We start from the raw sequence: 72,089 nt of genomic DNA, 5'->3' as shown, positions 1-72,089 counted from the left end.
CTATAATTAATTCCGGCTATTCTCCAATAAATTTTATTAATTCTTTATTTACGTACTATTATAACATCCCTACTACGCTACTCTCTCGGCTATGTACCCTTTACTTAATTAATAGTTAGGAGGGTAATAAAATTTTATACGTTTATATCCTATCCTATTTTATCAATTTATTTATAAATTATTTAACCCTATTTATATAATTATTTAGTAGCCTAAATATAATTTTGGGCCTACTTTAATTACGAAAATATAATTTAAAGATCAATAAATTTACTAATTCCATAGAATTCGCGGGTTTTACTAATATTAAAATTTAAATCCCTATTAAACCCGACTAATAAATATTTAAAAATATCACCCTTAATCCTAACCCCCCAGCCGGAACTAACCCCTTAACTATTATACTAACTATTAAACCCGCCCCCTAAGATAGGTTTAAACCTACTGCAAAACCTAAAACATTCCGCCGCCGTTCTATAGTTATAAGGAAACTACAATTATCAACGAATATATATTAAATAGCTATATTTAACCCTAGGATACTTCTATCCGAATATTATTTACTTTTAATTTTATTTTTATATTTAAAGAACCCGGCGTTAAAATTTATAAATATACGCCGGATTAATTCTACTACCTTACCGAACCTTCAATACCGGAACCCCCTAATACTGTAAATAATACTTAAACGCCCAATAACCTAACTAACCCTAATTAATTTTTCTATAATTTTAATAATATTATACTTCGGATAATCTTCTAAAACTAACCTACTAAATAGCCCCTCTCCTAATTAATTACTAATTATAAGAATTAAATAGTAAAAAAGCTATAATTTAAAGTTATTTTAATAAAGGATATTTAAAAATATATTAATAGTAAATTACCGCTAACCTAATAGGAAATTTTTAATGCCCTCCTAAATTATCTTCGGCCGAAGTAAAAGGCCTTTAATTTTAATACTATCAAAACAATACTACCCTACTGCCCTTTCAATTATAAAATCGATTTAATCCCCAACTAAAACCCCCCTTATTACTACCTACGGCCTATATCCTAAGAGGAATTTTATATTATTTATAAATATTTAAATAATTACTTTACCGCCGGTTTTATTTATCCAAACTCCTTACTAAAAACCGCCCTAATCCTATTTATTAAAAAGCCTAATAGGAACGTCCGTATTTATATTAATTATAGGGGCTTAAATAATACTACTATTAAAAATAAGTACCCTATCCCCTTTATTAAAGAAATTATTAATGCCCTCCGGAAAATAAAGTAATTTAATAAATTTAATATTATAACGGCTTTAAACTAACTATAAATTACTCTTAAGGATAAATAGAAGACGGCCTTTATTATTAAGTTCGGCCTCTTCGAATACTTTATAACGAACTTCGGTTTAACGGACATACTTATTTCCTTCTAGTACTATATTAGCTATATTTTATTTAATGTTCTTAATAAGTATATTATAACCTACTTTAATAATATACTTATTTATAGCAAAACTAAGGCAGAATATAGGCATTACTTTAAAAATATCGTTTTATACCTCTATAAAGCAAGCCTTATAATTAATATCCGGAAATACGAATTTTATAAATATAAAACTAAGTACTTAGGCCTAATCATCTCCCGGGATAACCTCTATATAAACCTAAATAAGGTTAATACTATATTAAATTTAAGTATCCCCGAAATATTGAAGGACTTCTAACGTTTTATTAACTTTACAAATTTCTACTACTACTTTATTAAAGGTTTTTCGAAAATTACTTAATCCCTAATTATACTAATATCTAAGAATAAATAAACTTTATTTATACCTGTAACTATTATAACCGTATTTAAATAATCAAAAATCACCTTTACTTTAACGCCGGCCCTCGTTTACTATAATCCTAATTAGAAAATTATTATCAAAATAAATATATTAAATTAAACCTTTAAGCGTATTTTATTATAGGTTAATAAAGAAGGGAAATACTACCTTATTACCTTCTTTTTATTAAAATATTCCTTAATAGAATATAATTACGAAATTTATAATAAGGAATTACTTACTATTATTAAGGCTTTTAAAGAATAGCGCTCCGTATTCTAAAATATACAAAAACCGGTTAAAGTCGTTATAAACTACAAAAATTTACAATACTTTATTTTTATAAAATTCTTCAATTAACAATAAATATAATAATCCAAATTCTTTAATAACTTTTACTTCTAAATCGTCTACCGCCCGGGTACTTATATTATAATTTTGAATATACTATCCCGCCTCCCTAATAATACCCCGGTTAATAAATAGAATATTAATAACAATTAAATTACTAACCGTATATATATACTTTTATTTAAAGAGAATTAGATTAATGAATTAAACCCTAATAAAACTAAAATAATACCGGTAAAATTATTCATCCTTAATACCGAATCCCTTATTAATAATTATATTAATGTAGTTTATTTCACTTCCCTAGAATCTTTAATAACCCTTATAACGCTCTAAAACTCTAATTATAAAACCTTCTTAAAATAATTATAAAAGATTATTAGTACGGCTATAACTAATTATATAATAATTAATAATAGGATTTTAATTAATAATAGGATTTTTATTCCCCCCTACTCTGAAATTAAATTTTAAATTTTATAATATACTTATAATTTAACCCTAAATAATTACCACGGACGGTTTAAAACTTATAATTTTATTCGGCGGATTTATATTTAGCCGAACCTCTCCTATAATATAACTATTTTTATTTAAGGTTATTACTTTTATACTAGGGTTAAAAATTCCCACTTTATATTATTTAATCTCCTCGAACTACTATTAGTCCCCTTTTATAATTAATTTAATATTTCCATTAATTTTATTAGCCCCCTCCCGGAAATAAAATTAAACGGCCGTACTTATACTAATATTATAATTGTTATTAATAAATTAATGAAAATATATTACTATATTACTATTTATAATCTATTAATTAGGGAAACCGCGGCCGCTTTCCTTTGTAAAGTTTATTACCTTTATAGTATACCGGATTCTATTATTTGCAATCGTAATACCTAATTCGTTATTACTTTTTAATAAGAATTTTACTATTTATTTAGCGTTAAATAAAAATTATCCTCCTCTACCTACCTTAAAATAAATAATTAAATAGAGATTATTAATACTTATATTAAATAGTATTTCTGTACCTTCTACTCCTATTATTAGGACGATTAGCTATAGTAACTCTCCCTTATTAAATTCGTAACTAATAACTATATTTCTAAAACTACCGGCCTTTCACCGTTCTTTACCAACTATAAATAGCACTTAAAGATAGGTACTAAGCCTCTTAATTACTAGACCGGCCCTATATTAATAATATAATACTAGGAACTCCTCGATATATATAATATTAAAGAGCGGGTTAATAGGGTCACTTTTAAAGTTCGGCTATTTATAAAGGAAGTCTAGGAATGCTACTATTATTATACTAATTCGTATCGGTCCGACGCCCCCTACTATATTATAAATAATAAAATTTAGGTAAATATACAATATTAGAACTAGGGCCGCCCAACCCCGAAACTCTCTAATAAATAAGCGGGCTCTTTTATAATTAAGAAGGTATACCGCTAAGCTATTACTATTATTATAAATCCCTTATATAAAGTTTTCCCAATTTTCTATATTTCCTTCGTCTACTCCTATTAAAAAAACCTTTTAAATTAAATTATATTTAACAAAGCCTTGAACTAACAAACCCGTACCACTATTATCTTACTAATTAACTTTAGAGAAGAAAAATAATACTTCGAATATATTCTAAATTTATAATAGAATAAGAACGGTAACTTCAAATACTAAATTAAATAGTTAAAGCCCTACCGCCCCAATTAATAACCTATTAAAGACTTTCAAATAAATACTAGTAATATTAAAGATTTCTATATTAAAAACCTAGGGAAGCCCGGCCTTTAATTATATAAAAACAATACTAAAATATTTCTTTATTATAGGAGTATTAGGTTAATAACTAATATACTACCGGAATAACCACTATTATAAACTACCCCTTCCTACTTTTAACCGAACTAAATAATTAAAATAATTATACTTAATTTCAAGTATCCAATAAAATCTCTACGGTTTTTCCTTTATAATTATTTTATAATAGTTTTATAATTTTTATAATTTTAAAAATATAGAACTACTTTATTTAACGCATTTAATAACAAATCGCTATAGTTATACTGCCTTTCTAATTATAATATCTAAATATTCTACTATAATTACCCTAACCAATTATATCCCTAGAATACTAATACAAAACCTAATCTCCAGTCTTAATAATATAGTACCTTCGATATAGGGATACTAATACATTATAAATAAAACGGTCACTTTATATTTCAATTTAATTCGGATGATTAAATATAATCTAATTAATAAACTCCTTAATACTCTTAGGAGTCGCATTCTCAACGCCAATAGCTACACAAAATACTTCAATTTTAATACTAAAATAGAATTAAAACTTTACTAAAGTCTACTATATATAATTAATATCTCCCTTTATAAAATAAGGTTTAATATTTTCGGCCTAAATATAACGTTCGATTGTAAGTGTATTAAAAGTAGAATAAGGACCGCTGGTAATTATAAATATATTACAATATAAATTAATAATAATATAAATATTAATATATTAATATAATATTAGTAATTTATTTAAATACCCCTACTAATACCCCGCTAATATACTATTACTTACAATTTTCTTAATAGCCTTTTTAGTACTAATAAAACCCTAATCGCTATGGACGTCCTTTTTAATCGTTATAAAATTTTCGAAGAATTTTTATATTTCAATAACAATATTTATATAAGTAGCCTCGTCCTAAATAAATTTATTATCCTCCTTCTCCCAAAAAAAAACAGCCTAAATAATTAAGGTAATTGTCACGAGCGACGTGGTTACGAGAGACAAGCTAAACACGTTAATTCCAAGTGTATTATAGAATTATAAAATAAAGAAGAAAAGAGGAAACTATATAAAGGTATACGCGGGGTTTGGGGTTTTAACCTAGAGTCCTAATATTTATACTCGGTTATTAGTACGCCGTTACGGTAGTGCCGTCCCTGTGCCTGCCCGGTAGGCACGTCCGCTAATACTATAATATTACCCCTTCGGTAGAAAAAAGACTCATTCCGAATTGTATAAAAAATATCGAAAAGGCTATTATATATACAAAGTAGGGCCGTAGCCTACTATTTCCTTTATAAAATATATAAAAAAAGAAAAAAAAGTCGCTATTACCTTAATTCGAATATAATCGTTTTTTAAATAGAAAGGGGGTATATTCGGAATTTTAATTAATTAATTAGTTTTAGGCCCCCGTACTATTACTAATTATATTAATTATCTTCTATAATATATTGAATAATTTATTCTAATAATCTATTTGAATTAATTAATATATTTGTCCTTCTCTTTTTTATTAAATTACTTTCTTACCCCAATATATCGCTTTATTATCATATTCCCCTTTATACAGGTATATTATTATTATTATAATCCGAATCTAATTTATCCGCCTTTATTATTTATAATTACTCTTCGAAGTACTTCGGAGGTCCTGGCCGTCCCGGATATTAATTATAAAAGTCCTAAATAAGGGATAGTAAATACTTGAAATTCTATATATTATAGTACTTTAAGTCTACATTATAGTCCTGCTAATTCGCCCTATACTATAATCGTCCCTAATATATTCTAAACGCTAAAATCTCTTTAATTTCCTACTCAATATTATTCCCTATATATTCCCCCACGGATTTTTCTATTTAGTATCTTAATAATGAATTATTTAAGTACTTCCTAAGACGGTCGGTATAGAAAATATCGGATCCCCTCTATCCTTTTAGTACTTTTAAACGGTAGGAATAACTATATTCCTCTTTAATTCTAAATTATTAGTTAGTTATTAGGAAATTTAGTTTATAATTCGGCTAGTCCGTTACTTTGCTTTTTTTAATAATAATAACCTTATCTCCGACCCTGAAATTTAGGATTTGCTAATATTAATTAATTTATTTTATTATTCGTTCCTAAATAGCTATAATAAATTCCCTTACTTTTTTAATATAATTATATATTCTTTTTATTATATTCTAAACTTTTTTATAATTAAATTACTCTTTTACTACTATTTGAATTAAATTAGAATGTACTTCCTAATTTAAAGTAATAAGTATAGGGAATCCCTTTAAAACCTTATAGGGCTATATATTATTTAGGTTTTTGTATAATATACTTATTTAAATAGTGTTTATAGCGGGTATAGTAACCGACTAATTATTTTAGAAGTAATTTATAAAGGAGTATAGCTTTTAATTGAAATATTCGTTTATAATTTTTATTTAGCCGGCTATTTGGTTATAATCTGCCGAAGCTAACTTCTATTTAATATTTGGGATCTTTGCGAATTCGTTTGTAAAGTCGGCGATAAGTTATAAATTACAATTGAAGATTATTTCTTTTAATAGTCTATATACGTAGTAAAGACCTTCGTAGTATATTCTAGCTGCGTCCCTCGCAATTGTACCTATATAATATAGTATTATTGAAATTACTTTATTTAGGCGATCGATTATTACCAATATATTATTAAATTTTTAGCGGTTTTTTAATATAAATTTAAAGTTTATTATTAAGTATTACTATATTCGATTAGCTAGTAATAGGGGGTAGAGCTTGCTAAAGCTTTTATTACGAAGAACCTTCGAAATATAATATATTAAATAATTTACTATATATTAATCTACGTCTGTTATTATTCTAAGTTATTAGAATTAGGCGGCGATTAAGTATTTTATTTTATTATAGTTAGGGTAGGCGGTCGTAATTTCCGTGTATAGTTTATAAATTATTTAGGCTTGTAATATTCTTAGTAGTACTATTAATTTACTATATTGTATTAGTATTTTATTATATATAATAAATTGGTACTTACTCTCCTCTTAACGAGCTATATAATAAATTTCAAATTCGATATTCATTTTATTTTTTAGAATTAGGTGATCTATTAAAATATAACTTTTTAATTATTCGTCTACAAACGAAGATATATCCTTAACCTCCCCTGTATCCAATTTTATAATTATAGTATTAATAATTGTAATTACCGAAGGTAGTTTAATATTGATTATAGCTACTAAAGGAAGGTTCCTGCTTGAATAGATTATTAATCCGTCTTCGAACGTCCAAAAGATATATATTATATAATAAGCTTCCTACTTTACCTTTTAAATTTTTAAATCCTTGAACTTCTTAAATAGTGCGTTAGCGGTCTTATTGTTTTTTCCGGGCTGGTATAAAATTATAAAGTAATATTAAGCTAGAAATTTAGTTTAATTAGTTTAATGGAGATTTAATAGCCTCTTAGTACTAAAATACTTTAGGGCTTTATAATCGATAATAATTAGGAATAATATTTATAAACCTATAAGTTCCGTTCTCTAATATTATAAAGTATATATAATAACTATCAACTCCTTATTATAGATTGAATAATTATATTCCGCTCTATATATTATTTCCGAAAAGAAGGTTACCGGTCTTTAGTCTCCTTCTATTTTTTATGAAAGAATGTTAGTTACTATCCTATTTAAGGCGTTAATTTCTACCCTAATTAGCCGATTATATTTAAAATACCCTGAAATAGGAGTATTTAATAGGCGTTGTTTGAGGTTATTAAATGCTTCTTAGTATTCCCTATTCTAATTTCATTCTTTACCCTTTTTTATTAATATTATTAGAAGTTTTACTATTTTACTATAATTTTTAACGAATTTCCAATAGAAATTATAAAATTTAAGGAAAGATTATACGCCCCTTACGTTCTTTAGAATTTATTAATCTTTAACGACTGTAATTTTTGGGGGTTTACGGCTATACTATTTTTCCTAATAATGAATTTAAGGAACTTCGTTTTTTCGATATAGAATTTATATTTATTTAAATTAACTTATAGTCCAACCGCCTCTAAGCGGGCTAGAATTTTCTTAATATAAACCTTATATTCCTCTAAACTATTCGAAAAGATAAGGATACTATTAATATATATACTATAGAAATTATTTAAATATTCTATTAAAGTATCGTTTATATACTATTAGAATGTTAATGGGCCGTTAATAAGATTGAATAATAGTACTTTATATTTATATATATTATATTGGGTATAGAAGGTTATTAATTCCTCGGTATTCGGGTATATATAGATATAGTAGAATGTTTATCTAATATTAATTTTCGTAAAGATTTTTATTTAATTAATATAGATAATCGTTTCTTTAATTAATAGTAAAGAATATTAATTTTTCCTAATAATAGTATTTAATTTCTGGTAATTAATATAAAATTGGAGATTATTATTAATTTTTAGTATAAAGAGAATAAATATTGCTTAAAGTATTAAATTACTCTTAATAAATCTTTTTATAAGAACCTTATTAATATACTTTTAATAGGCTTCTAATTTATTAATTATTATTTTATAGAATAGATTATAACCCAAATCTTCGGGTCGGACGTTACCCTCGAATTTAATTCTATAATTACTAGGGTAATATTCTGGGAATATATTCGATTACTTCTTATTAAAAATATTGAAATATTTATAAGTATATTTAGGTACCTCTCTTTTAATTTTCTCCCGAAGTTCCTCTTTATTTTCTATTAATAATTGGTCCTTTCGCCGTCAATTATTAATAAAGTAGTTTAATTCGTAAAAGTTGATTACTTTAATATATCCCTATTCTACGAATTTTAAGAAGATTTCCGCTTTAATAATAATAAAGTTATAATAGTATTTATATTAGCCTATTCTATTCCTCTTCAAGCGATAGCGATTTTATAAATCCTTTCCTAAGTAAAAATTCTATTCCTGTTCTTAATTAAATATAGCGATATATTTATGTTGAATAGGTAATTATTTTTCTTCTCTAATTAATACCCGTTAATTATAGAATTTATATTTTATTTTAATTAAATTTTTATTTTCTTTCTACTAGATTAACCGAATCCTTAATTCTTTAAATAGCTCTATAGGACGGTCTGAGGCTATAGGAATTTTTAATTCCGATTTTGGTTATTAGATTTTTTATCCGGCTATTTCGAATTCTATAATATGATAATTAATTTTTATTAATATTTTAAACTCTTTTAATTTAATTTCCTTTATTATTAACTCCTCCTCTTTAATTTCGGGAAAAATTAAACGTTAATTATAAATGTCTATTAGAATCCTATAATACTATATTTAATATTTATTAAGGATAAAGTTGTATCCTAAATTAATAATTATTATTATTATTTTATTAAAGAGAATCCTATTTTATAGTTATAATATACTATAGAGGTATAAATTAATAGTTTTACTATATTGTCTATTATACCTGTTTATAGTATATAATTTAAATTTATAGAGTTATTCGACCGGTAGGTCGATAAAATAATTAGCGAATTTTCGGCTTATAAAGATATTTTTATTTACTTCCGAATTAATAAGTATATAAATATAAATAACGATTTATTATTATTTATTATAGTATAGTAGGTTAGTAGTACCTCTCCGCTAAGATAATCCTTTAGGAAATTTTCTTCTATTTTCGTTTTTATTATTTTTATAATAGCTACCTCTTTTAAATCTTTTAGATAGATATTTATTAATTTATTCCCTAAGAGGGAATTTATAATTCCTAAGGTAATTATTTTTCTGCTTCCGACTTCGTAATTTCCTTGTAAATAAATTATTTAATAAATTTATTAATATAATTAGAATTATTATATTAATTCGGGTAATCCCGGAAGTAATAACCGGTCTATTTATAAATAAAATACTTATTTTCTTTTAAGAATTTATAGGCTTCGTCCTTCGATATATTAAGGGGATAATGATTATCATCCGAACCTTTAATTCCGAATGATAAAGAAGAGGAACTTCTAATTTTATTAAAAGAGGTTAAAAAAGACGAAGAAGAATATTTATCCTTACCCTCCTTATCCTTACCCTTATCCTTCTATTTAAATTTCTATAACTATTAATTATTTTTTATTATTTTGTTAATTATATAAACGAAAATAATAAAATCGATTATATCCTCTCTATAGTTAAATAGTAAAGTATTCTGAATATCGGTAGGGAGCTTTTAATTCAATTCCTATTTCTAAATATCGATTAGTTTATTATACTCGCTAATTAAATGTATAAAGGTATTATAGAATTCTTAAAAGTTATAATTTATTTAGAATTATAATTTATTAAATTTAAAAATAGCCTTTTCTTTATAATTATAATTATAATATTCGTTTTTTAAATAGTCTAGTAATTTTTAAAACGTTCTAATATAATAGGGTCTATCGCTAAGATAAGGTTCTAAATTTTAGGTAGCCTTGCCGGTAGTATAATTTTTAATATATATCTTCTTAGCTTTATTATTGGAAAAGTAGTTGATATTAAATTTCAATTTATTTTAAATATAGTAGTACTAAATATCAAAGGATATTATATCTTTGTCCTTCTTATTATAAAAGTACGGAGGGTCCTTTTCTTTAATTAATAGGCGACCGGAATTACCGGCTAATATAATTATATTAGGTATACCTTTATAATTAAAATTAGTATTGTCCTCCGAATTATTTATGTACTTATAATAGTATTAGGTTAGGTTTCGAGGGGTTATATTCTATAGGATTAGGTTAATAGTAGTTTTCTTTTTAAATTTCCGGAGGTCTATATTTTCCCTAGTAAGGCGGGCGATTACGGCGTTCTAATTAATAATTTCGCTCTCTTTTAAGGTAACCTCAGTTCCTAATTCCTTGGTTTAAACGGTAATAATAGCTAGAGAGTTTCGTACTTTATTTAATTTATATTAGGTTTAGAATTAATTATCCTAAATTTTATTTATTTCGGTTAATAATTTTGGATAATTAAGGTATCCGTTTGGTAGGGTAGAAGTTCCGTTACGTTCGGGTATATTTTTATTATTATTATTCTAGTCGTTATATGGACTTCGATAGTTAAGACGGGAATCTTCGTAGTAGCCTTTGTTTTCCTTAGAGGTATTATAATTGTCTATATTATTACTATCCAATTATTTATTCTCAATTCGGGTTCGTATATTTATAGCGGCGTTTAATTTAGTTATACCGAAGGCGACCTCCTCCTATAAATTATAATTCTTTTTACGTAGAGTTGTATTCTTATATTGTAATTGGTTTAATTCTTTAATAATAATATTTTTATAGGGGATAGTAGAATTATATTAAGAGTTAGTAGTAGTATTTTTAAAAAGGGTTATTCTATTTTTAAATTTAAGGTTTTTATCCTTAATTACTTTCTAATAATTAAAGAAGTTTAAAGTATATTTGTATATTTTACTTAGGTTGGTATTTAAATTAATAGTAATGATTTAATAGCTTTACTATTAGGTTAGGGCCGCCTTAGTTAGAATAGTGCGTAATTTAATCTTTTAGAATATAATTTCTATATTAGCCTTATCGCTTTTATAAATATTTTTAAAAATAGCGAAGTTAATTAGGAGGGGGCCTATATGTAATTTATTATATTAAAAATAATATAATTAATAGTCCTTACCGGCTTTAGTAAAGGGTTTAAAAATAAAAATAGGTCTATTTTCCTTCTTCGAATAGTATTTAATACCTGTACTAATTTTCGTATATAGGAATATATATAGGTCTTCTTTTTTAAGAGTATAACGAACGTTAGTTATTTTAGTAGTAATTTTTTAATTGAAAAATATAATAGTTTTATTAATATTATTTGGAGTATTTTTGTTATTGAGGTTGGATATGTCGAGAGTGCGAGATTGGGTATCCTATTTATTTTTTAAAGTAATAATATTAATAAATCGGCTATGAAAAGCGTTATTTTATTTTATTATAGACTTTAGGGTAATAGGTATATTATTAATTTCGAAAATAATTTACTCAATAGTAATTTTATCCTTTTAGGCCTTAATAGCCTATTTTTAAGCCTTACTAATTTAAATATTTATAATAATAATGATTTTTAATATTAGCTATAATATAGATTATCCCTACTTTTTTAGCGAAGTTTACTTTTTCGGTGAGGCCTAGTTTGCCCTCTCCTCTAGGGTATATATTATTATAATACGATTGAAAGTTGCTTGCGCTACGATGCGATTATTTTTTTTGAAGTAATAGGATGTTTGATTTCCTCTTTAGAAGTATATAAATTGATTTTGTGATTGTTACGAGCGACGTAGTTACGAGAGACAAGCTAAACACGTTGATTCTAGGTTTATTGTAGAATTATAAAATGAAGAAGAAAAGAGGAAATTGTATAAAGGTGTACGCGGGGTTTAGGGTTTTAACCCAAAGTCCTAATACCTGTACTTGGTTGCTAGTACGCCGTTACGGTAGTACCGTCCTTGTACCTGCCCGGTAGGCACGTCCGCCAGTGCTGTAATAGTAATAATATTAAAAACATTCCTAACTATTAGTAGAACGGCCTTATTTTATTAATAAAGCCCTAAATTAAAAGTTTTTGAAAATACTTATAAAATTGTAATTATCTCTAAATATATAATAATAATAATACTTTTTTTTTTTTATAAAGAAAAAGCAAAGAATCTTCAATAGGGTAGTACTGTCAATCTCAATATTTAGATTATAATAATAGAAATAGAGTATATAGCCAAATCTAAATACAAGGGTCGATATTACAACCTTATAGACAGCGGTACATCCCTCGGCTATTTTAATAATATAATATATACTTTCTTTTAGGACTTTCTTTATTTATAATAATAGTAGGAAAGTAATAGAAGAATAAAAAAAAATATAAATATTTTAGTAGTAATATACTATTATAGAGAGAAGTAATAATATATTATTATTAAGAAAAGAAAAGAAGGAGTAAAAGTAAGAGGAAAGAATGAAAAAGAAAATAGGGGAAATATATAACGTATAGTACTTATACTACCAAAACCGAATTAGGATTAGCGTAACGCTATCTCTATTACTAGGGGTAACAAACTCTTAATAAGTAGCGTACAATTAATAACGCATCTTAATAAATATAAATATATAATAATACTACTATAATAAAGGAATAAAAAACTTATAGTACTTTTATTTTATTTATAATTAAAGTTAATTATATTTTGAGGCCGGGGGTACTATTATAGTACTATATAATATAATCCCGTCCCTCTCGGCATTCTACTACCGCAATCCAACCGCCTTTTAATTAGCTCTATCGAGTCTCTACTTAGTTTATATACATAGTCTAGGAGCAGAGTTTTCGCTACTCTCTTCTAATCTTCTCCTCTTCGTGCAATATTACGTCTTCTCCAAGTCCTTTCTGGTCGGCATCGTAACAGTCTAGTTGCGTTTGAATGTGGAAATTGGTTAAATTGAATTTAAATTTAATTAGGCTATTAATATTAGTAATAATATTTATAATAAGGGATGGATTATTAATTTAGATGCGGCAGATTGTAAAGTTTAATAGATTTTGTATAAATATTGCTAGTTGGTTGTAAATTATTTAGTCCTAATATATTAAATCTAGCCGTTCCTTATTAAAAAAGGAGTATTATTATAATTGTAGAAGAAAAATTGGAAATAATTTATAGTTCGTATTAAAATAAGTAATATTATTATTAATATTGTTATTTAAGTGTTAATTCCCCTTAGTACGGGTAATATTAGTATTTATTTTTTATTAATAACGTTTTCAAAAATTATTAGAATAATTAATATATTATTATTATTATTAGTCTTATATACGCTAACTATTTACATAGTTCGCCTTATAGGTATACAGTGCTGCTTTCTTCGTAGTCGGTGGGAAAAACCGTACTATAATAGCCGGATAAAAACCCTCTACTTCGCTATCGCTATAGCGCCGTATCGGCTCCGTACCGTCCTATTTTCCTTCTTCTCGGTATAACTTTACCGTTATAACCGAGGCTATAAACTTTTATTATATATATAACCGACCCTACTCTAATTAATTACCGCCCTCCTTCCGTTTTTCCGCTATTACTTCCTTATAATCGGTAGCCTTTCATCCTATTTTTCCTTAATTATATTATCCTAAGTTATTTAATTTATTTATAAAAGAAATTTTAATTTAATTTTCTCTTTCCTTCCCTCTTTCCTTCCTTATATTATATTATTACCTTCGCTATATTATATCCGTATTCTAATTAAATCTACCGCCATCCCGTATTTATATTTAATCCGACCTAATATTACTACTATTATATTATACCGTATAAAAAACCTCCCGGCGCTATAAAGAAAACGCCTATTTTAAAAGCGTCGGAAATTACAGCCCTCCCTAACGAATTAGAGGGCAAAATTGTAATAGAGATTATAATAATTAGTACCGGCCCTATTAATTCGCTTTATAATAACGCCTTAATTAAATTTATTACTTTCGAAAAGGTTAGAAAATATTTATCGAAGGAGACGTAAGAGAAGAAGGGCGTTATTATAGGATACTTCTAACCTCCTAAATTTTATAAATAATATAATTTCTATACTTATAATTTATAATATATTCTTCTTATAATTTATAATAACCTAGCTAACTTCCGGCTCGCCTTCGATTAGGCCCGGTACTTCTAAAATCCTTATAAGTTTCTATTTTATTTCTATAACGTCCCTATATCTAATTTTCGAAGTAGTTCGCCCTAATACCCCTTATCGTAAGTGTTAGTTGTAGAAGAGGATTGAGGAGTACCCGAGCGTCGAGTTTACTCCCCTAGTACGTGCCTTTATCGGGTCCGCTACGGCGAATAATTAATATATTAACCTTTATTAATCTAATATAAGTCCTTATACTACCTTCCTTCCTACTTACGTTCGTAGGATAATATATTTAATTAGATTTAATTTAGTAATCTTTCTTATTAATTAAATTAATAATCTTATAAGTAAATCGAAATTATTAATAGCTTTATTTAATAATTAATTACTAATCCTATTATTAAATACTTTAGAAATTCTATATAAATTAAAACTCGTTCATATTTATTACGGAAGTAGTAGTAAGAGTAAGTAAATTAATATTTAAGAATTATTCTTGTTAATAATTTTTTGTTATTGTAAGCTCAGATTCGTAGAGACTAGCCTGGAAGAGGGCATCGAGAATCTAGGATTCCTTTTCTTGAGGAAAAACGAAGAGGAAAAAATGATCTAATCTTTCCGGGTGGAAAAGGATGGTAGCTTTGTACGAAATTGAATACGTGGTTGATATAGGTGTATAGAGCGTTCAAAGACAAACAGGATGGTATTGGGTTTATATGCGTAGGTAGAAGAATAGTAGTAGTATTGCTTAGTAATAAGATAGCTATAAAAATTCTATTCCTCGAAGGAAACCTTCCTTCTTATAGACTTTCTAGTCCTTCTGGTTATTCAGTGAACGGTCCGTCTGTTCAGCTGGATTCTTTGTCTTCTGAGGAATCTAAAGATAGTCTGTTCAGTACCGTACGGTTCAGAACGACTAAGAAATCTATTTTAGAAGTTGGGGGTTTTTCAAGGTTAAAAGAACAAAGGGTTCCTTTGTTGACAAAGGTCCTTATCTACCCTAGTCAAGCCACTACGGCAACTACGGCGCTAGTCTAAACTACCCCGGGCCGTGCCGGTCACCCCCACACCCTCTACAAGGGTTAGGGTTATATATAGTAGAATCTCAACTACGTTTATTTATTTAAATAAAATTAAATAAATTTAACCAAAAATATAGGGTATATATATTGAAGAAGAGGAATCCGGGTCTTCGAAGAGGGTAATAGATTTAATAGTAGATTCGATATGGAAATCGGAAGGATGAATAATAAGGTAAAAATGGTCTTTCTTTCTTTGGTGAAGAAATAGGGTTGTAGAGTAGGAAATTGAGATTTCTTGAGGTATAGGCGTATAGAGGAGTTAAAGACGAGTAGAACGGTATGTAGTTTGTGTGCGTAACTCTTATATTAGTAAATAATGCGGGATGCATCATATGTATAATTAGATTCAATTGACTAGAGTAGACTAGGTATAACTAGCAATTATACCTATTACTATTAGAAGCTCTAGTAGGCCCGGGCACGTAGGTACTTACGTGCCTGGCTGCCTAGTCGCATGGACCCATCCTATAAGGTAGGTTAGCGATAAGATAAGGGAATTCCTATAAAGGGATTCCCGTACGGGGCGGCCTTCGGCTACGCCTTTCTTCCTCTAATATCTTCTTCTTTAATATTATAAATTACAATAAGCATTATAGTATTACCCTATTAAATAGTAATTATAATTAAAAGGTTATAGTAATTATCGCGAATAATATACTCCTTATACCTTTATTCTAGTAAATTTACTAATTATTTATTTCGTAAGCTTATTAGTCCGATCGAACGATCTTCTATTACGCGTAGTACATCGGTCCTACGATTACTCTATTCTACTAAACTCGCCGATTATATAAATTGCGAGCCTTATAATCCGATTAAATAATTTCCTATTTATATAGGACGTTAATCCTATAATTACCTCCCAATAATCTATTAATCGCGTATTGCTTAAATAGTATTGTAGAAACTGCGCTTCCTCACTTTATACTATCGTACTCGTATTGGCTTATATTGAACGAATATATAGAAACCCCCGTACTACCCTAATCCGAACTTCTTTAATCTTTAATATAAAGGGTTACCCCGCGATTTACTTATTTTCTAAATAATTATTACTTCCTCCTCTCCCTTCTAAAACTATCGGTCGTTTATATAAAATATTTTTAGAAATAGATCTTTATTTATTTCTCCTTTACTATTACCCTAATCTTTTTATTTAAATACCTTTTAATTGTAAGCAAGATAAATTTATATTAATAGTTTATTTAGTAGCACCCACTATTATAGCTAGCGAAAACCCCCCTCCCAACCCGTTAATTATACGACAATCGCCTCGCAAACCATCTATACCCTCAACATACAATATCGAATAATTAAATAGCCAATTAATATTACCTTAATACTACCCTAATAATCCGATTTATAATAATAGCGTATTTTATAATATTATTCAAATCCAAATATCCGTCTAGCGCGATACTAACTATTTTTAACCTAAGCCCAATATTATTAATAATTTTATTTTAAATATAACGAATACCCTATCCCCTTTGAAATTATATTAGTCCTCTATTATTAACCTGCCAGAGAATTTCGTACTTCTTAAAATATTATTGTAAAAACGCTTATCCCCCCGTAATAATTAGAATACCGCTACCGTTAGCCGTAGTAATAATTCGGGTTTAGATACCAACGATTTAGATCTTCCTAAATAGATTAATAATAAGAAAGTTTAGAAGTATTTGAATTATATAAATATAATAACTAAATACTTAAATGTTAATTTATATTAAATAAAGGACGAGATTTATAAATAATTCTAAAAAAATTCAGCTATAATTAATATTAAAGAAATTTATATCGATAATTTCGCTGTATAAATTAATAGTTTTAAAATTAATATATTAATTAATTATAAAGAATTATTAGCCGCCCTCGCCTTACGACTGAAATTTCTTAAGGGTAAAAAAAAGGCTTTCGATAGAGAAATACTTAAAGGATTCTCCGATAATTTATTAGACTAATCCTATATTACTACTATTTATTATAGTAAACCTAATTTAATTAACTTTAATTATAATCCCGGCGAAGGTCCTTCTACTTATCGATAGCCTATTATTAAGAATTTTAATAAAGAAGCTTATATTGATATTCCGTTTAATTTACGAAGTAATCCCTACTTTCGTAAAATTATACCTGTTTTTATTAACCTAATCCTAATTCGGTATATTATTTAACCTATTGTCCTAACTACTTATAACGGTAGTCCTTTACCCTATATATATACTTACGCTTATAAATTTACTCCCTCTAATAAGATTTATTATAATCCCCGCTTTACCAACGCCCTTAATAATAATACCGAAATTAATACAGAGAATTTTATAAATTTTATTAACGGCGTAAAAGACTGTAATTTTAGCCTCCGTAAATTATTAAAAAAACAAGCCGCTATATATAAGAGGCACCTTCAGGAAATTAAAGATTTTTATATTAAATATATCTACTTTGCTATATACCCCGACTTATTTTATAATAAATTTAATAAAGTGGTTACGAAGTACATTATTACCGAATATATTAGGGAAGTCCCTATTACTATCGCTTATTTAATCCGCGCTACCCCTATTAATACTAATATTTATAGTAAAATTAGAAATATTTTCCCTTTATCCAAATTTAATATTAATATTACTAATAAAGCTAGAAATAGTATTCCCCCTATTCCCCTTAATATTCGCCCGATTATAATTACATTTAGCGATCCTAATAATAATAACGACTTTAATAATAACGATCCTAATAAAGGCAGTAATAATCTTTATTCTATTAGTAATACTAATCGTTTTATAAATTATAAGCCTACTTTTTTTAAAGTAATAGACTTCGAAGAAGATAAGATTAAATTTAAGTGAAATAATATCAGTATTTTTAATCCTTTCGCCAATAATCCCGAGGATATAGGAATAATCGAATTAGGTAGCGACTTTGTCTATACTAATATAATTATATTTAAGGACTAACTAATTACTCTTTTAGAAAACAACCCGAATAAATCTATTTACAAATAGCTAGTCCGTATATAACCCTTATTCCTATAAGGCGCTGCTTATATATAGTAATATAATTAGATAATACCCAATAAATATTATAACTTAATTACTATTAAATCATTAATTTTAATTCTAATTAAGAAGTTTATTCTTAACGTAACTATAGTTACCTGGAAATTTAATACTAAAAGAATCTTATTATATAATATTTATAAAAATAAAAACGCTATTACTATATATATTCTTAAATAATTATATTTTATACGCGCTATAAGCATTTTAACCAAGGATAGTACTAATTAATAGGGCATTATAATCTAAATTTAGAATAACTTTAATACGGACATAAAAATTATTATTCGCCCCCCGCTTATATATAGCAACGCCGAAATATACTTCAAAAAAGTTAAAAAGATTTAAACTGTACTCCTTGCTATGATTAAGGATAGGTATTCTATACCCTCGATTAACCGCTAGCCCTATATTTATAGCCGAGATTTTAACTACAATTATAATCTAAGTTATAGTTATAACCCTAGTGCTAACCGATACTATAATAATTATGATTATAACTGTAATTATAATAGTAATTTAACCCGTACTAATAATTAAGGTAAGAATTATAATTGTACCTCCGATTATAACCGTAACCGCAATCGTACCCCCGATTATAATTATAACCGTAATTATAATTATAATTATAATCGTACTTATAACCCGAATAAGGATTGTGTATATTATATTTAAGAGGAAATTAAAGTATAGGAGGTAATTAATTTTACTAAAGAATATTCGGATAGATATAATTCGGATAACTCGGTTTATTATATATATAGTAGCTAATTAATTTATTCTAAATACCTAATAGTATTTAATTTAGTAAAGATTAAAGTAGACTATACTACGGACTATTATATTTAGGATACCTACGTAAATTCTATTTTAATTATTACTAATAATACTACCTTCTATAAGTATAGAGATTACGAAGAAATATTTATTAGCTAGAATAATTTATCTAATTACTTTAACCTCTATAAAAACAAGCTGGCGAATAAGTACGAAAGTTAAATTAAGCCTGTTTATTATATTTATAGTACCTCTATAGTACTTTTTAAAATCTAAACCGCTATTCCCTAATTAGATAAACTATTTAAAAAAGGCCTGTTATTAGGTTTTACTCACCTCTATATTATTACTAAAGTATCCCCGATTTTTAAAAAAAATCGAAATCTATATCGATCTAAATGTAATAAAGATTATTATTGGCCGACCTTTCCTATAAACCCTAAAGTATTTAATATTTATGGAATATTTAATAAGAATTAAGGGAGTTAATAGTAAACTAATTAAGTTTATAGAATAGGTAATTTTTATTATTTATCTCCCTGGATATAATCCTAACGGAAATCTTACATTATTAAAGATTATAGTAGCGGATTAGGTAATTAATAAATTAGAACCTAACTTTTTACTAACTAATTTACTCCTATACTTAAGGTACGTATATATTGATTATTAAAAAGCCGAAGTCCGTCTACTATAAAATAATTTTAGTACGGTATTCGAAATATTTAAATTATTAAACTGGTATATTAGGAAGGTTGTAATAGAAAAGAAGGTCGTTCTACAATTAGGAGAAGAATATATAATGCCGGTCTATTGTATTAGGTTCCCTAAAGGACGGAATTTCCTATTTAATTCTTCCTACTATATTGTAGTAAGTGTAATCGTTAATATACGCTCCCCTAAGGTAACTTTAATAAAGAATATTATAAATTAGACTATTATAATTTCTTATAAATAGAAAATCGGTTCTATTACTAAATATATCGCCGATAATTACTTCGCTATATTATAATCGAATATTTATAAATTAATTATAATTATGCAAATTTTAAATATTATAGAAAACGACCCTTCTATAACTATTATTTAGGCGGCGGAAGCTATATGCTGAGCCTATTCTATTTTAGCTAATATTAACCTCGAATTTAGTTTCTACAATATCCTTCCTATAAATAATAATATTTTAATAATTAATATAATAATAGAAATTAATTAAGAAGTATAGTGCGAGGATATTTCGCCCGAGGTTGGCTAATCCGTTAATTTGCCTTATATATTAAATAAATAATTAATTTTAGGTATATAAATAGACGAAAAGGCGTTTAGAATTGTAATTAACGAAGATATATATATTTTTATAAGGAGCCGGAGAGTTTTAAGGGTTCTAGCGGGTTTAATAAAGAAATTTCCTAAGTTTTAGAAAGAAGGAGGATTGGTGGATATACCCGAAGAGGATATAATAAAAGTACTTTTAATAAATGGATAGTAAAATTATAAGGTAGCCGTACGGATATATTCTGTTAGTAAAAAGGATTAGGCTATTATTAACGAAATTTTTAATATATTTTATAAATAAGGTAAAATGGATTGGGTAAAGTATGTTACCCCCTTCGCCTATCTAGTCTTTATTATTTGGCGAAAAACTAAAAATAGCCCTAAAAGATAATTTATTATCGATTTAAAAGTCCTAAATAGTTTAAAGATTCTAAATAATTACCCTTTACTATTATAAGGAGAGATTATTACCTTTATACGTAGAAAAATAATTATTATAATTATTAATACAATTTTGTTCTTCTATTAATTCGGCGTTTAATAGAAGTATAAGGATCGGTTTACCCTAATTACCTATAGAGGCCTTAAATAACTAACTATTATTTAAATAGGATTTAAAAATATTCTGGCCTATATTTAATGTTTTATAAATATATTACTTCGGGAATATAAGGATTATTTTAAAATTTATATTAATAATATCGTTATTACCTCGGACTTAGTGAAGGATTATATTAAATACCTTAATACTATCTTTATACTATTTATTTTAAAGAATATCGTCCTATCTTTAAAGAAATTTTACTTCGGTTACCCTAATGTTGAATTATTAGACTTCTATATTAATAACTTCGGCCTATTAATAATAAAAGAATATATCCAAACCTTTACGAACCTCGCCTTCCTAAATAACTTTAAAGTATTAGAATAATATATTAGTAATACTAATTTCTTAAAATATTTAATCCTATATTACACGTAGATTATCGAATTTTTTTAAGCCTATAAGGTCGTACTCCTAGCCGAAGGCCGTAAATTAAGTAAGGTAGAAATAGGAAAACTAGTTCGAAGAGTAGTATATTGTGTAAAAACCTACTACTCCGCTACCCTAGTCGAGAAAGCCGCTTTTAAAGTATTATAGAAAGCTATTTATAAAAACGGTATTATATTATATTATTTGTTTGTAAACTATATTATATTCTTATAAATTAATAGCTCCCTCGAATATAGATTCGGCGTTATAGTTTTTTATTTAAAGGACGGATATATTTAGACTGAGGGAATTTCTATTCTATCCTCCTAAGTCTTATTTATTATATTCCTAAGTAAGGTATTGACGAAGGTTGAAATACGGTATAGACTATTAGAATTGGAAGTGGTATATTTGGTTTGGGCTATAAAGAAATTATATACCTAATTCTACGTATATAACTAAATTATAATTATTTTAATAGACTACTCCGCAATTAAGGGGATTATTAAATAGATATCCTTAAGGATATCCTTAATTAATAGAGCTAATCGTCGTTTTATTAATATATTTATATATTTATCCGAATATAAGTTTAGAATCTTTTATATCCCTAGGAAGTTTAATTTCGTCCTAGATGCCCTAAGCCGTTTAAAGACTATTACTAATAATAAGAACCCTAATAACATCTCTGTTCCAAATAATATATAAATAGAAGATAGGGCTCTATTTCTAAATAATATATAGTATACCTTTTTAGAAGTATAAATAGATCTAAAGTACCGAAAGGTATATACGGCGGTTTATATTTCTAATAAAAAGTTCGCCCGGGTAATAGAATATTTAAAGGAGTATAAAAAGACCGCTAAGGACGGTAATATTATTTTTTTAAAGCCTGGCTATCCTTTCTTTATAAGGGACGGCCTTATATACAATTAATAAACCGAACCCGAAAGAGGTACGATTAATAATTTATATATTCCCTATAAATATATAAAGGAAGTTTTAGAAGCTATTTACAACGATAAATATCACTTCGGCCGCAATAGGATAATATACGATTTAAAAGGAGTATTTTTTCCTAATAAAGTACAATTACTAAAATAGTATATTAAATATTATTTAATTTATTAATTAAATTAAACCGACTGCAATTTGCTAATTAGAAATTACTAGCTAATTAAATTAGAAGAAGCCCTTCCTATACAAATTATATCTATCGACTTTATTATAGGGCTCCCGGAAGTATCTTCTACCGATATCCTATAATAAATATTTAATTATATTACCTTTAATACTTTAATGCCCGTTACTAATAAAATTTCGAAGAGATTTCTATTAATCCCTAGCTACGAGAAATATATAGTAATTAAATAGGGAATTATTATAATTTGTATATTTTTATTATACGATTGGGGATTCTTAATTAATATTATTTTTAACTAAAACTGTAAATTTATATCGGCTTTCTAAAAGGGAATATAAATAGCTATAGGAACCAAACTCCTTATAACTATTATATACTACCCTTCCGGAAATAGCGCCGTTGAGCAAAAGAATTAAATTATAGAAATAACTATCTACTTTTACGCTTTCTACTATAATTTTAATTATAATTAGCTTTTTATTATCCCTTCCCTCTAATAGAATTTTAATAGTATATTTATTGAAAGTATTAAAGTTTCTCCCTACGAATATTTATTCGGTTATAAGCTACCGGGATTAATAAAAATTATTACCGGCGTTTAAAATTATTATTCGTTTAAAGAAAATCCGATTATTAAGGACTATATTTATTAGGAAGCCTAATTGGCTATAAATTTCGCTATCGCTAATATTAAACTTTATTATAATATTAACTACCGGTAAATAGATTTTAAAGTAGGCGATAAAGTCTTTCTTAAATTCTATTATAGGTACTATCTACCTAGTTACTTATCCCGGAAAATGTTATAATAATGTTTTAGCCCCTTCGAAATTATCTAAAAGGTAGGTTGCCTTGCTTATAAATTAGACCTTCCGGCTAATATGAAAATATATTTAGTAATATCTATTGTACACCTCTCTCCCGCTCCTAATAATAACGATCTATTCGGACGATTAGCCCCTCCGCCCGGACTAATAGAAGATTTTTAAAGCAATTTAAACCCCGAGTCCGATTTATACTATAAAATTAAAAAGATTACTACCTACAAATAGGTCAATAGGAAACTCTAGTATTATATAAAGTAGAAAGGATATAACTATTAAGAGAATTATTAGAAGGATACAAAGAATCTAAGTAAAGTAAAGGATATAGTAGAAGACTACTAGAAATACCGGCCCAATAAACGGAAATATAAAATAGCCTACTTATATATAGATAAATAATAGAAGGTACGCTTTATGGATAAAAAGGACCGTATAGATTCGGGAGGATTAAGACGTTCGATGCGTTTACGGAAATAAGGCTATTCTATTAAGGATAATAGTATTCTCTTTATAGCGCTGGGATTTAATACGGAATATATTATATATATAATTAAATTTAATTGATTAGAGTAGACTGGGTATAATTAGTAGTTATACCTATTATTATTAGAGGCTCTAGCAGGCCCGGGTACGTGGGTATTCACGTACCTAGCTGCCCAGTCGTATAGACCTATCCTATAAGGTGGGCCAGCGATAAGATAAGGGAATTCCTATAAAGGGATTCCCGTGCGGGGCGGCCTTCGGCTACGCCTTTCTTCCTCTGACATCTTCTTCTTTAATATTACAGATTGCAATAAGCATCGTGGTATTACCCCATCAGTAAAGATATAGAAGAGTGATTATTAAGTAGAAAGAAAGCTTCTTCTTCGAGGGAAGGTTTCCTTCTTATAGACTTTCTGAACTAATTAGTAGTCTTATGGATTGACTGTTTGTTTCGTCGGATTCTTCGGCTTCCGGAGATTCCGGAGATAGTCTATTTGTTTATTTCCATTGGGAAATAGCCGAAGGGGGTAGTGGTGAAACCGATGAGTTAAACGAGATTAGGTTTCTACTTTTTATTTCGACCCCTATCTACCCGGGAGATTTCCTCCACCCTAGAGTTCTTTGAGGCTCCCTAAGCTTCCCTAAGCCACACTAGGTTTCTAGGCCGCCTTGGCAAGCCTAGTAGACTACCCTCTACGAGGGTTAGGGTTATATAGTAGAATTTTAACTACGAATATATATAATCGAATAAAATCGATAAAAATCGACCAAAAATACTAGGTATATATATATATTATATATTACTTATATATAGTTGCTTATATTTGTAAGGTATAATATAGACCCGTGGATCCGTTATATCTATATAATATTATATAATATATATAGTAGGCCCAACATATATATAATAAATAATACCTATATATCAACCTTTTATACTAGTATAGTATAATATAGACCCGTAAATCCGTTATATATATATAATATTATATAATATATAAATAAGTCCAATAGAACCTATATTTCAAAAATGTTTAAATATAATTAACTATATATAAAGATATATTTATAGTAATACTTATTATTTTTAAACTTACTATTAAATCCAAACCCTTCACAATAACCGGTAAATTCCAGACTTCAAGCTCCTAATTCCCAAATAGAAGGTGTACCGTTTTTACTTTATTAGGAAACTCTATAAATATCCTTTATTTACTATCCGTATTAATCTTAGTTTCTAGCTTTTCGACGGCCGAAGAAATAATAATTTTCTTAACCAATATAATTTAATTATCACCCTAGGTTAAATAGCTAATACGGATATTCAATTATATACTAATATAAATACTATATTTAATTATATAGTTAAATATATTTTAAAGGCCGAGAAGAGAATAAAGTCTTATAATAAAATTACTACCGAATTAATACCCCAAATCACAGCTAGAAACCTAGTCAAATAATTTACAATAAAGTCTATAAATAAACTTATTATTAAATAGAATTAGTCTATTTAAAAAATCCATTATTTACTATTTAACCTTCCTCTATAAGAAAGTATACGCGTAGTAATTATAGTAAATTATCGCAATTAAAATAACCGAAGTACTATTATCCCTAATTCTAAGGTAAATATGTAGCCTAATTTTAGAAGAGCCGTACTAGAAACTACTAGTAGTAATAATAATAATAATACTGCGGGTATTTATATCAATACTACTAATAAGGCTCGTTAAACCTGTTTAGTTTATTAAAAGTATATAAATTAAGAGGAATGCTACTTTTAAATTTCATACTTCGAATTTGTTACTACCTTTAATTATATAAGATTAAGACCTAGACCTTTATTTAACTGTACTAAAAAGAGAGTTATTAATTATTTCCCTATATACAAATGGGATAATAAATATAATTATTAAAATTTTAAGAGAATTAAATTTATATTATACTACCTTTATTAAAGGCCTATTAATCTTTATATGATTAATAATATCCAATATAGTAACCTTAATAATATTTATATAATATACCTTAAAACCTATATTAACAAGCTCTAGTACCCCGAAAATTACTATAGTAAATTTCCAGATTCTAAATTAGAAGAAGAGTTTAAACCCTCTAATTAAAAAGAAGAAGCGGATAAGCCTAGTTAGGAAGATATTGTAAAGGAAAACCCTAACCGTTATATTAACCCCGATAATGATAACTTTAAAAGCAAGGTTTTAGGCTATTGTAATATCGATATTAACTATAATTAGTATGAACACCATACTTGGTTCTAGGAATTGCTTCTATTAGTAGGAGAATTTTAGAAATTTCACTATAATACTTTTAACCTTCCTAATCTAAAGCCTATTATTCAACGCTCATATAATATTTTTAATATTAAGTAACGTATAGTATTTAATTGATTTATTGACTATTACTAGGCTATTTTGAATAAAAATAGTTTTGAGTAATTATTTATTTAAATCGACGGCCGTAGTAGTACTAGGAAATCCCACTTTATTCGACTACTATCTTATAAGCTTATTGAAATAGCTTCTATATATAACCTTTTAACCCCTATTATTCGTACTACTCCTACCAGCGTTGTAGCTAATAATATTAATAGTTATACTATTTATTCCCTTGTATAATTTCCTTTTAATAATAGAGGATTAGTTAATTGATAAGGTACTAGTTTTACTTATATATAGAATAAATTTAAATTGTGCAAATATTTCATTATTAATGAAAAGTCTATACTAAGTATAAGAACTATATATTATATTAATGCCCGGCTTTACCAAGCCTTTATTAAAAATTAGAACAAAAGGTTTAGTAGTACTAATATCCTTCTTCTTAGGGATTTCTTTTAATTGGCACCTATCAAGTAAAAAGCTCTATTCTATTAAAAACCCCTTGAATTCGCTAATAATCCTCATACTCCTCTTGAAACTCTTAGAAAAGACAATAATCTAAATCGGCTTTCTAATAAAATAAATAAATAAAGAAGAAAGCGGTTAGTGGGGAAGTTAGACTTTATACAGCGTAGTAGTCGAACTTATTATTTTGATTTTAATTAAAATATTGAATTAAAGTAAATATTCTATTAATAAGGTATTAAATAGAAAAACTTTCGGAAGGCTTTAGAAGGACTATAAAATAATAACCCTACTATTTAAAATTAGAAGGTTTTATCTAACTATATTAAATTTAAATTATCAATACCCAATTAAACCAAATTCAATAACACTCTCTAAATCTACCCAACTAATATTATAATTAATAAATATAGTTTTAAATATCTAGAGGAGCTTTAAAATCTAATTTTTACTATTAAAACTACTAATAAACCCAATAGTACTAAAGACGTTACGTATATTAATACTAGTAATCTATATTACAAATTTACTTATATTAAAGGTAATAGAGTTACACTTATTAAAAACTTGTAAATTAAGGCTAGCGTTATTAATAACTTAATTAGTACGGTTATAAATATTATATAGGATAGTAATTAGTTATATAATGTACATTCTAAAGCCAACGACCCCCCTTTTATTATTATAGTACATTTTAACTATTACCGAGGATCTAACTATTTTAAAAACTTAAATTACCCTGATATTTAAGACTTAGAGCGTACTTTATTAATATTCTAGTCTTTTCGAAAATTCTTGAAAGGAGCTCGCAATTATAGAAAAATTTAATTCTCTTTAATTATTATATATATTATTACTATATATAAAGCGCAGGGCTAAATATTAAATAAAGTCGTTTACAATATTTCGAAGAAGGATTTTACAATTAGGTTATTATATATAGCCGTCTCCCGTACCCGCACTATTAATAGTATTATATTTAATGAGAACTTTAATATAAACACTTTATAGTCTAAAAATACTAAGACCTATACCTACCGAGCTATAAATATTACTAAACATATACCTTAATAATTATAGCCGGGCTACCCTCTACTACTATACTATATTCGTGTCACAGGGCTAGCCTATGACTGTTATCTGGTCGCGGCATTACTACGGCTATAATTGCCAGTTAATACACGCTCTCTAATTAACTGACCTATTTAGCCTCACTACCGCCACAGCGGCTACTAGGCCTACGCAGGCCCCCTGATTAACTATACACTCCCGGAAACTCTAATTATATATACTAAGGATACAACTCATCCTCGCCTATATAGGATAAACCGCTACGTATAAATTCTATAATTTCCCTTCTTCCTTATATAATTATACAAATTATATTCTACCTTATATATTTAATATCGCTTTACCCTATAATAATTAATTATACTTTACTATTATAATACGAACGTACTTTACTATAAGGAAGAAATACGTATTTCAATACTATCCTACAATACTATTAATTATTAAAAATCCCGCAACCCGCTAAATTTAATAGAACCTATAATTCTTAATAATAATATCATTATTACCGACGAAGGTACCCTCCTAAAAGTACTAAACAAAGATATTAACATCCCAAATACTCCTCAAAATAACAAACCTAAAAACTCCAACCCACTAATAAATAAAAACGTCTATTTAATTATATTAAAAAGTATACCGTATAACCGTACTATTAAGTATTTTATTAATACTATTATAAAAAATAAATTTAAACCCCTCTAAACCTTTAAAAAAGTCCCTTATTAATATTATTATCCTAACGGACAATAATACCTTCTATTCCATTATCTCCCCAATTACTCAAATAATCCAAATATTCAACCTTTTTAATAATAATTTTATAAACTAATTTATAGAATTCAAAAGCCTACTCTATATAAAAAGAACTAAAAATAAAAAACTCAAAACGAACCTCGACAATACTTTAGCGAAATTAAATATTACTATAGCCAATTAGGGTATAAACAGAAACAAGAACAATCGTACCAATAGAGAACTAAGTATAGGAAACAGAAATTCGTTAAAAAACAACCCGGGGGTTATTTATACGGTTAATACTACTGGGGCTCTTTTTAAAATTATAATTATTTTTAGAAAAATACTATTCTCTAACTTAAACCTATTTATAATTAATCAGAAGAACCCTATTCTACGCAACAAGGCGTATATTACTTAGAAAAACAAAATCCTTATAATATAAGAGCTAAATTACTTCTACTTCCCTAACGAACGTACTAAAATCCTCTATACTAATTATTTACTAAGCCCTAAAATAACTATTACCCTTAGAAAGGATCTAATAACTATCTTACTTAAGCCTAACGTACTTAGTAAATAAAAATAGTAAATTAGTAAGGAATTTATTAAATTCCTAAATTTCTACTATAATAATATTAACCTAAAATTCAACGCTGTACAACGCCTTAACGAACTCAAACAAAATAATAAATATTTCGCCGATTTTAAAATAGAATTTATTGAAACGGCCGACCGCTACCAATTTAATAAAACTATAAAAATTTATTACCTCCGGAAGAAAATCTTTACTAAATTCTATACGGTAATTCTTAATTAGCGCTAATACTTAGGAAATAACGATTTTAAAAAATGATTATCCCTCTATAGGGATTGAATATATTATTCAAAAGATAATAAATATTATACTAAAAGTAATTAACTATAGACTAATAAATTTAGTAGGAATAGTAATAACAATAATTCCGCTAAAGGAAAAAACAGTTTTAAAGATTATACCGTTAATTAAAGCGGTAATACTATAAATTTCAATATAATCTATATATTCTAGGCTATTTATTCCGATATTATTAACTAACGAATAAGAAAAAGCCTCCATAGAAAGTACGGTTAAAATAATTATATTATATATAATTATAAGAATAGTATCAATTATAGTAGCAAACCCCTATAATTTACTAATTCTTATAATAACCGCCATTACTAAAACTATAGAAGCCATAACGGCCGTAAAAAGCATAACTCCTACTCTAAGGCCAACTAACCCTCCCCCGGCCAACGAAATTATAATAATACTAACCTCCACGCTATAAATACTAAAGGAGGTAAAAGTAATAAAGACGAATATAATATATTAAATACTAATAATTAGCGAAATAGTTAAACTCTATAAATAATTGCCTATAGAGGTAATAAAATTCTATATAAGAGAAACCCTAAAATAATACTGAAATACTAGAAATAATAATTATTAACTTATTAAATAATCTTACTTAAAATTCAATACTCCTCTCTTTTTATCTCCTATTTAAACCGTATAAAATATTATATACTATACTTGTAAATAGTAACTATTTAGCCCTTACTTTTCTAAATCGTACTTTTATAAAACGAAATAACCTTATTACTTTTAAATTTACTTAGCCTAAGAAATTTATATTAACTAATAGTATTATAAAGAGCCTTATTACTAAAAGGCTAACTACAAACCTCCTTATCAGATATCATATAGAAAATATTACCTTCCTAGTATATAATTTCTCCCTAACCTACTTAGCAATTTTAGGCCTACCCTAATTAAAACGCTATAAACTATTTATCTTATAAACGAATAAAAAAATTACGTTCTCTAGTAAATATAATACTGAATACCTTCCTACTAACTTATTAATTATTTTAAAAATCGTATTAAATATTAATTACTACTCCTTCCTTCCTTAATATTACTATACTAACAATCTACAAAATAATATAATTATTAGGCTTACTATATATATTATATAATATTATATAGATATAACGGATTTACGGGTCTATATTATACCTTACGAATATAAGCAACTATATATAGGTAATATATAATATATATATATACCTAGTATTTTTGGTTGATTTTTATCGATTTTATTCAATTATATATATTCGTAATTAAAATTCTACTATATAACCCTAACCCTCGTAGAGGGTAGTCTACTACGCTTGCCAAGGCGGCCTAAAAACCTAGTGAGGCTCAGGGAGCCTCAAAGAGCTCCAGGGTGGAAGAAATCTCCCGGGTAGACAGGGGTCAAAATGAAAAGTGGAGACCTAATCTCGTTTAACTCATCGGTTTTACTACTACCCCCTTCGGCTATTTCCCAATGGAAATGAATAAATAGAACATCTCCGGAATCTCCGGAAGCCGAAGAATCCGACGGAATAAACTGCTAGTCTATAGGACTACTAATTAGTTTAGAAAGTCTATAAGAAGGAAGCCTTCCCTCGAGGAAGAAGCTTTCTTTCTTCTCTATAGTCATTCTTCTATATCTTTACCAATATAAGAACTACGCACACAACCTACATACCGTTCTACTCGTCTTTAACTCCTCTATACGCCTATGCCTCGAGAAATCTCGATTTTCTACTCTGCAACTATTTTCCTCTATAAAAGAAAGAAAGACTATTTCTATCTTTTTATCCATCCTTCCGACTTCGCTATCGACGATACCATTTTTACCGTTACCGTCTTCGAAGATCCGGATTCTGCTTCTTTAATAATAAATAATGATAACCTTACTTCCTTAAAACCTTAAACGAGAATAGATAATTATATTATAAAAATAAAGACCTCTACCTTAATTTTCAATTTCTAAAAATAATTACTATTTAAAGATATTCTAATAATGGCTCCCATGCGGCCGCGGCCCCCCCTAGGGAAGTAACACCCTCATCCTCCGCTGCGAGATTAGAAGGAACCCTATCCTAGGGTAATTAATAGTCTAATTAAAAATACTCTATTGGAACGTAGGGAAGTTGTATAAGAGAGGGAAACTTTTATTCGAATAAAAGGAGACTTATAATGTTATAGTAATTTAGGAGCTGAATAGAAATTTGAATAGGGATATTTACCGTCTGAGAGGCGGGAGGTATTTTAAGGTTAATTATCTAGAAGGGGGAAGGGCGGTAATATATGTAAATGAAAAGTGGGATTTAAAAGATTTAAATTTCTAATCTAGGAAAGATTGGGCCGTAGTAATATTTAAGAACCGGAAGGACTTAACAACCGTTTATTCTATCTACTCTCCTATTTTAATATAAGGAATATTAAAATATTAATAGGGGTTATTACTTTTCGAATTCTTCGAGACTAGCCCCCCGGCGGGAAATTAAATTATAATTGGGGATTTTAACTTTTACTATCCTAATTGGAATTTAGAAAATAAAATTAATTTAAGGGCTATACGTTTCCTTATATAAGTATAATATTAAAGATTTAATCTATTTACCCCCTATAGCGAGCTGATGAGATTCGGAAATATAATACGAAGAGAAAGGGATAGGACGATTGATTATATATAACTATTACCTAGGGTCGAAGGTAAATACTAAGGAATATAGCGGTACAAATAAATTAATTCGGACTATTACCCTTAGGAAGTTTAAATTTAATTAAGAAGAAGGAATAGAAAAGTAAAAAAAAAAGAAAGATATAATTAGAGTCTTATAAATATAGTAAAGGTGAAAGAGGCGGCGGAGAAATAAATTTCGGTTTTAAAAAGGATTAATATAATAGAAAATATTGAATTCGCTTTTTGTAAGTTCGATAGAGAATTTATGAGTATTGTAGAGAAATTTGTCTTATATTAGAAGAAAGGTCGAGGGAAAAAAGTAAATTAGTAAATATTAGGATATAAAATAGTAATAAAGGAAGTACGGTAGATATATTAAATATAATTCGAATATTAAATAGTATTAAATTAGATGGATTTTATTAAAATTATAATAAGGAAAAAGAAGATAATAGTAAAAGTATAGCGGGCTATGTAGTACGAGGGCGTTACGGAGGTTTTAAAGAATTTAAATTAATTTTAGTTATTAAAGAGGTAGGTTTAAATTTAAAATTATTAATTAATAGATCCGTTTAAATTATTAGCTTTTTAAATTTACGAAGGGGTAATAGAAATCGGAAATTATAGTAGTAAGGCTGAAATTCTTACCGATTATTTTTTCCTAAAGGTAAATATCCTTATAGATTATTTACCGGATTAAATTAAACTATTAGAGAGTATTAATTTAATAATTATTAGCGAACTAATTATTAAGGAGGATATTTAGAATATATTTTCTTAGATAGTATTTAATAAAGCCCCTGGGGTTAATTAGTATTTAAATAAATTTTCAAAATTATATAAGTAGCTATTCCGGTAGGTTATAATATATTTCGTATCTATTAGCCTCTAATTCGAATATTTCCTATAGTAGTTTAAGGATACGAAAGTAATTATCCTTAAAAAACCTAAAAAAAATACTATTTAATAAAGGCTAACAAACGTATAGAGGTTTATATTACTATTCAGTAACGTTAGAAAAATCTTTAAAGTATTTATAGTTAGAAGATTAATATAGGTAGCCGAAGAGTTTAATTTTTTACCGGAGGGTTAATTAAATAATTAAGTAGGCTATTTAATAGAATTTATAATTTAAGTAGTTACTAATGTAGTATATATAGTTTAGGAGTTTAGGGTTGTAATATCCCTTATACTCTTCGATTTAAAAGGAGCGTTCGATGGAATTAATTATAGGTAACTATTATATATCCTATACGAAATACGGCTCCTAATATAAATTATTAAATAAATAATTAATTTTATTGTTAATAAAAAAAGTTCCCTCTTCTTTAATAATAAAATATCCTACCCCTATACTATTATTATAAGTATACCCTAAGGCTCCCTCACTCTCTTATCTTATTGATTCTCTTTATTACTCTACTATACCGAAAATTAATTATAATCCTAAATATAATTATAGTTGGCTTCGTAGACGATATTAATATTATTATAGTAGTACGTACTATAGAAGAGAATTACCGAATGTTATAAGTAGTATAGGAAATATATTCGGAATAGGTAGGAATAAAAAGTATAAAATTCGAAGCGAATAAAATGGAATTAATATATTTTATACGGATGAAGGTACTAAGGACGGAAATTCTTTAATTCGGGGACGTAGTACTTTAACCGATAGAATTTACGAAATTCTTAGGGGTTTAGCTAAATTGTAAATTCAATTATAGAATTTATATAGAAGTAGTAAAATAAAAAATAGAGATTTGATGAATATATTTTTAAAATTAATAATAAAAATATAGGGTTGCTTTTTTATTCGGACGAAGGAAATATATATTAAATATATTTATAGTGCTATTATATACGGAGCCTTAATATTCTACTAGCCGATTAAAGTTTATAGGAAATTGCGAGGGATAGTAATTAGATTGGCGAAATACTAAAGTAAATATTTAAAAGTTATTATTAGGGTGTATAAGGTTATATTAGTATAGAATTTAAAAATGGAAACCTTTCGTTTACCGTTCGACTTTTATTTTAATAAAAGGGTTTGAATTTTCAAAGAGAGGTTTGTTAGGATAGATTAAATTAAATTCGTCCGGGGGACTATAATTTAGATTAATAATTATATTTAGATTTAACGGGCTAGGGGTTGATTATTCATTAATAAATTAAAAAGCGGTATAATTAAAGTTCGGTAAGTTGAAGTATGAATATTAACGGAAAAATTATTAGCGATAATAATTAATCCCCCCTTGGAATTAGGGATTTAATTACTATTATTATAAATTTTAAAATTAATAGCCGTCGACCGAGAGGAATAGTTAGAGGATATAATGAATTAAAAATAAGTATTATATTATAATTACTATTTAGTAATAATAATAATTAAATTAAGTTAGCGGTATAAATTTACTATTACCGACCTTACTCTTAAATTTAATAGAGAGGCTATTTAACAATATATAGTCGGTATAAAGAAAAAGAAGAGGAGGTAATAAATACCAGAGGATAAAAATAACGAATTGTATTTACTAATTAAAGTAAAAAATTCCTTTTTAATTTAAATTAAAATAGAAATTATTGATTTTTAGGCTTTCCTCTATTGGGGGAAAGTATTGGATATTCTAATACCTATTTACGTGTATAGGTTTAAAAAGGAAACCTTTATTTATATAATTCTGAATTATTTTAATATAGATATTCTTTTTTAATTGGACTCCGAAAATTAATTACTAATAAAGGAAGAATTTTAAGAATATTTGGATAATAAAATTAAAACTAAGAGGATTTTTTCTTAAGCGTTAAAATTAGGAAGGTTAAAGGAATATTATTTAGTAATTAAATTAAAAGAGGAATAGTGTAAGGAATTTGTAAAATATTTTTAAGAAGGGAATAAAATATTAGTAATATTAAAATTATAAGATATAGGGATGAGGAGGGGATAATTGTATTAATTATAGGTATAATTTACATTACGATTGTAGTAAGAACCGAAGTGTTATTTGATAAAATGTTTAGTTACGTTTAAAGAATTATTTAAATAGTGTTATTATATAGGTTTAATTTGTAGTAACCTTATAGTACTATTAAGCCTAATCTTTATTTAGAGTATAGTGATTAGGGGTATTAATAATTATTGGATTATTAAGAATAGAACTATTATTATTAATATTAAAAATTATATAAGTAGGAATAATAATAATATTATTATTGGATATAATATGTATAGGAATAATAGTATTACTATTAAAGTTAGAAATGATTTTAATTAAATTTATAACGCTACTACTGGGGAGGGAGGGGGTGCGGCTATAACGGATATCCCTTATAATTAATTTATAATAATCCTTTAATAAAAGGTTGGTAATATTAGAATATAAAGGGTAGAGAGGAATATAAATATTAGTAGGAAGGTCGTTATATTTTAGGCGTATATATATATAATTAATAAAATTATTAGTAATATAAATGAAGGATTTGAATTTTTAATTAAAATTAGGTTAATTATCTAATAATATAATAATAATTACTATTTAACTAGTATTATAAGTATTATAAAGATTATTAGGGACGTTTAATATATATTTATTAATTGTATAAATATAAATTATATTTTAAACGCCGGTAACTATAAAATAGAAATTAAATAATAATAAGGAAAGGAATAGAAGGATAAAAAACCTACCAGACGCCGAAATATAGTAAATTCTATTAATAATAATTATATAGAAAGCGTTAATAGAAGTAAATTTATTACTAATCTTTAGGTAAATAACTAAATTTAAAATATAGTATAAGTAAGGAATTTTACGAATAATATTAGTCGGGTTAGTATATAAATTAGAAGGATAGGGAGGAAATTATACTGGTTCTAAGGAATTATAAGGCTAGGAAGATTACGAAGGAAGTGGGCGAGGGCCGTGGGCTCTAAATATATTAGGAATATAAAGTTAAGGGATAGTTTAAAGGAGGAGACTTTTATATTGGAGGTTAAATTAATTAGATTAGGGTAACAACGGTTAGAGGAAGTTATTTTGGGTAAGAATTGTAATAGGGAAGAAGGAAGATAAGAATTAAGAAGGGGTATTATAAGGAGGATTATATAGAAGAAGGAAAAGGTTTTTATACTATTATAAATAAAGGTAAAATTGTAGGGTAGGAAATAAAGGGCCGGGGTAGAAGTAATTATAAATAGAATAAGGAGGCGGGGAAATAAAGTAATAAGAAGATAGGATAGGGTAGTAGGGAAAAGGTAGAGGAAAGGGTGGTAAATATTAGGATAGAAGGACGGTAAAGGGAAACGGCGCTTTAAATTTGGATTTTATTTTTATTATTTTTATTATTTTTATTATTTTAATATTAGGATAATATAATGGTAGGAGAGACGAAATTAATTTATTATAGCGGTAGGTAAGAACTGTTATAATTATAAATAAAGTAGGAGCAGTGTAAAATCTATAATTGAAATATAGTTAGGGGTTTTTATTCGGCGGCGTTTAACGCCGTACGGTTTTCCCCTCTAGGGAATTGGAAAAGGACCCTATACCAAAAAGGCACTATATATATATTGTCTTATTACGCTAACTAGTTATACTAGTCTACCTAAGGGGTATGCGGTACTGCTTCGTTCGTAGTCTAAGGGAAAAACCGTGTTATTGAAATCCGGATAAAAACCCTTAACTTCTCTATATCCAACCTTAATCCTAACCCGAACCCTTCGTCCCACCTTACTATAGGGGGCCTGGGGAGCCTTAACTACTTTAGTTTTATCTTCTTTCGGTATATCTCTTTTAATCCCGGGAATTTTCGTTATTTCTAATTAATCCTTTTAAACCCTACTTCCTTACCTAATACTTTAGTAGCGTTCTTTATTCCGGAAGCGGGTATTCTTCTTTTATTCTATTTTCAGGGTAGGGGTAAGGAAATAGGGTTTTTACTTTCTTAATTAGAATCTTCAATTTTTATTAGAATTAGTAAAATAATATAATTAGTTAATTATTATATTACTAGACAGGTTCTATCCGAGTAGAACTGTAGTTCTAGAATAGATTTCGGAGGTAGGGTTCTAATTCTTAAAATCCTATTAGTAGAGCGGGGGAGGCCGGCGCATCTTCGATTAGAATAAGATTTTTAACACGTGCCCAATTACGTGCACCCAGGGTTTTAGACCAGGGTGGGCCCCTATATTTAATTTCGCTATAAAATATTCTTCTTCTTTTAAGAGTGTTTAGTAGAGTGATAGCGGGGAAGATCTTTTATCCGATCCGGCCGAAAAACCGGATGAAAGAGGAGGGGGGAGCGGGATTCAAACCTACGACCTTTCGGATGAAACCGAAAGGGGGTTAAGCTCAGATCTTCCCAACTGAGTTAATCCCCCTAAAAAGGCACTATAGTTATATAGTATAGGGAATAAGATTATTATTATTATTAAAGATATTCTAAATACCCTATTATTTAAGTTAATTTTAACCCCCTTAAATAACCTATTACAATTTACTATTTAAATTTAATTCTAATAGGCTATTCCCCCTATAAGTCCCCCGGAACCTTAAACGGAAATAGTAGATTATATTAAAAAAACGTACAAAACTCCTATCAATTTCGTTATCGGGGCCGAGAAATTCGAACGATATTAAAAGTCCATTTACAAACCTAATAGGGCTATAAAAAATATAGGAGGCCAATTAAAAGAAACTTAGAATAATAAAGCCGAAGTTGTAATATATAGGATATCCTATTACAAGTCTAATAAAACTAACAAACCGGAGAAGCCGGATAAAATACCCTATTATAAACCTAGTAAAGCTACTGTCACGGTACGTAGATTGGGTAAGTGGCTGGCACTGCTGATCTGATGAATATAATAAATAATTAACTATAAGGAGTAAAAAGGAAGGTAGAGTACTAGCTCTAGTTGGTACGATTAAATAGAAGAAGGAAGTGGGTCCTAGAAGGGGATGCAGCTAATTAGATACTACGGGTGGATACGATAAGGATATACCCAACTAGAGGGTCCAAATACGAGTACAGATTAATTTTAATAATTTTAATAGTTTTAGTAACTAATTTAATTTAACTATAATATTACCCCCTTAGCGGAAAAAAGATTCAAACCTAAAGTCGACTAGAATTATTAGAATCGTATATATTTATATGAAAACTATTAGCGTTTTCAATATTAAGATTTCAATGTAGAGCTTTAATCCTAATTAATAGGAATCCTCTATATAATATAATAAATCGAAGAAAAGATAATACCGATTCTGTAATAGCAGTAATACTTTAATATCGAATAAAAAGAAAAAATATTATATAACATCGTAATCCTTTTATATAATCTATCTCTTATATTAATATTTAATAGCCGTTAAAGTGTTTATAGAATTTTAATATTATAGAATTTTAATTTATTTTGATAGTAGTTAATTTAAATGTATAATTTTAAAATTGGGATTGCGACGCGAAATATTATAATGTAGTCGGTAGTTTAGAATTGTAATTTAATCGGAGAGGGATATTGAAAACGGATTATTGGTATTAATAAGGTTTAATTTTAAAAAACGAGACAACGGGAAATAATGTAGAATATTTTTATTTATTATTATTAATTTCCTAAAACGGAAGGAAGGTAATAGAATTATAGTAGATCTAGAAATGAATTAAATTAGTAGAAAAGATTTAATTTAACGTCTAATTTTAAAATAAAGAATAGAAATTTTTGAGATAGGGTATTAAAACTATAGAGATAGGAGAAGTAAATCGAATTTAAAATAATAGGAATAATATTAATAATAGGGAATTAATAATATTTAATATAAGGGATTTAGATTATTAGTAATAATATAGTTAAAAGTATATAAAAGTTATTAAATTTAATTAACTATTAGACGGCCGGTTAAATAATTATAATAATTGAAATAGTATTAAAGTAAAGAATTAAAACGGTAATAAAATAATAATACTAATTAAATAGTACTAATAATATAGGGTTAGAAAAAAGAAAATCCAGGTTTGGAATAGCTCCGCTAACGCAGCGAGCCTTAGGGTTACATATAATCTTCTATTTTTAATCGTAAACCTTCTAGCGTACTAATAACGTAGTTTATATAATACCTTATATATTTTGTACTAAAGCATTAGGGTATAAAACCCTATCAGTAAGGTAATAAGCGCCCTGCTTAATTACGTATAAAAATCGGGTTCCGTTGGTCGGATGAATATTAATATAGTACAACCTTACTTTTTATAGTATTAATCGAAGAAAGGGATTATAATTGCTAATTAATTAATAATTTGCGCGCAATAAATTAATTAAAGAAGGGATAATTAATTAAATATTATGGTATATAGATTAGGCAAGTGGCTAGCATTGCTAATCTAATGAATATAATAAATAATTAACTATAAGGAATAAAAAGGAAAGTAGAGTATTAGCTCTAATTAGTATAATTAAATAAAAGAAGGAAGTGGGTCCTAGAAGGGGATGTAGCTAATTAGACACTACGGGTGGATACGATAAGGATATACCTAATTAGAGGGTCTAGATACGAGCACAGACTAGTCTTGGTAGTCTTGGCAGTCTTGGCAACCAGTCTGGCTCAGCCATGACAGCTACTAGGCTAGTAGAACCGGATAGGAAATATATAATTATTACTACTATACCCTATTATAAACCTAATAAGGCCGCCAAACCCGGGAGGCCCAATTAGGAGAATATAATAGGCTTCTCACTCTCAATTAGAATTAAAAGTTATATAACCCAACCGGCTATTAATATTAAAAAAATAATAATAATATTTTCTAATTACTTAAGAAGGATAAAAAGCCCCTTACCAGCCCTCCGGGTACTATTCTTTTATAGAGTATCACAATTAGTAACCAGTTTTTTAAAGATAGCCACTTTACTATCTAAGAATAACGACCCTATTAACTTCCTACCACCTAGGTTAAAACTATAATATAAGGGCGGCTCCCTATTTATAAAAATGATTACTAAGGTCCGCCCACTGGTAAATATAGGGTAGGTCGACCCTATAGATATTGCGAATATTAATATGGTAATATTTAATTAATTATATAAATAAAGGAACTTACAACTGTACTTTACAAGTTATATAGAATTTGAAAAACTTACGACCTTCTATAAAGGCGGGCCGGCCGATAACTTTATAAAATGTATAATAAAAAACATCTACGCCGGGTAGGGATAATAATATAAAACCGAATTTTCCGAACGCTTCTATAAATTTATTAATACTTATATAAAAAATATAAAACCTGACGAATTATAAATTACAATTATAGCTACTATTGTAATTCTTTTAGGATGCCTAAATAAGGATGCGATAATTTATAAAGCTATTCTAACTAAAGTTACTAAGGAAGACGTATAGAAATTCTACGAGAAAGCGGACCGTCCGGCTAAAATTAATAAAAAAATTAAAGCTAAACTCCTATAGAAGTATTAAAATAAGATTAAAGTTTTCTATAACCGGGACGCCAGAGAACTTCCCCCTTTACACGCCTATAATTATAAAATCGAATTTATTCTAAAAGAACGGCCCCCCAATACTTATTACTAAATAATATCCCTAATAGAAACTTCTATTATTAAAAAATAGGTCGATAACCAATTCTAGAAGGGGTTTATCCAACCCTCTTAATTAATAGTAGCCTCGTTGTTATTATTAATTAAAAAGCTAAGAACTAGAATCTATATTTATATTAATTACCGCAATATTAATAATATAATTTTAAAAATTTACTACCCCCTTCTACTTATTAAAGAGATATTAAATGTGATTTACTATATTAAAGTCTTTATAAAATTCGATATTATTATAATATTTAATTATATTCGTATTTAAAAGGGCTACGAATAATTTACTACTTTTATTATAAAGTTTAACCTTTATAAATCCCTCGTTTTACTTTTTAGTCTCTAGAATACCCTAGATACTTTTTAGAACTATATTAATAATATATTTTATAATATTTTAAATGTTTATATTATTACCTACTTTAATAATATTTTAATATACTTTAAAGACGAAGCTAAGTATATAATATACGTAGATAAGGTATTTAAGCGTATAATTAATATAGGCCTTCAATTGGATATTAATAAATACGAATTCAATATAAAATATACTAAATCCTTTAGGCTAATTATTATACTAAGTAATATTGAAATAGACCTAAAAAAAGTAAAGGCCGTCGCTAAGTAGGAAATATTGTAATCGAAGCGGTAATTCTAACGTTTCTTAAATTTTATAAATTTCTATAAATATTTCATCGACTACTTCTCTATTATTGTAGCCCCCTTATATAATTTAATTAAAAAATTAATTATATAATTTTAGGACAACGTTTAATAAATAATTTTCGAAGAAATAAAGAAGGTGTTTACTATAAGGCCGGTTTTTAAAATTTTCGATTAATTAAGGCCAACGATCGTAGAAACGGACGCTTCGAATTAGGTATTAAGCGGCACACTATTATAGTATAATGACGAAAAGGTTCTCTACTTAGTAGCCTACTTCTCCTAAAAATATTCCGTAATTAAATATAATTATAATATTTATAATAAAGAACTACTAATTATTATTAAATTATTCGAAAAATAGTCCCCAAAATTCTAAAACGCTTAGGACGGTTTTAAGATTCTAATGGATTATTAGGGTCTATAGACTTTTATAATAAATAAGAAACTTACGCCCTAATATATACGCTAATTATATTTCCTCTCCTAATTCAATTTTACTATCAAATATCGGTTAGATACCTTCCAAATATAGTCTAATACATTCAACTGTAAACCGGAAATTATACTTAATAATATAAATAATATTTAACTATTAATTAGGAATAAAACCCTCCTCGACCTATCTATATTTATAAATTATATCGCCTTTTATAAATTCAATACTAAAGAAATATCCTCTAATAAATTAATTAAAATTAATTACTTTAGTTCTATATTCTACTAAAATATTATTACTGCTATTAACGACCTAGGCTACTGTAAATAGCCTAAAATTATTCGGTACAAAATAAGAAAAGTAATATTTACCGAATACTATATTATTAATAAATGGATATATAAATATTTAATAATTATTTTAAACCCCTCTGATACCGCCCTTTAAATACAATTAATCTAATACTATTACAAATCCGTACTAATAGGCTACTAAGAATAAAACAAAATATATATAACACTAAGTAAATCCTTTTATTAATTAGGTATAAATAAGGTAATATAATTATATTATAAAGTATACCTATAATATATAAAGATAAAACATTCTCGTTTTTCCCCGGTAAACTTTTTAAAGCTATTATTAATATTGTTCGTACTGTAGAAGAAAATTGCTATAAATTATATTACACTTATAATTCCATATAAGAAAGGGGGCTAAAAATTTAAAGATATTGCTATTATTATTGATAAATTAATTAAAATTTAGTACTATATTCTAATAGAAATACTAATAACTAATAAATTTATTAAGCGTTTTATAAATAAAATCTTCACTCTCTATAACCTACCCAATACTATCGTATTAAATAGAAATTCTTAATTCGTATTATAATTCTAGAGAATATTATCTATAAAGTTAAATATTGTATTATAACCCTCCTTAGCTTTCTACTAATAGACTAATAAATAAATGGAATATATTAATATAAAAATAGAATATTACCTTCGTACTTATATAAATTAGGCTTAGGACGATTAGGTCGATTAGCTACCTCGTACTAAATTCGTAAATAATAATATAAAATTGGATTTAATAGGCGTATTTCTTTTTTTTGCTAATTATAATTTCTATTTATAAATAAGCATCGAACTAATATAACCCTACCCCCTTAATTTCTCGGACTTATAATATACAGAATATTTTAAAGCCGGCGAAATTACTAAATAATTCAAAAAAATCCTCAATAAAATTATAATAATAATAAAATATATATAAACGTACTATAAGGAAAATATTAATAGCTATTACTCCGATATATTGTAATACTGCTCTAGAAATAAAATATTTTTTAATACTACGAACTTTGCTACTAACCGCCTTTGAATAAAATTATCGCCCCTATAGGAAAGGCCTTTCGAAGTAGTTATAATTAATAACTACCGAATTATATTTAACTTATTATTAAATATAAAGTATGTATATACTTTCTATATTAATATAATAAAATTATAGATAAAGGTAAATATATTAGGATAGGATAGTATATAAAATGTCCGGGTTGATTAAAGGAGGGTAATAAAATATATAAACGATGTTGAAAATATTATTAAATAATCCTTTAAGGGAATTAATACCTATTATTTCGAAAATAGTAAATAGAAATACTATATCGTTTAGGGTAAACTTTACGTACTAATTTAGGAGCCGGTTAATAATGTAGAATACTATATCGACGTTTTCTACGAATTTTATACTAATAACCCGGAATTCCTAATCCCCCTATAATAATCTATTATAAAAAAGAGGTACGAATATACCGCCTATAACCTAAATAAAACCTATAATATCGTAGGACTAGGACTATTAATAATAGTATTGATTGTAAAACGGTCGCCCTAATATATAATATTAGCCGCGGATACTTTCGAAAAAGTTATAAACCTAGTTATAGAGAGCTTCAAATCCCTAAAAGAGGAGGATTAGTAATTTTTCTTCTATATATTTTAGTGCCCGAAGGCATTTTAAGCCCGGGGTAATATTATAGGGCTAGCCTATAATTATTATTTAATTGTAGTATTACTACAACTATAATTGCCGGTTAATATACGCTCTTTAATTAATTAACCTATTTAACCTTACTACTACTATAGCGGCTATTAGGTCTATATAGGCCCTTTAATTAACTATATACTCCTAGAGGCTCCGGTTACATATACTAAGGATGCGGCTCATTCTCGCCTATATAGGATAAGCCGCTACGTATAGATTCTATAGTTTCCCTTCTTCCTTGTGTAATTATCAAGTCATATTCTACCCCATACGTTTAGTATCGCCTTGCCCCATGACAATTCGTAACCTAGGCAATCCTCCAACTATAAATTAAAAGCTCTAATTCCCTCCCGGGCTAGGGGATAATAATAATAATAATAATAATAATAATAATAATAATAATAATAATAATAGTAATAATAATAATAATAATAATAATAATAATAATAATAATAATAATAATAATAACGGCCGGCCGTTCTATAAAGCACGTAGCAAACCCCGTAGTAAACCCCGCGGTAGATTTAGGTTAAGATTTTATGGAAGACCGCCCGGTAATAGAATTAGTAGTACTATAAGTATAATTAAATTAAGAATTAGTTTAAGAGCTGGTAGTATAGTTCTCTCTAATAAAGTTAGTTTAAGAATTAATTTAGTAAGGCCTTATAGAAGACCTTATAAGAATATAGCCAATTAACCGCCGTAATTAAGAAGAGGATAGATTAGTAAAAGTATACTTTTAAACGAATAATTATTACTATAGTAAATAAATATAATGATAAATACTTTCAATCATACTCTCCTTTATATTTAATAATACTTATATCAATCCTTCTCTATTATATTATTAGTCTTAATCTCTCTTAATCTCTATCTATCTTTCGCATTCAACCTTTTATCACTTTCATTTATCATTAATTATTAATTAATAACCCCTAGCGCTACTATATTGATTTTTTCAAAGACGACAATCTAGAATTCGAGTAGCGTATCAATAATATATCAAAAGAAGAGAAAGAGCACTATAATTTACTCACTATTAAACACCAACATACTATTACTAGAAATTAGGTTAGTATCAAAACAATATTACTAACCAAAAATAAATTTCCTTATAAAAAGACTACGGCTACCTCTAACCTTTCTTATCTTCCTATTTATTCAAAGTAGTATATTAGCCTTATTATTGATCATAATTTAGATTATTCTAACTCGGGATTTAGGTAATTAAATCTTACTACAGGCTTTATAAAAAAAATAGAAAACAATAAAAAAAAAAGACAAGAATTTAATTCAATTTATTCTACATACTTTAATTAAACACCTTATAATTTTTTTAAAATAACTATTAACGGTACCGGGAGATAGTACGTCTTACGGCGGTCTTACATCTCATATTTCCTAGAACAGCCTATATATAGTTAATACAAAGATTAGAAAATAAAAAGGATTTGAGAGACGTTAATAGTATATATTTAAGCATTTAAATGAAAATTAGTTACTAGCAAAGAATTAAACACGAAAATTCTCTATATACTTATACTAATAGTAGTAGGAACGTCCTCTATACTGCTATACTACGGGCGTCCCTATAATATCCCGGGGAGGGTTAGTAATAGTAAGGTAGTTAGAAATAAACTATATAGGCTAATTAAAACGTTCTAAGATTATATATTGGTTTATAAGTAAGATAATAGAAAGTTTCGGGAAAAGGGTTAGATTTAGTAATATTTTAGCTAGTATTATACCTCTGAATACGAGTTCGAATTGCTAAGAACCTTTCCGTACTTCCCGTCTTAGCAAATGGATTTGATTGGGTGCATCCAGCTGCTATATGTGGGTCCAGCTTTTCACTTCTTAAATATTTACCTCTATGGCCGTTTCTCTGTCTTCCTTGGCCATATCCGGGCTCCGGCTAAGGAAACTGTATTTTATTCTTCTTCGTTTTCTATTTTTCTATTCCTCTTTTCTAATTAGATTTAAATTTCCTAAAGGTAATAGCCTAAACTAGTTTATTTTTACTACTATATTCTCTAATATTTGATTTCAACTCTAAGTAATAACTATATATAATTAATTATCCTATCCCTTTCTCCTTATATTATATTCCCAAATCTTATTAGATAATAGGCTCGAGAATGGCGTTTACTACCCGCTCGCAGAAATCTTAATATATAACAACCTTTAAGCTGTACTTACTACGAAGATTTTGGGAAGAATAGAAAAAAATAATGAATTTTTTAAAAATATTCATTATTAGAGTAAATAAATCTACGGACTATGATACTATTTCTATCAAAAATAAATATTAAGTTTGAAAGTTATTTTTCAAAGTTATAAAGGTATACGTTAGAAAAAGTATGTCCTTATAATTCAAAATTAATTAGGTTGGAAGCAAGTAGTTCATTATTAAGAAGGATTTTAATAATTTAAAGAAGGATATTTTAAAAAAGATTGAAAAAGGTATTTAGGAAGTACCGAAATACTAGGCTAATATTATAGTAAAAGCCGTCCCAAATAAAATTAGTATTACTTTCCAATAATTATTTACCATTATTACTCAAAAATCTACCCTCTTTAACTTCGAATAGTAATTTATAATTCAAAGAGTAATAATTACCATCAAATTTATAAACCATTCGAACAAAAATACAAAGACGACCCCAACTATAAATTTAAATAAAAAGAAACACGGCCTAATAATCCGTACGGTTATTACAATACCGATAATTGGAAATTATATAATTATATTCAATAAGTCTATATATAATTAATATTAGTAAAATCAAATACAAATTAAAGAAATTTTTAGTCCGAATGCCTTTATTACTATAAATATTATAGGTATTCTAATCCGAAGCGTGCTTTGGGTTAGTATTAATAATTATACTATAGCGGAAACCCTAATAAAAATAGTAAAGGAAAAAAATATGGAGGTAATTATTATTAGAGTTCGGTTATAGAAGAGAAGGGATAGGGAGAGTAGAAGCCTACTCCTAATAGAAATTGCTATGACGTTGATAGTATACTTTTTTTAGAACTACTTTTTCCTTTAGGACGGTAGTATATATCCGTATAAACTATTTTTTATTTTAAATAACGTTTAATAATATTATAAATATTAGAAAACTGGATATATAACGAAATTCTATTAATGAACAAATATTTATAATTAATATAGCGAAGTTAAATATAAAGAAGATTATTTTAACGAAGTAAATTGCCCTTTTAATAAAAATAAATTATTTATTTACTATAAGTTGTGTAGGAAGAAGGGTTATTTTATTTATAGCTATAAGGAGTATCCTATTCTTTGGAAGGCTATTACAAAAGTATTTGTTACGTACGTTAAAAGGCCGCGGGCGTTCGCCCCCCGTAAGAACCCTACCGGGAAGGTATTGAAATTAATAATAAAGATTACGGACGAGGGTATTCTACCGGATACTCTTCTTAATTCCTATATTATTATTACTTTAGAGAAATAATTCGTAGAAAGTACGAAGAGGGGACAATTAAGGAAAATTATTAATTAGACCTCCTAATAAAAATTCGTAATCTTATAAAATCCGATTAATATTTACTATTTATATTTGTAAAGCGTAGGAGGGATTTCAATATATAGTAGTAATAATAGTTATATAGCTATAACCCCCCCTAAGAAAATAATACTTTTATCTTCTACTACGAGATTAGAAGGAACTTTATCCTAGGATAATTAATAAAATAATTAGAAATACTTTATTAGAACGTAGGGAAGTTGTATAAGGGAGGGAAACTTCTATTTAAATAAAAGGAGATATTCGATATTATAGTAATTTAGGAGTTGGGTAGGAATTTAAATAAGGATATCTATTATCCTAAGGGCGGGAGGTATTTTGGGGTTAATTATTTAAAAGGGGGAAGGGTAATAATATATGTAAATAGAAAGTAGGATTTAAAAAACCTAAATTTCTAATTTAGAAAAAACTAAGCTATAATAATATTTGAAAATTATATAATTTTCAATATTAATAATAATAATTCCACTCCTAGTAGTCCTATAACCGTTAATATTCCCAGCCGCCCTATTATAAATAAAGACTAGGTTAACTGGTATTATAAAATTACTCCGAATCAAACCTATATAATAGCGTTATTCGAATAATTTCTTAAATATAATTAGGTACTTCGTTGGATAGTACTTTAATCCCTATAATTATAATTTAAATAGTATTTATAATTAGTACAATTATTCCCTTCTTATATCTTTATTTCATTATTCTAATATTGTTAATATTTTATTCCTTTTTCAAAAATACTTTACAAATTCCTTATACTACTTCTCTTCCAATTTAATTACTAAATAATATTCCTTTAACCTCCCTAATTTTAATATTTATAATACTTATTTATTGTCTTATTACCCTAACTAGTTATATTAGTCTACCCAATAGATATGCGGTACTGCTTCGTTCGTAGTCTAAGGGAAAAACCGTATTATTAAAATCCGGATAAAAACCTTTAGTTTTTCTATATCCAACCCTAACCCTAACCCGAACCCTTCGTCCTACCTCACCGTAGGGGGCCCGGGGAACCGTAGTTACTTCTTTTATTTTATTTTCTCTCGGTATATTATCTCTTTTAATCCTAATAGACTTTATTACTTTTAATTAATCCTTTAGACCCTATTCCCTACCTAATACTTCAATAGCGTTTTTATTTTGGAAGCGGGTATTCTTCTTTTATCCTATCTTTAGGGTAGGGGTAGGAAAGTAGGGTCTTACTTTTATAATCGGAGTCTTTAAAATAATATAATTAGTTAATTGTCGTATTACCGGACGGGTTCTATCCGAGCGGAACCGTGGCTCTGGAATGGATTTCGGAGGTAGGGTTCCAATTCCTAAACCCTATTGGCAGAGCGGGGGAGGCCGGCGTATCTTCGATTGGAATAAGATTTTTAATACGTGCCTAGTTATGTGTACTTAGGGTTTTAGATTAGGGTGGGCCCCTATATTTAATTTTACTATAAAATATTCTTCTTCTTCTAAGAGCGTTTAGTGGAGCGATAGCGGGGAAGATCTTTTATCCGATCCGGCCGAAAAAACCGGATAAAAGAGGGGGGGGGAGCGGGATTCGAACCTACGACCTTTCGGATATAACCGAAAGGGGGCTAAGCTCAAATCTTCCCAACTGAGCTATTCCCCCAATATTTATAATAGGATCCTTTCGGTTTTAACTCTATTATTTAAGTATTTTCAGAATTCCTCCTTTATTAGTAATTAATTCTCAAGGTCTAACCAAAACAATATCCGTATTAAGGGAATTTAGGATAATAATTCAAATAGTCACCAAAACTACTAAAAACTCCTATACTCCTATAAACGTCTAGGCCTAATAATTTATTAAAAAGCTCTTACAAATTATAAGTTTATATTAAACTATAATAGCTATAGCGGCTTAGGAATAGAAAAAATTTACTAACCGTACCCGGCAATCTATAGAGAGGTTCTAAATAAATAATAAAGTATAACTTAACTTTAAGAACTATATTTTACTAAAACCTAAAAAAACGTTAAATTAACTATACGCAAAGTATACTATCTCGAAGGTACTCTTTCTATTAATAATAAAACTCTTTAAACTATTAAATAATATTTATAACGTCTTTTATATCGACTTTCTCTAATAGACTATTAGAAACCCCCTACCCAATTAAATCCTAACTAATAAATAACTATCACCGGTAGTAATAAAAAAAGGAAGAATATTATATAAAAAAAATCCTATATACTAAAGAGAACCTAATTAATTATAACATCTTTATAAAGTAGAAGAAATACTATAAACCCTTATAGTATCCACTTAAGAACTCTTAAAACAATAAAACGTTCAAACGCTTTAAAAAGTAATATAAGAATATTCAAATTAATAATAAATATTAAAATCAATTCACGAAAGGAAGTATATTAATAGAATAAAAAGAATGAGTAAAATTAGTACCCGGAGGTAAAAAACGTAGCCGCCTACTTAAAATTAAAACGCCTTCTTTATTAATCTATTCTATTTAAACTTTTTAACGTCTAATACTACTCTAATACCCAATCCAACCGTAATACTTAGAAAAAATAATACTATAGTAGTACTACCGTAGAGAACCCGTACCTTCCTCTTCTTCTTTGGAGGAAAAATAATCTCCTTTACTAAATTTAAAAACCGAACTATCTTCTTCAATTTTATCTTCTCCTCTAATATATCCCCCTCCTACTATATTATTTTTATTACTTCTATTACCCCCTCCTCCTCTAATATCCTAATACCGCCCAACTTATCCTCTACTACTCTCTCTCCTACTAATGTTAATAAATTTTTACTACCTAATAATAATTTAAAACGAACCTATAAATTCTCTTTACTTGATAATACTCTATCCTTCTCTATTACCCCCTATTATTCCCCCAACTGCGTAATACAAATTTCTAATTCCATAATTACCTTACTAAAAGAAGTCTTAATTACTATAGCCATTACCTTATTCTAGAAAATTTAAACTACTCCAATTATCCGGGTATTAAACCCGGCTATAAAGGTATTTAAATGAATAATAATTATAATAGTAATATACTTAATAATCTGGACAAATTCTATAGTAATATTTACTAAACTAACTAAATCCCGGCTAGTTTAAAATAATTCAACGAATGCTAACAATTATAAAGCTACTAAACTATTCTAATCCGTACGAAGAATCTGAAGGCTCTTATCTAAAACCCCTAATCTTTTAGATATCATAACCGAAATTAGAACTGAAATTGTAGGAATATTTAGAATTGCAATTAAAAGTACTATAATAGTAAGAAAGGAGGCTGGCGGCGTTTTACTAATAAAGTAACTAAATATAAAGTAAATAGTATTATTAAATTCAAATTAGTAATTAAATAAAATAGGAATATTCGAAGGATATTTATAGAATTATATAATTTTCGGCCGCCAATTACTTAAAATTATAAATTAAAACTATCCCTAAATAAAAGAATTAGTAAAATAGAATTTTACTACTTAAATAACCCTCTATTAATTAAGTAAAATATTATTTTTAAGTAGTAGAAGGCTACTACTAATAAATACCTGAATTCTTCGAATATACGTACAGTATACAACAATCCTTACCCTCATCAGGCATATAAATGTTATAGTCCTCTAATATTATATTTTAAAAGTATTAAATAAATATAGTAACTTTAATAGGCACTTTAGTAAATTCATAGTTTCTACCGCCGCTATTACCGTCCGGGGTCTAAAGTACTAAAAGACCCAGTATAATAAGAATAAGAATAGGTATAGGAATAAGGATTGAAATAATTATTAGAGTAGTAATAATAGTAAATATGAATACGGGCGTAGGAATAGGAGTAATTACAGTCGCAATTGTAAATACTATAACCGAATAATAACGAATTAAAATACTAAACTAGAATCTAAAAGAATCTTGTTTAAAACTAGAGGTAGTCTACTTGTACTATCTAAAAGGTTTTATCGGACTGTACCCCACCCACCCCCGACTAGTAAAAGTATTCTTTCAAAAATTTTACTAAAATTTCCTATAAAATCTAAATATTATATTCTTTCGTAACCTAACATACGACGGCCCAGACTTACACTTATTTATAGAGTATTTTATAGTACACTTTACAAGGTATTTAGTAGTACGGTTGTATACGGGTTAAATCGCTATATTAGCTATTTATATTACAATTAGTTAGGGAAATATATTAAAACATAATATATTAATCCGTACTGTCGACTAAATAAAAGCGTTTTATTAATTTAGTAATAATTAGTAATATAGAATATAGTAGATTAATAAGGGTAATAAGGGTAATAATAGGTTATTTGGTAGAGGAGGTAATATAACGAAGTATATGCTAGAATAATTGCTAAATTAGACTAGTTAGGTAGTTAATATAGTACGAAGGTAGCTAATATAACCCCTAGATAAGTATAATAGGTTAAAATCTAGGAGTTTAGCGGGCGAGGTTCGAGCGGGATTGGTGCGGGGCGGTGGTGGGCGTGCAGGGTTAGGGTTAGATGTGGGAAAAAATGTAGAGTACAGTCTAACAAGACGTTTTTAACAGTATGAGTAGACCACCTCTAAAACTAATACTAAAAATAAAAATTAATAACGGTTATTTAAGGGCATTTTAAAGTAGATTTAAGAATATACGTATAATATAATTATAATTATTTGTTAAAGGAGTAGGAAGGAAGATAAAAGTTATAGAGGAGTAAAATAAAAGTAATATTAATAATAATTATAACGTACAATTATAATTAGAGAGGGAAGGGGGAAGCTAATATTATAAGATTAGCGCCCTAGCAAAGTATCTAATTCTAATTAACTAAATTCGAATACTAAGATAGTAAGTTGTATTGAGACTGCCCTAATTGATTCGGACCGCGGTATAGCAATACCCTAGTCTTCTAGAACATTCTCTAGCAGCCTCAAACTACAAGGCACTAGAGCGCACGGCTATTTAAATTCTAGTACTCCAGCCATCCAGAGGGTAGCGTTTTCTTCCTTCTTTCTTTATAGAACCTTAATATATCCATAGTAGCTAATACCCGCGTATCGCCCTGCTGTCCCCTTACATTAGTAATCTATATATAAGCTCCGCTATTATTTGTATATTAGAGTATTTATTTAAGTTCGTAATATATATACCTAATTCTCTTCCTTTTCTTCTTCTTATTTAAAATCTTCTATTATAAATAGTATCTTAACCTTACCTTTAATTTTCCCATTCTATATCCTCACACCCCCCCAAAGTTGTATTACTTTAACAGGTAGTCCGTATATTATAAAAATAATACTATTAGAATCGTCTCGGGAAGGCCACCCTCAACATACTCTTCCTTCTATTATACGATTAATTTTAATCTTTAAAATAAGGAATGTCTAAAATCTTTAGAGCTACTATAGCTAACAAAGATTTACTTTAAGGTTGCATTACGATGGCAGATAGTCCGAGCTTTATGAAAATTAAATAATTTGGAAGAGCTAGAAAAGACCATCCTTTAAGTATTTTAGTCCAAGTTCCACTATTTTTCTTTAATTTATTATAAAGAGATATATAGAAAATAAAATCTTTTATTTATATAGGATTCACTACAGCTGACAGCTGAAATACTTAAAATTAATATATACCTCCTTTCACAAAGTTCGAGTGGACCCATATTTCATGTGGGGCGGGGGTACGGAGGCAGAGGGGGTTAATATAGCAGAGACTAGTATAGAGGTACCTTTCGCTACGTACGGTACCGCTTTTTTTCAATCGATTTAGATACCCTTAGAGGCGGGCTAACCTTCTTATAATTAAGCTGGTGTCACAGGGCTAGCCTATATTCCTTATGCTTAGTGCCAGCGTATAGTAGCTTCTAAAACTACTATCGCTATTATTACTGCCGGTTATTACCGGTAGCTAACTAGCTAGAGTACTACCTACCACGAGTCTATAGACCCGCCGGCGGCCATCCTTATAAAATTAGTCTTCCGGGCACTCGGATATACTTCTCTTCCTTTCTCCTTCGTACAATTACGTATAATCATATTTACTACCTACCCTTTACCCGTAATAGTTAATTACACCCCTTAATTATTATATTTATAGCATAAACCTATTTTCTTTTATTATACTATTAATTCTCAATTAGCGCGTATATAGGAATCGCCTCATTTATCGAATTACTAAATCCAATTCCCTAAATACTAGTAATCGTAAATTATAATAATTGCAATTATAGTCTCACTCCCTTTATTTAATAAATAAAGGTAAATACTCTTTATTTAAAGAATAAAAAATTACTTTATATAATTACCTTTCTTATATTTTATAACGAAAGTAGCAATTACGTATCCTTCTCTCCCGTTAACAATACTAATAATTTTATTAACTTTAATACCCCTCCTAAGAATATATTATTTAATTTAAATAATATTTATAAAGTATTTAATAAAATTATTAATATTATTAACGTTGCTATTTATTAAACTATATTTGTCGAACTCCTTCCTTTAATAGTAATTAACAACCTTCTTATCGGTATTAGTAATAATAAGGAAAAAAAAACTATCCCTCGCGCTTACTTTAATACAATAAATATTATTATTTAAAACCCCGCTTTCCAATTAATTATTACCCTATTCGGTCGCCTTCACTATAACGACCTTACTTAATACGAAAACGTTACTATCAACCTTAAATATAATAAGGACGAACTAAAAATTATTTATAAAGTAATTACTAGAGCCTAAAATAACTTCGACTAAAAGAACCTCAATTATTTTAATTTAATAATTAAATTTAATAATTTTTAGAAAAAATATAATAACTTCAATATAGACTACGCCGCCCTTAAATCTCATAGTACCAATATCTAGTCCCTACTTAATAATTTTAATAAAATTACTAGTATTAGTATACATAAAATATTATTTTTAAAGTAGATCAAAAAAACCCGCCGATTTTTATTAGTAAGGAGAATATTAATACAGCCCGCAAATATAAAATTTTTAAAATATAATGTTTTTATATTTTATTTCAATAGAAGTACGACCCCCTCTTCTATATTAATAAGGATATTAAAATTATTTGTATTATTATATTACTAGGTCCTAAAATTTTATCCGATATTTAAAATAATTTAAATATTATTTAAGATAGAAGAGATATAAATTCCCAATATTAGAAAACTAGTATTGAATTTATAGAGTATTTAATTACTTATTTCTAGTGTTATAGGGCTAGCCTATATGCCTTGTGCTTAGTGCCAGCGTATAGTAGCTTCTAAGACTACTATCACTATCATCGCTGCCGGCTATTGCTGACAGCTGACTGGTTAGAGTACTGCCTGCTATGGGTCTATAAACCCGCCGGCGGCCGTCCTTATAAGGCCAGCCTTCTAGGTACTCGGCTACACTTTTCTTCCTTCTCCTTCGTACAATTACACATAATCACATCTACCACCTACCCTTTACCTATAATAATTAATTACACCTTTTAATTATTATATTTATAATGTAAACCTATTTTCTTTTATTATACTATTAATTCTCAATTAGCGCGTATATAAAAATCGCTTCGCTCGTCGAATCGCCGAATCTAACACCCCAAATACCGGTAATTATAAATTACAATAATCGCAATTATAATTTTATTTCCTTTATTTAATAAATAAGGGTAAATACTCTTTATTTAAGGAATAAGAGACTACTTCGCGTAACTACCTTTCTTATATTTTACAATAAGAATAATAATTATATATCCTTCTCTCCTATTAGCAATACTAATAATTTTATCAACTTTAATACCCCTCCTAAGAATATATTATTTAATTTAAATAATATTTACAAAATATTTAATAAAGTCGTTAATACTACTAATATCGCTATTTATTAAACTACACTCGTCGAACTCCTTCCCTCAATAATAATTAACAACCTTCTTATTAGTATTAATAACGACGAAGAGAAAAAAGCTATTCCTCGCGCCTATTTTAACGTAACTAACGTTATTATTTAAAACCCCACTTTCCAATCAATTATCGCCCCATTCGATCGCCTTTATTACAATAACCTTACTTAATACGAAAATATCGCCGTCGACTTTAAATATAGCGAGGACGAACTAAAGATTATTCGTAAAATAGCTACTAAAACCCAAAATAATTTTAATTAGAAGAACTTTAATTATTTCAATTTAATAATCGAATTTAACAACCTCTAAAAGAAATATAATAACCTTAATATAAATTATACCGCCTTTAAATCTTATAATACCAATATCCGGTCCCTATTTAATAATTTTAATAAAATTACCAGTATTAATACTAATAAAATATTATCTTTAAAACAAATTATAGAGAACCCGCCAATCTTTACCAATAAAGAGAATATTAATACAGTCTATAAATACGAAATTTTCAAAATATAATATTTCCGCATTTTATTTTAATAAAAATCCAACCCCCTCCTCTATATTAATAAAAATATTAAAATTATTCGCACCGCTATATTATTAAATCCCGAAATCTTATCCGGTATTCAAAATAATTTAAATATTATCTAAAACGGAGGAAATATAAATTTTTAGCGTTAGAAGACTAACATCGAATTTATATAATATCTAATTACCCGTTTCCAAAACGTTAACCTAAAAATAAATACTAACCGTTATTTTAAGGAATTCTTTATAAAGAATATATCTTTTACAAAATTCGAATTAGAACTTACTAATTTAATAAACCTCTACAACCTTAATAACTCTATAAAAATTCACTACCTATATAATAAAATTAATAAACACCTCCGTAATACCCTTATATATTACAACCTTCCTAAGGCCAACGATTTTAAAAAGTAATTCACAATCTACCACACTATCGCAGGTAATTTAAAAGACGCCGACCACTGCTATAAAATAAATATTCGTCTTTTCGGCAATAGCGCCCCCGCTACTAGTAGAAATTTTAATAATAATACTAATATAAGCAGCGCATTTAATTCTTATAATGCTAATAACGTTCTAATTAGCTAGGGTAATAATAAAATAGACTTTAATACTATTAACTTCACTATTTTTATTTATAAAGATATTTTTAATTAATATACTTATAATAATAAATACCGCTATTATAATAGCGATAATCATATTACTAATAACTACCTTACTTCTATTAATTATAATGTTTAAAGCCCCTAATATAATAAAAATAAGAAGAATAAGGGTAAAGGCCGTAGTAAAGGCTACCGCAATAGAAAAAAGGTCTATAGTACTAAAACTATACTTATTACCGCCCTTACTACTCCTACTACCACCCCTACTACTACCGCTGCTAATAATAAATACTATAATAAGCTAGAAAATACTTAACCTCTATACTTAATTGCGTATAAAAGTCCTTCCAATTATCATTATAGAAATAAATTTCAAACTCCTTGGAATTAGAGGGTTTAAAGGAAGTTAAAATATAATCGTTAAATAATTCTACTTCTTTAAATTTAATATTCTTATTATTTTATATTATAATTAAATTATATAAGAATTATTATATTTCCCTTATTAATACCGGCTACTCCGTATTTACTTTCATCAATCGCTCTTTTATTATTAAATATAACCTTCCCCATTTCCGCTTCTACTATATAAAGAAACTTATCCTCGCTAATAAAATTATTAAAAATATTATTTTTAAAGGAATAATAGCCAAACTCCGTATTAGGCACTATAACGAAATAATTACCTTCTTAATTTATAATATTTCGAAAAAATACCCGGTTATTCTAGGTTTCCCGTAAATATAATACTATAAACCTAAAATCGATTATAATTAATATAGAATATATTTTACTAATTTTATTTATAAGAGCCGTTACTTACCTACCGACCTTACTAGAAACTAATTAGCAGCCCCGAAAACCTTTATTAATTGAATTTTAATTATAATTATCCGTAGTAGGACCGCTCCTACTCCTCTACTAATTCTAATTCTTCGACTAGCCTTAAGGAATAAAGCCGCTATTTCTACTAAAATAGCCCCGGTACTACTAGAACCAATATCGGTTAATAAAATTACTAGCCTTAATTGAATAGTACTAATACTATTAAACCCCGCGCTAGGAATTCCCGAAGCTAGTTATTAATCTACTTCTATCCCTATTAAAATACTAATAACTAGTAAGGCCGGGTTTAAAATTAATATTATAAGTACGGCCGTACTTTTTATTAAAATTAAAAATTTAATACCCTACAAACCCTATATCCGCCTCAACGGCTAATGCGTTTCTACGGGTATAAAGCGCCCCCGAACCTACTATTACTATAACCCCAACAACGCCTCTCCTATTAAATTTAACGATATTAGAGAATTCAACGTAGCTACCTTCAACTTTATTTACAAATCCTAATAATTATAATTGTATATTATAAACTATATTAAAATCGAAAGGCTAATTGCCGTAGTAGAAATCTAGGATATAAATTTAAGTAAAGAAATAATTATTAATATAATAGAAGGTAACGGATAGTAATTTAAGGAAAATCTTCCCCTACTCCTTTATAATTTTATTAACAATCTAATTAATATTTACTCCTCTGAAGAATCTAAGGAGGCTACGGTCCTTACTAAAGTAATTTACTTTATTGGAAATTTTAATAAAAATACCCCGCCCTATAAGGAAATAATCCGCTGCGTATATTTAATTAAAGTCTCTAATAAAGATACGAAGAAATTTCTTAATAAGGCCGACTGTCTAATTAAAATAAAAGATAAGATTCTCGCTATTTTAAAGAAATTAGAAAAATAACGATATATTAATAAAGTAGTAGCTTTCCTCCTATTGTTAATTAAAAAAGTCCCGCCCAACTATTCGTATAATTATAAAATCGAATTCTAGCCGGGAATAACCCCCCCTAATATGTACCTACGCCGTATATCCCCGATCAAAGCTGTCGTTATTAAAAAGTAAATTAATAAAAATTTAAAAAAGAATTTTATTCGCCTATTGCAATCTATAGCCGTATCTCCCATCCTTTTAATAAAGAAGCCTGGCGGTAATATCCGTATTTATATCGACTATTATAGTATTAATAATATAATACTAAAAACATATTACCTATTCTTATTAATTAAAGAGACTCTTAATACTATTTACTATATAAAGATTTTTATTAAATTTAATATAATTGCTATATTTAATAAAATCTATATAAAGGAAGGATATAAATAGCTTACTACTTTTATTACCTATTTTAATCTTTATAAATCTATTATCTACCCGTTTGGCCTCTAAAGGGCCCTAAGAACTTTCTAAAACTATATTAATAACATTCTATACAATATCCTTAATTTATATATAATAGTGTATTTTAATAACGTTCTAATTTATTTAAATAACAAAGAAGACTACGAAAACTATATTAGGGAGGTCCTACAATAGATAATTTGAACCGGGCTATAAATTGATATTAATAAATATAAATTCTATATTATAAAAATAAAATATCTTAATTTAATTATTACCCTAAGAGGATTTGAAATAGATTTTAATAAGGTATCCGCTATTATAATTTAAGAAGTTTTAAAAACTAAAAGGGTACTATAATATTTCCTAGGTTTCGCTAATTTTTATTAATAATTTATTAAATATTTCTTAATTATTGCCGGTTTATTATATAAATTAATAAAAAAATTAGTAAAATAGTAATAGACTAACCGCTATTAAAGGTCTTTTAAAGCTCTTAAAAAAGCTTTTAATAATAGTCTAATATTCCGGATCTATAATTAATTAAAGTAAATTATTATTGAAATAAATACTTCGAACTAAATTTACAATAATATTCTATTTTAATATAATAAGGAGGGTATTTTATACCTAATTACTTATTTTAACCAACGGTACTCCTCGGTTAAATATAATTATAATATTTATAATAAAAAATTACTAATTATTATTAAAGCCTTCGAGGAGTAGCGTTCCGAATTAGAAGAAGCCTAAGAACCTTTTGAAATTTTAACCGATTATAGGAGTTTAAAGACTTTTATAATTAATAAATAATTTATTCCCTATTATATATATTAGTTTTATTTTCTTTTTTATTTTAATTTTACTATTAAATATCGCCCTAGGTTACTATAAATATATCCTAAAGTACTAAATAGAAAGCTGGAGGATTTACCTAAAAATAAAGCCGATAAATAATTATTAATTAGGAATAAGGTCTTACTTAATTAGAATATTTTTGTTAACGGAATTTTCGTTTTAAAGGATAGAAGCGAAAAAGTCCCCGTTGGTACCGAATATATTTATAAGTTAGAAATTCTAAATAGAAAATCGATAAATAATTTAATAATAGAAAGCTACGAAAAATCGATTATTCTATAAAATATTATCACTTATTTATTTAACCCTAATTGTTAAATATAATTTAAAAAAATTAAAAACTATATAAAGAAGATCCTATTCGCCGAATACTAAATAATTTAAGGACGAATGTACTTTCGTAGTACCGTCCTTATTAACCCTATTAATATAAAACTTCACCTTTTACTCCTCCGCTATATTTATAATTCGCTATCGGCCGGATATTCGGGCCGAGAAAAGACTTATTTATTATTATTGCAATCCTTCTTTTAATTAGGGATATACGCTACTATTAAATTGTACTATAAGGTGTATTTAGTATATACTAAATCTAAGCTATCGTAATACGCCCCCTATAATTTCTTAAAATTGTTAATAGTACTATTCGTACTATAAACAAATATTTCTATTAATTATATTACTCTATTAATTCTATACCTATACTGTAAATAAGAATTTAAATATATTATAATTATCGTCGACTGCCAAACTAAAATAAAATATTATATTCCTACTATTGGCCTAATAGTAGAAGAATTAGTAGAGTATTTTATTGAAAAGGTTTATAATATTTATAATTTACTAGATTCTATTATTTCTAACCGCGGTACTTAATTTATTTTATAATTCTAAAGAGTTTTATTATTATGATTAAAAATTACTTTTAAACCCTCCTCCACTTTCTACCCTGCTATTAATAATTAAAATAAATATATTAGTATAAAAATAAAGAAATATTTATATCTTTACATCAACTAAATTTAAAATAATTAAGTAAATTAATTACTAATTGTGGAATTCGTTAGTAATAATTTAATATTTAAGATTATTAATATTTCCCCCTTCTTTATTAATTATAAATTTTCCCCTTATATAGGTATCGAACTAATAAAGCTATACCCACCGGAAATATTAATAATATAATAAATAAAATACTTTAAAATTAATGAATTAACCGACTATTTTAAGAAAATCTTAAATTTTATTACTAATTAGGCCTATTAAATATAATAATGTTATAAAAATAATATAAACGCTTAATAATTGAACGCCCTAAAATATAAAGTAAAAGATAAGGTCCTTCTTAATATTAAGAACCTCGATACTAACTGCCTTTATACTAAATTTATATTTCTCTTCGAAGGCTTTTTTAAAATCCTTAAAATAAATAGCTATTGGGTAATACTTAAGTTTCCAATTAATATAAAGTACAATCCGATATTCTATATTAATAAAATTAAACTATAGGATGAAGAGGGTTTCCTAAGATAAATAAATTCGGAAGAATAGGATATTCGTATTAACTATAACTAGACTATAAAGAGGACTAATATTAGGGAGGACTCTATCGAATATAAATTTAAAAGGATAAATAAATATTAAAAGAATAATAAGGGTCGTTAAGAATACCTCGTAATCTAGGCACCCCCGTATACGCCGTTATAGCAACCGTACACTAATATATTTATAGCCCCTAATACGGTACGGGCTTTTTATAACGGCTACCCGGAAGCGTTATATCCCCCGGACTAGGTAATAGTAGAAAGGAAGAAGAAATGATTATTGGAGGTAGAAACGACTATAGAGGTTTTTCGAATTAAGACTATTTATTTAATAGGAATTTTTATTATTCTATATAATATTAATTAACTATATAGCTTCTTTTAGTCCGGGGAAATATTATAGGGCTAGCCTATATACCTTGTGCTTAGTACTAGCGTATAGTAGCTTTTAAGACTACTATCGCTATTATCGCTGCCGGCTATTGCCGGCAATTGACTAGTTAAAGTACTGCCTGCTACGGGTCTATAAACCCGCTGGCGGCCGTCCTTATAAAGCTAGCCTTCCGGGCACTCGGCTACACTTCTCTTCCTTCTCCTTCGTACAATTACGTATAATCACATCTACTACCTACCCTTTGCCTGTAATATCTAGAATATTAACCTAAAGATAAATACTAATTGTTGTTTTAAGGAATTCTTTATAAAGAATATATTTTTTATAAAATTCGAATTAGAGTTTACTAATTTAATAAACCTCTATAGCTTCAATAACTCTATAAAAATTTACTACCTATATAATAAAATTAATAAGCGCCTCTATAACGTCTTCGCGTATTACGACCTTTCCGAAACTAATAATTTCAAAAAGTAATTCGCAATTTACCGTACTATTATAGGTAATTTAAAAAACGCCGACTACTACTATAAAATAAATATTTATCTTTTTAACAATAGTACTCCTACCGCCGATAGAAGTTCTAATAATAATATTAATACAAGCGGCGCTTCTAATTCCCGTAATACTAACAATATCCCGGTCAATTAGGGTAGTAATAAAATAAACTTCAATACTATTAACCTTGCTATCTTTATTTATAAAAACGTTTTTAACCAGCGTATCTATAATAGTAAATACTATCATTATAATAATAATAATTATATTACTAGTAATTACCTTACCTCTATTAATTATAGCGCTTAGGGCCTCCAATATAATAAAAATAAGAAAAATAAAAGTAAGGGCCGTAGTAAAGGCCGTTGTAATAGAGAGGAGGTCCGTAGTATTAAAATTATACTTATTACTGCCCCCGCCGTTCCCGTTACAACCCCCGCCGCCGCCGCTACTAGTAGTAAATACTATAATAAATTGGAAAATACTTAACTTCTATACCTAATTGCGTATAAAGGCCCTTTTAATTATTATTATAAAAATAAATTTTAGGCTCCTTGGAATTAAAGGGTTTGGAGGAGGTTAGAATATAATTATTAAATAGTTCTACTTCTTTAAATTTAATATTTTTATTATTTTATATTATAATTGAATCGTATAAAGATTATTATATTTCCTTTATTAATACTAATTATTCTATATTTACTTTTATTAATTATTCTTTTATTATTAAATATAACCTTCCCTATTTCTGCTTCTACTACGTAAAAAAGTTTATCCTTACTAATAGAATTATTAAAAGTATTATTTCTAAAGGAGTAATAACTAAATTCTATATCGGGTATTATAATAAAATAATTACCTTCCTAATTTATAATATTTCGAGGAAATATTCGGTTATTTTAAATTTCCTATAGATATAATACTATAAACCTAAAATCGACTACGACTAATATAAAATACATTTTACTAATTTCGTTTATAAAGGCTACTACTTACCTATTAACCTTATTAGAAACTAATTAGTAGCCCCGAAAGCCTTTACTAACCGAATCTCAATTATAATTACCCGTAGTAAAACTACTCCTACTCTTCTATTAATTCTAGTTCTTCGATTAGCTTCGAAGAATAAAATTATTACCCCTACTAAAATAGCCTTAGTACTACTAAAATTAATATTGATTAATAAAATTACTAACTTTAATTAAATAATACTAATATTACTAAACCCCGTACTAGGAACTTTCAAAGCCGGTTATTAATCTACTTCTACCCTTATTAAAATATTAATAATTAGTAGGGCCGGGTTTAAGATCGGTATTATAAATACAACTGTACTTTTTATTAAAACTAAAAGTCTAACGCCTTATAAACCCTATATCCGCCTTAATAGCCAATACGTCTCCGTAGGTATAAAGCATCCCCGAACCTACTATTACTATAACCCTAATAACGCCTCTCCTATTAAATCTAATAATATTAGAAAGCTCAATATAATTACCTTTAATTTTATTTACGAATCCTAGTAATTATAATTATATATTATAAATTATACCGAAATTAAAAGGTTAGCTACTGTAGCGGAAATCCGGAATATAAATTTAATTAAAGAAATAATTATTAATATAATAGAGGGTAACGGATAATAATTTAAGAAAAATCTTCCCCTACTCCTCTATAACTTTATTAATAATTTAATTAATACTTATTCTTCCGAAGAATTTAAAAAGACTATAATTTTTACTAAAATAATTTAGCTTACCGGAAACTTTAATAAAAATACCCTACTCTATAAGAAAATAATCCATTATATATACCTAATTAAAATCTCTAATAGAAATACAAAGAAATTTCTCGATAAAACTAATTATCTAATTAAAATAAAGGATAAAATTCTTACTATTTTAGAAGAATTAAAGGGATAATAATATATTAATAAAATAATAACCTTCCTCCCATTATTAATTAAAGAAATCCCGCCTAATTATTTATATAACTATAAAATTAAACTCTAATTGGGAATAACCCCCCCTAACGTACGCCTATACTATATATCCCTAATTGAAACTATTATTATTAAAAAGTAAATTAATAAGAATTTAAAAAAGAATTTCATTCGTTTATCGCAATCTACGGCCGCGTCTCCTATCCTTTTAATAAAAAAGCCCGGCAATAGCATTTCTATTTATATCGACTACTATAATATTAATAATATAATACTAAAAACATATTACCTGCTCCTACTAATTAAGGAGACCCTCAATACTATTTACTACATAAAGATTTTTATTAAGTTCGACGTAATCGCTACATTCAATAGGATTCGTGTAAAGGAAGAATATAAATAATTTACTACTTTTATTACCCGTTTCAATTTCTACAAATTTATTATTTACCCGTTTAATTTCTAAAGGGCCTTAAAAACCTTCTAAAACTATATTAATAATATTCTATACAATATCTTTAATATATATACAATAATATATCTCAATAATATTCTAATTTATTTTAATAACGAAGAAGATTATGAAAACTACGTTAGGGAAATCCTACAACGGATAATTCGAACCGGGCTACAAATCGATATTAATAAATACGAATTTTATATTATAAAAATAAAATATTTTAATTTAATTATTACCCTAGGAGAATTTGAAATAAATTTTAATAAAGTATTTGCTATTATAATTTAGGAGGTTCTAAAAATTAAGAGGGTACTATAACGTTTCTTAGGTTTTATTAATTTCTACCGACGATTTATTAAATATCTTTCAATTATTACCGGTCTATTATATAAATTAACAAAGAAATTAATAGAATAGTAATAGACCGACCGTTATTAAAAGTCTTTTAAAATTCTCAAAAAGGTTTTTAATAGTAACTTAATACTCTGGATTTATAATTAGTTGAAATAAACTATTATTAAGACGGATATTTCGAATTAGGCTTATGGTAATACTCTATCTTAATATAATAAAAAAGGTATTTTGTACCCGGTTACTTATTTTAATTAGTAATACTCCTTGATTGAATATAATTATAATATTTATAATAAAGAATTACTAATTATTATTATTAGTCTTATACACGCTAACTATATACATAGTCCGCCCAGTAGGCACGCGGTGCTACTTCGCTCGTAGTCGGTGGAAAAAACCGTACTGTAATAGCCGGGTAAAAACCCTCCGCTTCACTATCGCAATAGCGCCATATTAGCTCCGTACCTTCCCAATTTCCTTCCTCTCAGTATAATTTCACTATTATAACCGAAGTTATAAACTTATATTATATATATAACCAACCCAGCTCCGGCCTATAGCCGTCTTTCCTTCGTCCTCCTACCGTAATTTCTCTACAATTAGCGGTCTTTTATCCTATCTTTCCTTAATTACATTATTCCGGGCCGCCCAAATATTTCTATAAAGGAAACTTCGACCCGGCTCTTTCCTTCCTTCCCTTCTTTCTTTTTTATATTATATTACCGCTTTCGTTATATTATATTTATATTTTAACCGAATCCGCCGCTACTATTCGCCTATACCTAATCTGAATTAGTATTATTATTACTTTATAATACCGTATAAGAAACCTAACGGCGCTACTAAAAAGACGCCTACTTTAAAGGTAGTTAAGGCTACGAAGGCTGCGGCTTCCCTTAACGATTCGGAGGGCGGCGCTGCTTCGGATACGGTACTTCTTAATATCGGCCCTACTAATTCGCTGTACAACGATGCCCCTATTAAACTTGTTACCTTTGAAAAAGTTTGGAAGTATTTATTGAAGGAGATATTAGAGAAGAAAAGTATTGCTATAGGGTATTTCCGGATTTTTACGAATTATAAATAATATAAAGTTTATACTTATAAGTTCTAATATACCCTCCTTCTAATTTATTAGGATATAATTACCTTTAGAATTATTTTTAATTAAATTTAATATTTTTAAAATCTTTATAAATATTTATATTATTACTATAGTATTTTCGTTTTTAATTTATAAAGTAGTCTATCCTTTTATTTTTTATTATAAATATTAGTTATAGAAAAGGATTGAGGAGTACCTAGACGTTAAATTTATTCTTTTAGTACGTGCCTTTATTAAAGCTACTATAGTTTTATACGGTTATAATATTACTAAAGGTGATTTTAAGGTTTTTATTAGTAAGGTAGAGATTGTAGCCGCTACGTAGGTTATAGTGGACTATATTAGCGTTGAGCCTTCCTCTATTAGTAATTTCCCGATTTTTAATTTAATAATTATAATTAAATTTCTTATTAAGAAGAGAAAGTTTACTTATGCTACTATTAATATTTCTATAAATTTTACTATACTTTATAATAATATTACTATAATTTATTTTTATATTGCGAAGGTCGAGGAATCTATCCGTTTTTTTTCTAATAAGGTTAATATAACTATTATTAATATTATACGTATTAGCGAAGGAATAATAGTAGTCCGTATTAGGTAGAATAACTTTAATACCTACCTTTCTACTATAAATACCCTGTATTACTCCTATATTAGTACCTTTATTAACCTCCTTTATATAGTTTATTAGTATTAAGTAAATTGTCTATAATATTTATAATTGTATTTTGACTATAGGTCCGGTTGACGATTCAACTTCTATTTAGCCCTACTATAGTATAAAAATAGTATTTATTAGCGTTATTACTAAGGATTTTAATAAGGATGATAATAGAGGTTTTAATTTAGAGGATAATTATAATTTTAAAGAGGTTAAGGCTTATAGTAATGCCGACGTAATATTAGATAATAACGATGCAGAATAATTAATTCTTTAATTCCCTTAGTTTAATTATAATTTAATTTTCTTCCGGGGCTACCTTTAATATATTTAGTATATATTTAGTTAGTTTCTTATTAATTCTAATATAATTCTATTCTAATTTAGTAGTTATTAGCTTCGGCCGGGTCTTTTACATATATAATCAATTATATTAATTTATATCCCCGAATATCTCTTCTATTTCCTTTATTTTTTTAATTTTAATTATTAATTTATATTTTTATAACCTCTCTAGCCGTAGGGCCTATCTTAAGATCCGTTCTACGTTCGTTTCGAATTTATTATAGAGTTCCTCCTTATTTATTGGCTATATAAATATACTTTTATTCTAAAATTAAGTTTATTCCGTCTCCTAATATTCTAATATTAAATATTCGAACGTCTCTTTCCTTATATTATATTAATAATATAGTATTATTACTTCTAGTACTTTTTTTTCGAAGAGGAATATTCGTAGGCTTATTTTTCCGGTTCTTACTTGTATTAGTAGGGAATTTATTACTTTTAATAGGTAGTATAGCGCGGGATTTTTATTTATATTGGGCTATATATAATACTATAGTATAGTTCTATTGAATTATATTCGTACTTTTATAATATTAAAGTATTTTCTCTTTCTTATAATTTTTACTACTTTTATATACTACTTTACTACTTACTTCCTCTTTATTACTTTTTTTAATTATTTTTCCTTCTCCCCTAGCGTAGGTTCTTTCGCTTTTCCCTATAGTATTAATATATTTTCGAATAGTATTTATTATATAATTTATTTAGCCTTTATTCTACTACTAATTAATATTAGGTTTAATAAATATTATATCCTTCAATTCTAGATTTTAGCTGTTACTTATATTAATATACCCTATATAAAGGCTATAATTAGGGAGTGGGCTAATTATTCCTTAAATACCCAAATTCTTTTATTAAAATAGAAATTAAAGGGGGGGTAAAAGGTTTCTATTTCGAAATTAAATATTAATACTGCTTTATATATACTGGAAATTACTTATAGGTAATTATTTTAGGTTGTAGTTAAGTTCTACGCTAGTCCGCGGGGTTCTTCTATCGGTTCCGTTAGGGTATAGTAGGTTAATACGCTGTAGGTTATTACTGTTTTAATTACTTTAATATAGATTTCTCGTATTCGTACGAAGTTATACTCCCATATTTTCACTACAATTCGCACTAGGATATATACTTATATTAATATTTTCTTCTTTATTATTTAGAAGTATATTCTATAAATAAATTTATAATTGAATTATATATTTAGGAATTATACTATTTCTATAGGTACTAATTAGTAGCTTTTTAGGTCGACCGTTTCTTACCTAAGCTATTATATCCGTATAAAATAAATAAATTCCGATTTTACTATTTCAAACTCTATTCCCCTTTCCATTATTTATTTATAGTAAATTTTTTACACAATTATAAGTTTTTTATAATTCTCCCTTATCGACTTTAAGAAAGTTAAAATATTAATATCGTCGGCGAATCCTACTATAATAATACCTTTAAACCTTTTTAATACCTTATATAATATTATAATAAAGAGGAGGAATAAAATTAAGGAGAGGGGGGAGCTTTATAGTACCCCTACAGCTATATAGAACTCCTTTAATATTACCCTATTAAAATAGAAGCTACCTATTCTATTTAATAAGAAATTTATTACTTAATATAAAAATTATATTAGTAATCCTTTTTCTTAGAATATATATAGGAACTATTTATAATTTACCTAATTAAATACCCCTTTAAAGTCGAGGAAAAGTAATAATATAACTATTCCTAATTCTTATACTATATATACCGTTTCTATTATAATTCTTATTACGAATTTAATTAACTTCCTTTTCTAGTTTCCTATTTAGCCTTCGGGTAAGAGCCTATACTCCTCCGCCGTAAGCGTAAACCGTTTTATAATTATAGCCTCTAATATTTTACTTATACAATTTAATAAGGCGATAGGCCTCTATACGCTTATAGTCTTTTATTATACTACTATCTTACCGGACTTCTTTAGAATTATTACTTTAATATATTATTATTATATTAAGAACGATCTAAATATAAAGCTCCCTATTATTATTACCGTTAGAGCCTTTACTAACTTATACCTATATATTTTAAAAAGTTTATTAGAAATCTAGTCGCTCTTTAACGCTTTATTAAATACTATCCGCTATATTATTTTCGCTATATTATTAATACTAATTACGTAGTTTATTATTAATTAGGTTTCTCGTTCTATATATTAATCCAGTAGGTAATCTATTAGTACGTTAACCGCCGGGAAGAACCTCTCTACTAGGACTTCTACCTTATTTTTATAGCTCTTTAATTCCTTATTATTACTTTTGTAATATAGTGCCGGTATTTTAGGTAATTCGGACGGTAAGTGGCTATATATCCTTCCCTATCGTTCTAATACTTATAATTTTCTTAAATCCTTAAATATATCTTCTATAAATATATATTACTATTTTATTTATATAAATTATATAGCCTTATTCTATTTCCGTTTTACTTCGTTTAACTCCCGTTTCTTTATTAATATTCTCTTTAGCCTCTATATACGGACCGTCCTTCTTATATATTTAACTACTTCCTTCACATTCTTATCCTATTAATTAACTCTTCTATTAATACTTCTTTTCCATTTTAAAACTACTTTATTTATAATTTTAATTAATTAGGATATTAATTAATTCGCTATTCCTTTTAATTCCTCTATTATTAAAACTATTTATAAGATTATAATATATTTGTTAGTAAATTCCTTAATTTTCCTAATATTTATAAATATTTAATTATATTTTATATTGCCCTCCTTCGGCTTTTTTACAATTCCGGTATAAATAATTACCGATTATATTTAATAATCTAACCCAATAAGCGCTCTATCTTCTATTATTTAATATATAGTATATAGCGATTTTATAATTTAAATATAATTAATTATACTATAGAGTTCGCTTTTTATTATATTTCCTAATTTTATTAGTTCGCTATATAGTATTATAAGAATTAATCGGTAATTAGCCGCTAGTATTAGGAGTATTCTACTACCTCGATTCTCCTTCCTATAAATATCCTAATTCGGGTAATAGAGGTTTATATTATTTATTATAATATTTCTTCCCCTCGGCTTTAATACAATCTTTTTAAGAGGAGTCCGTTAATATATTTTAAATTTAATATCCTAGATTAGTAAATATATTAATTATATTTGTACCTCTTCAATACTTTTTCCTAATTATATTATTACTTAATCGTTTCCCTACTTGTAATCCCACTATTCGGTCGCAAATTATTTATTAATATATATTATTATATATTCTTAATTAGTACTATTTAATACCCAATAGCGAAACGCTTTAATATTAGGTATATTATTTGTAATTACGCTTCGGCCTAACTCCTATATTATTATAATATTATAACAGTCTTCTATTTTAAATACAATTTTTATTTTATTATATAACTTTATTATATTTTAATAAAGGATTTTTAAATTTATTAGGTAGACGGATAGGGTTTAATGGATTTTTAGTATAGTTAAGGATTTATTCTCCGTATAATATTAATTATACCGGTAATTTATTATTACTATTTTACGTATATTCTATTAAATTAGGCTTTAAATATCCTATATTCCTTTTTATAAATACCGCGCCTCTTAGAAGAGTAAACCTCCTATTATTAGATTTCTAAGTTTTTAAATAAAGCGTCGGGGATATTAATATTATTATTTTCTATATTAGGGTAAATTTATTAGGGGGTTGTAAGGACGGTCTAAATAATTTTTCGGTAGTCCTAATTTAAAATTAATATATTATCAATAGTAATTAGTATAGGTTGTAGGGCGTACTCTCTCAATCGTTTTATAAACGCCGTTAAAGCGCAGCCTTTTATAGCTTTTATAAATAAGTATTTGTTTAATATTGCGGTATAGCCTTTATAATTATAAGGGAAGTACTTTTTAAATTTAGATTATTAATTAGAAGGGTAGTTAGTTTCGGATTCTATTATAATTATACTAGGGTATTTCTTTTTAGTATAATAAAAGTACTATACTTTTTTCTTATTAGGGTAAAATTAATTTAAATAGCCGAATTCTTAATAATTATAATACTATTAGGGAATTATATTTTATTCGAAGGGTTTATAGTAGAAGGTATTATTTATTTAGAGGAGGGAGTCCTTCGTTAAATATATTCTATTATTTATTATTAGTACTTCGAATAATAGGGAGCCCCTTTCGTTTCTATACTTCCTTTACTATATTTTCGCCCGAATAATATTAATACTATTTTTTTTAAATAAGCCCTTCGTTAATACTTCGGATTTTAAATTATTAATAAATATTTATAATATACTATAAGCTATTATTAAAACCATTCTAAAAGCAATTATAGTATTTTAATAGAAGATATATATTATTTAAATTTAATTTTTAAAATTCTAGCGTCTACCTTCTTTATTAAATATTACTATATAATTTCCGCTAAAGCGTAATTTCGTTACCGCTTTAACTTCGGCCTTAGGGTATTTTTTATTAATTATATTAATAATTTTTATTATTATTTATTATTCTTTATTAATTAGTAGGGGTTTTTTATTTAATTTTATTATTAAGTACTATTTAATCCGGAGGAGAACAATAATTTAGGTACCTATCGGTACGAAATAGGGTTTTTTTATATTTATAGAAGGGGTATTCGGGCTTATAGTAATTGTAATTTAAAACTTCGAAGGGGGGACTTCTAAATTTTTATAATTTTAGCAATTATTTTTTTTAATTTATTAATATTATTCTAAAACTATTTTATATTATTATTAGTAGTCTAAGGGTTCTAGCCTCGGGCGTATAGGATAGCCGCTATAATTTTAAAAAGTTTTTTAATTTACGCCGCCCGGGTAATAAGCGGACTATTAATATTAGGAAA

General features: G+C 27.0%; 2 protein-coding genes and 1 pseudogene across 3 annotated transcripts; 2 read left to right on the top strand and 1 right to left on the bottom strand.

Annotated features, from left to right (window-relative positions):
• Nucleotides 1-21,496: 21,496 nt before the first annotated feature.
• Nucleotides 21,497-21,784, top strand: B0T23DRAFT_327432 (uncharacterized protein; the record flags this gene model as incomplete). Its single annotated transcript, XM_062835616.1, has 1 exon — nucleotides 21,497-21,784. A coding segment is annotated over one exon (288 nt), but the record flags the coding sequence as incomplete, so codon positions are not given.
• Nucleotides 21,785-26,748: 4,964 nt separating this feature from the next.
• Nucleotides 26,749-26,916, top strand: B0T23DRAFT_327469 (uncharacterized protein; the record flags this gene model as incomplete). Its single annotated transcript, XM_062835622.1, has 1 exon — nucleotides 26,749-26,916. A coding segment is annotated over one exon (168 nt), but the record flags the coding sequence as incomplete, so codon positions are not given.
• Nucleotides 26,917-49,351: 22,435 nt separating this feature from the next.
• On the bottom strand, nucleotides 49,352-49,438 carry B0T23DRAFT_t425 (annotated as a pseudogene). The gene has a single exon. The product of its transcript is annotated as a tRNA-OTHER (tRNA).
• Between the last annotated feature and the right edge of the window lie 22,651 nt (nucleotides 49,439-72,089).

This window comes from Neurospora hispaniola (genome assembly GCF_033458365.1).
Source record: "Neurospora hispaniola strain FGSC 10403 chromosome Unknown B0T23scaffold_11, whole genome shotgun sequence".
NCBI classification, from domain to species: Eukaryota; Fungi; Ascomycota; class Sordariomycetes; order Sordariales; family Sordariaceae; genus Neurospora; species Neurospora hispaniola.
This window is presented reverse-complemented; position numbering and strand designations above follow the sequence as displayed.